This window comes from Lampris incognitus, chromosome 1 (assembly GCF_029633865.1).
Source record: "Lampris incognitus isolate fLamInc1 chromosome 1, fLamInc1.hap2, whole genome shotgun sequence".
Taxonomy (NCBI): Eukaryota; Metazoa; Chordata; class Actinopteri; order Lampriformes; family Lampridae; genus Lampris; species Lampris incognitus.
Window position 1 is genome coordinate 150,945,655 of NC_079211.1, and position 72,089 is coordinate 151,017,743.

Sequence of the window (72,089 nt, forward strand, 5' to 3'; positions counted from 1 at the left end):
GGGCCAGTCTGTGTTACTGGCTCAGTCTGTGTTACTGGCCCAGTCTGTGTTACTGGGCCAGTCTGTGTTACTGGGCCAGTCTGTGTTACTGGGCCAGCCTGTGTTACTGGCTCAGCCTGTGTTACTGGCCCAGTCTGTGTTACTGGGCCAGTCTGTGTTACTGGGCCAGTCTGTGTTACTGGCCCAGTCTGTGTTACTGGCTCAGCCTGTGTTACTGGGCCAGTCTGTGTTACTGGCTCAGTCTGTGTTACTGGCCCAGCCTGTGTTACTGGGCCAGTCTGTGTTACTGGGCCAGTCTGTGTTACTGGCTCAGTCTGTGTTACTGGGCCAGTCTGTGTTACTGGCTCAGCCTGTGTTACTGGGCCAGTCTGTGTTACTGGGCCAGTCTGTGTTACTGGCTCAGTCTGTGTTACTGGGCCAGTCTGTGTTACTGGCTCAGTCTGTGTTACTGGGCCAGTCTCTGTTACTGGGCCAGTCTGTGTTACTGGCCCAGTCTGTGTTACTGGCCCAGCCTGTGTTACTGGCTCAGTCTGTGTTACTGGGCCAGTCTGTGTTACTGGCCCAGTCTGTGTTACTGGCTCAGCCTGTGTTACTGGCTCAGCCTGTGTTACTGGGCCAGTCTGTGTTACTGGCTCAGTCTGTGTTACTGGGCCAGTCTGTGTTACTGGGCCAGTCTGTGTTACTGGCTCAGCCTGTGATACTGGCTCAGTCTGTGTTACTGGCCCAGTCTGTGTTTCTGGCTCAGCCTGTGTTACTGGCCCAGCCTGTGTTACTGGCTCAGCCTGTGTTACTGGGCCAGTCTGTGTTACTGGGCCAGTCTGTGTTACTGGACTGGGCCAGTCTGTGTTACTGGCCCAGTCTGTGTTACTGGCCCAGTCTGTGTTACTGGCCCAGCCTGTGTTACTGGCCCAGTCTGTGTTACTGGCTCAGCCTGTGTTACTGGCCCAGCCTGTGTTACTGGCTCAGTCTGTGTTACTGGGCCAGCCTGTGTTACTGGGCCAGTCTGTGTTACTGGCTCAGTCTGTGTTACTGGCTCAGTCTGTGTTACTGGGCATGCACCGTGCAAGCGCCTAGCAACTGCAGGCCCGCCCACTAGCCTGCAGTTGCTTCTGCTAGCAAACGGACGATGCCGACAAAATGCCAGGGAAGTGCAGCATCAATAATACCTGGCTTTTTAAGGGTAAATACCAATTATGGCTGGCAAAAGACACTGACCCAAGACGTGCTAAATGCAAACTGTGCTGTAAAACATTTGACATTTCGAATATGGGCGAGGCAGCGCTCGTTAGCCACCTGAAGGGGAAAAGCACGAGACTGTAGCCGCAGCTGCTAGCAGCACAATACCCATAGGTGAGTTTATGAACGCGGACGCTGTGAGGACATCCAGCAACACTACTACAGTTTCCACAGCAACAAAGCAGACAACTTTGGACGTTTCTGCTAAAAATGAAGTCCTCAAAGCGGAGCTACTGTGGGCACTAGAAATCATGAATTCACACTACTCATTCAAGTCATCCGAGGACACGACCCGTATTTTGGCCGCCATGTTCCCGTACAGCCAGATTGCAGCGAAATGTACCTGTGGTGAGAACAAGTGTGCCTATGTCTGCCCTTTTGGGCTTGCTCCGCCGCACTTTAAAAGACTCTTACTGTCACAAGTGTCCCAACAAACGGCATATGCAGTGCTGTTTGACGAAAGCCCAAACCACCATTTGCAGTCCAAACAAGTGGATTTACACGTGAGGCGGTGGGATGGAGCACAAGTAAAGACTAAAGACTACACATTGAGTTCCAGACTTTGCATATTCCGTCTCTAGTTTTAGGAGTGGAAGTTAATTCAATTTATTTATGTTTTGTCTTTTTCTTATATTGACAACTCATGTACTGATTACTGAGTAGTCAGTAGTTAGCACTGGCATTCCTACCCCGATGCACAATTTCTCTCTGTCTATCTCTGACAGAAAATGTGATGGCATTTTTATCATTTGAGACGTTGACAAAAATGTCAAACCGTTGGAATTAAAATATGAGAAAATTTATCTAAGTGTGCCTGTCTGGTGTTTTTTTTTGTTTTAAAGAGGCACCATACATTTCAGATGTAAACCTAATTTTACTTAGTGTTACGATAATTAGTTTTCGGTGGTCCGTTTGAGATAAAATAATTTCTTTTGGTCATGGAAATTCAGTAAAAGGTTTTGGAGAAGTCATGGAAAATCATTGGTGAAAAAGTGTAAGAACCCTGATTGAGTGACGTCCTGTTCATCCTCGCCTCAGCTGCGGGGCTTGTTTGAGAGTTAGCAGCACAATGTGTGTATATGTGTGTGTGTATGTATGTATTATAATGTATGTATGTATGTATGTACATAATTTGAGGGTGAACTGTCTCTTTAACAATGGCTTTATTCTCAAAAAATTACTTAATTGGGATCCTGTTTAAAATACAGACATGATATCATGAACAGGAATCAGGGTTGGAATGAAAGACTACCAGTTACTTTGCTGCAACTTTAAACCTCCTGAAGGTTGAAGCAGCATTTCCAGAACCTTCGGGGTGCTTTGTTTAATATGGCTGGCCAAGTTAAAACAAGAGGGCAATTAATAAAAAGGGCAAAAACCTATGAAAACTTCAACAGGCATAAAAGCCAGAACAACCTAGAATAAAAAAAAACAGAATAAAAAACAGAATAACACAGAATAAAAGCCAGAATAAGATAGACCAGGCTGATAATATACACTATAAGTATACAATAGATGAGCATTTGATTTTTTTTTTTTTGTTAAGATTGAACTGTAAACATTAAGAGGCTGAATTTGCAGTTGACCTATAAACTAGAAAGGCTCAAAGAACTGACAGAAATCATTGACAGATTATTTAGCCAATGGTTAGTTACCACCAATTAGTGGAAAATTTGTAATTTACCCTCCCCGAAATACAGAAGCAAAAAAAACCCCAAAAAAACTAAACGGCGGTAACCAATAACGAACACTTGACGCCGTCCTGTCTCCCACAGAGGAACATCACATGAGAAAACCATCTTGAAAGAACATCAAAATTCATGCCCAGCTAACACATAGGCTCTCTTGAGGCCTTCAGGCCAGGAGAAGTCCTGAAGTGATCCTTCTCCTCACAGCCTTACTTGGTGCCGTTCTCGATGATGGAGCCGATGTTGAAGCTGGCCGACTCACCGCTGGCCTCACAGTCGGGCTTGTCCTCGGGGCTGACCAGGGAACCGATGGAAAAGCCGACCAGGGCTGAGTCCTGGCCACCAGAGCTCCCGCTGGGAGGGAAGACTGAGGGGGAGAAGACAGAGAATCCTGACGGCGGGTTCACATTTGACTAAACTACTGGCGAGCGCAGAAAATGAAGGGATTCATCACAGACTACAGACACACCAACGGCACTTCTTCCACTCCTGAAAGTAAAGTACCGAGCCACTGCTAGACTGATGGTGAGTTTGGGCTCATTTGAGAGCTCTAATGTTCTGCTATGGAGAGCCACGCCAAAGTGGTTTAATATTTCATAAATGACATGGGACTTCTGGTTTCGGGTTGGAGCACTTTAATTAAGGGGCAGTTGCATTACACTTTCTATGTTCAACTCAACTCAAACGGAGTGAGAAGGTATGGTAGAACTTCTGTATGTATTGACTTTTTTGTCTCTTCACCATGTTGCAGTTAAAGCTTGGTGAACTCTGACTGGCAAATTCATATAAAGTAAACACATTTGACCAAGACAGATGTTCAAATTCACAGTGGTCTGTCTGTCTGTCTGTCTGTCTATCTATATTCCTGCGATCCTGCACCACCTGGCATTTGGTAATTAAAAAAAAAAAATTAGTTTTTTCTTTTGGATTTTTCCCAATTTTTCTCCTCAATTGTACCCGGCCAATTACCCCACTCTTCCAAGCCGTCCCGGTTGCTGCTCCACCCCCTCTGCTGATCCGGGGAGGGCTGCGGACTACCACATGCCTCCTCCGGTACATGTGGAGTCACCAGCCGCTTCTTTTCACCTGACAGTGAGGAGTTTCACCAGGGGGAAGTAGCGCGTGGGAGGATCACGCTATTCCCCCCAGTTCTGATTCCCCCTCCCCCCCGAACACGCACCCCGACCGACCAGAGGAGGGGCTAGTGCAGTGACCAGGACACATACCCACATCCGGCTCCCCACCCACAGACACGGCCAATTGTGTCTGTAGGGACGCCCGACCAAGCCGGAGGTAACACAGGGATTCGAAGCTTCCTGGTTTTTAGATTTTGAGTGTGAATCGTTTGGTTCAGAGATATATCTGGACTCTCCTAAACTTTAGGAATTATATAGCATATATAAATGCGGAGGTAACACGGGGATTTGAACCGGTGATCCCCGTGTTGGTAGGCAACGGAATAGACCGCTACGCTACCCGGACGGCCTGGTAAGTTTGATTTTGCGGATTATGTAGTACAGTCCAAAAGAGAGGCTGTGCAGTTTTCTGTGTCACGGGTAACAGCAACAGACGGTTCACACAACCTGTCATTACGTTGTCAGTGTATTGATAGTTGAGCATTAACAGCTGTATTACCTGGCTGGTTAACTCTGACCCCCCCTACAAACATATTCGCTGAGGTGAGTGAAATGATTTTGGTTGTGTCAGTGGTCATGTCGTTGCTTTCAAGTAGGATACTGCACTTTTAAACTGTGTTTAACTGGTTTAGTCCTCCAGTATGGACACTGGTGTATACTCATAAAAGACAGAATGGCAAAGGTGGATGAAAAAGCTCCAAAGCAGTAGAAACAAGCACACATTTGCAATTCAAAACAAGCCTGAGTCTCAGATGCTGACTGAGAACTGCCACCACCACCAGCAACAACGCTGTTCTCATCATCTGTGGCTCTTAGATGCTCTGAAAACAGGTTTTAGTGGCGGCTTGAGCCAGCCATGCTTATTGTCTGCATGGTGGTCTGGTCTTGTTAGTGAAGACTCAAAGAATCAACCCGTGCTTATTATGGAACAGCGAGGCTTTGGTTTCCAAAGGGATACAGAAAGACATGTACACAACTTATTGGATAACTCCACTTATTTCCCACTGGGGTCTTATTTTTGTAGTTTTTTGCCGTTGTGCATATCAGTTATGATGTTTTACTCACCGGCTTCATTGTGGAGATTTTGGACACGGGACCACCACTGGACTTAATAAAGGTGTCTTATGGGGAATACAACCCTTAAACCTGTCCTTTCAGCAACAATATAAACATGTTGGACCTCAGTCGGACTGTGTCCGTGACTGTCCATCATCTGTGACTTCTCCATGGTGCTGGCCGGCTAGTTTATGGATGGTTACACCTATCTACGGTACGTATAGGCTGCTACTTCCTGCAGGTTGTACCAGGAAGTAGATCAGCAATGTCCTCCACCATTGACTATTTTAAACATTTCAGGTAATGACTTAATTTTCAATTTTGTTTTCACTTCCAAATATACAGTTAAGACAACTGGGTTGAGACGTGTTTGACGGTCATATTCCGTGGCACCATAAGACGTCATAGTCTAGCAGTGTCCAGGAGTGGTCCAGTATCCACGACCTCCAAAACGAAGCTGGTGAGGAACATATCATAGTCGATACACATGACAGTAAGACCCAGGCTGTAAAAAAACAGAAGTGTCCTTGGGAACATAAACACTGACATCTCTGTAAGTGGTCCATGCAAGCAACCAACTACCATGTTTGTGTGCCTCAGCAGCACACTACTAATACACAGTACCCTTAAGTAGCTTCATGATAAACTTTTAATGTGCCTTTATCAAGATGAACTATGCAAGAAAAGAAAAACCTGTGCCAATATGGTACAGACGCCTTCTGCAGAGGAGGAAAAATATGATCGGTGTTAAATCCCACGCGGGCGGCTACAAATCTCATTTTTTTGTGTGGATACTCCTCAGAGTCATTAATATGATAAATTATTATTGCCTCAGATTGTGGGAAAGGTAAAAGAGTACAGCAGTTCATATAAAATAAAAAATGTCTACCTAAGGCGAGTGAATAAAAGGGAGAGGAGAAATACTATTGCCAGATAGATAAACCAGAGAGTCCTGTAATGGATGGACTTTACTCTGAGCTCGGCTTCGACTCTACAATGTCACATCCTTCTACCAGCTCACCTGGAATTAAATCACCCAAGCGTTTTTGCAGTTTCAGAGTAGAAAACAAACATAACAGGGGGGAGGGGCAATAAACACAACAATTTAAATAACAGCTTTTTTGCAGTAAAGATAAGCGTCATGTACATCCAGAGGGTTTAGCGTACAGCCTGGCAGTACGTATGAGGACAAATATCCCCCAGTCAGCGCCATCACACCGGCAGCCGACTGTTTTTACATCAGCGAGTTGTTAACGTTCCTACTGAATCTCCTCGTTACAACTCAACCAACATCTGTCACTCAATGAGACCAGAAAAGTGAAGATTTTTGAGTTTAAGCAATAAATTCAGAGCACCACAACAAGAATGCTGGTTCTCAGAATTACGTGTATGGCGATGCTATAATTTCACTTTTTTGCCTTTTCTTTGCAGTGATGATGGACAGGTTGACAGACGAGATCAGGCAGGAGTCTCTGTGGACTATGATGTTTGCGGATGACATTGTGATCTGTAGCGACAGTAGGGTGCAGGTTGAGGAGAGCCTGGAGAGGTGGAGGTATGCACCAGAGAGAAGAGGAATGAAAGTCAGGAGGAGCAAGATGGAATACCTATGCATGAATGAGAGGGAGGACAGTGGAATGATCAGGATGCAAGGAGTGGAGGTGACAAAGGCATATGAGTCTAAATACTTGGGGTCAACTGTCCAAAGTAACGGGGAGTGCAGAAGAGAGGTGAAGAAGAGAGTGCAGGTAGGGTGGAGTGGGTGGAGAAGAGTGTCAGGAGTGATGTGTAACAGAAGGGTACCAGCCAGAGTTAAAGGGAAGGTTTACAAGATGGTAGTGAGACCAGCTATGTTGTATGGTTTGGAGACAGTGGCACTGATGAAAAGACAGGAGGAGGAGCTGGAGGTGGCAGAGTTGAAGATGATGAGATTTTTATTGGGAATGATGAAGGAGGACAGGATTAGTAATGAGTATATTAGAGGGACAGCTCAGGTTGGATGGTTTAGAGACAAAGCAAGAGAGAGAAGATTGAGATGGTTTGGACATGTGTGGAGGAGAGATGCTGGGTGTATTGGGAGAAGGATGCTGAATATGGAGCTGCCAGGGAAGAGGAGAAGAGGAAGGCCAAAGAGGAGGTTTATGGATGTGGTGAGGGAGGACATGCAGGTGGCTGGTCTGACAGAGGAAGCTGCAGAGGACAGGAAGAGATGAAAACGGATGATCCGCTGTGGCGCCCCCTAACAGTATTAACTGAAAGTAGTAGTAGATCCTATAATTTCACATAACCCAATCTCTATTTTCATGTATGGATCACATCACTGGGTCAAGTCTCAGCTTCTGGTTTTTATTTAATTTTTTCTCCCCAATTGTACCTGTCCCATTACCCCACTCTTCCGAGCCATCCCAGTCTCTGCTCCACCCCCTCTGCTAATCCGGGGAGGGCTGCAGACTACCACATACTTCCTCCAATACATGTGGAGTCGCCAGCTGCTTCTTTTCACCTGACAGTGAGGAGTTTCACCAGGGGGTTGTAGCGCGTGGGAAGATCACGCTATTCCCCCCAGTTCCCCCTCCCCCCTGAAGAGGCACCCCGACCGACCAGAGGAGGCGCTAGTGCGTCGACCAGGACACATACCCACATCCGGCTTCCCACCGGCAGACACCGCCAATTGTGTCTGTAGGGGACGCCCGACCAAGCCGGAGGTAACACAGGGATTCAAAGCTTCCTGGTTTTTAGATTCTGGGTGTGAATTGCATGGGTTCAGAAATACATCTGGACACTCCTAAACTGTAGGATTACATAGCATATATAAATACTAAGTACAAATACATACATGTATAAAAGTATTGATAAACTCTTCAACATTGGGATAGAGGTAGGGGTTTTTATGTGTATGTTTTAAGAGTCTGGTTCTGTGAGGCCGCAGTTCACTAACCTTATCCATCCATCCATCCATCCATTATCCCAGCCGCTTGTCCAAATTTGGGCTGCGGGATGCTGGAACCTATCCCAGCAGTCATTGGGCATTGGTCACTAACCTTTACCTCAACTAAAACTTAAATCTACATGTTTTAGTTCATCTAGAATATTTTCTCATTCTTTGTTCTTGAATTCCTGTGCATCACATTCTTCATAAATCTTATAAATCCATTATAATTCTGTTAATCCTCTTTCAATTATGTATTGTGTAAATTGTGTAAACACAACATCCATTGCACAATGTTCGTCTTGGGAGAGAGATCCTCCTCTGGTGCTCTCCCTGAGGTTTCTTCCTATTTTTTCTCCCTGTTAAAGGTTTTTAGGGAGTTGTCCCTTATCTGATGAGAGGGTCTAAGGACAGGATGTTGTGTTGCTGTAAAGCCCACTGAGGCACATTTGTAATTTGTGATACTGGGCTATATAAATAAATAAAATTGTCTTGACTTGACTTTATCCTCAGGTACAAGAGTACCTCGCCAGCTGTGTGATGTAAAGCATAAAGGAACCTTAACTCCTGCATCCACACACGGTATTAATGATGGTGACCTCCAGTCTGGGTAGACCGACTGTTGGTTAGTCGGTACAGCTAGCCCTCAGCCGTCTGTCCAAACACGAGAAGGAAGGCTGTGGTGAGCCTGGGCTCATTACAGATCAGCAGCACATCTGATCCTGGATCACCACGCTACCTTGATCAGAAGCGAAAGGTAAAAGTGTTGCCTTCTTCAAAAACCACAGACTGAAGATGTGAGTTTGGTCCTGTCAACAAAAAAAAAGCAGGCATCCAGCTAGCGTAGCGGTCTGTTGCCAACCAACATGGGGATTCGAATCCCCGTGTTACCTCCGGCTTGGTCGGGCGTCCCTACAGACACAATTGGTCGTGTCGGCCAGTGGGAAGCCGGATGTGGGTATGTGTCCTGGTCACTGTACTAGCGCCTCATTTGGTTGATTGGGGCGCCTGTTTGGGGACTGGGGGGGAAAGCGCGATCCTCCCACGTGCTACGTCCCCCTGGTGAAACTCCTCACTGTCAGGTGAAAAGAAGCAACTAGTGACTCCATATGTATTGGAGGAGGCATGTGGTAGTCTGCAGCCCTTCTCAGATCGGCGGAGGGGGTGGAGCAAGAGTGGGGTAATTGGCCGGACACAATTGGGGAGAAAAGGGGGGAAAGGGGGAAATAAAAAAATAAAAAACCCAAATAATTAAAAAGTAATCAAAACTAAATTTGAAAGGATAATTATGCTTGACACATTTAATTCAGTAATTCTTGAAATAATATATTTTAACTTGAAAAAAAAAAAACAATAAATAAGACTTAAGAGCGCAGAAACAGGGACTTTGAGATTGCTCTAATGTACTTTCGTGTTAGTCCGACCTCCTGACTTCGCTGGTCTTATTCAAGCTCGGTGGGTTGGGTAGCATCTTGCTCTCTCTCTCCCCTCCTCAGCAGTAGTGGGAGAGGGAGTGGCGGGGGAAAAAAAAAAGAGAGTAATTTTTCTCCTCATTAACTTCCTGATTGGTTTCGGACTCCGATTTCTGCCTGTCTGCAGTTTGTCACCCATTCCCAACTGACGAGCCAATCGTTAATACTAATGTTTGTGTAGCTAACTCCGTCCTGTTCTTCTCTCCCAGCGGTCGACTTGTACGGCAATAACCCCCCCACCCGTGGGGTAGGACGGGGCTGGAAAAGGGGGGTGAGCGGCGGCAGTTGTGAATTAGTCGGTTCACTGTTAATTCGCTCCGCGTTCATCAGCAGGGAATCTATGATGTAATTAAAGGTTAAACGCGTCTGGACGCCTCATCTTCAACCGAGGATGTTAAATCACGGCGGGTGGGGGCGACACAGCTCTCCGTGTGCCCCGTGTTGTGTGTTAGTGGCTTTGTTGCACCTGATGGTTCTCATTTACGTACGTTCTCATTTAATACAGATTAATGTGTGTGCACGAAAGCCTTGTTCTCAATTAGGCCTTCCCACCAGTGAATGACAGGGCTGGGTATTCATTCCTTCTTATTATGCATCTGTCAGAGAGATGCTCCACGCCAACCGGCTCTCACTCAGGACTCCACGCTAACCGGCTCTCACTCAGGACTCCACGCTAACCGGCTCTCACTCAGGACTCCGGCTCTCACTCAGGACTCCACGCTAACCGGCTCTCACTCAGGACTCCACGCTAACCGGCTCTCACTCAGGACTCCACACTAACCGGCTCTCACTCAGGACTCCACGCTAACCGGCTCTCACTCAGGACTCCACGCTAACCGGCTCTCACTCAGGACTGTCAGATCGCCCTCAGTGTTTCCTCTTTGGTCGCAGCTCCGGGCAGGGGCCGTGGTCCTTGGGCCCACTGGACTCAGCAGACCAAGCTCCCTCAGCTGATCCAACGCCAGCTCTCCCAGCCAGACACCCTCGACATAGCTCCCCACACTTCACACGACGACACCAAAAACACCACAGTCAACACCAGGTGAGGCCACCACCAGACCGCCCTTGGTGTTATTGGAACTGCCGGTCTGCATGGGCTAGCAGTTAGCTTAGTCTAACCTGCCTCCATGTCCTGTCAGACCACCCTTGGTGTTTCCTCCTCAGGCACAGCTCCAGGCAGGGCCGTAGTCCCTGGGCCCACAGGATGCCACAGACCAAGCTCTCCCTGCCGATCCAGCGCCAGCTCTCCCAGCCATCAAAGAAAGACAAAACTTAAGACACAAACGTGGACAAAGACACTGCATGGAGGATACTGGGTAAGGCCGCGGCAAACATGAATTTGTGCTGCCATCTTCCCATACCGGAAGCGGAAAAATACAATACAATAAAAATAAAATAAAAATACCAACACAGGGATCGTCGGTTCGAATCCCCTTGTTACCTCCGGCTTGGTCGGGAGTCCCTACAGACACAATTGGCCGTGTCTGCGGGAGGGAAGATGGATGTGGGTACACTACCGTTCAAAAGTTTGGGATCACCCAAACAATTTTGTGTTTTCCATGAAAAGTCACACTTATTCACCACCATATGTTGTGAAATGAATAGAAAATAGAGTCAAGACATTGACAAGGTTAGAAATAATGATTTGTATTTGAAATAAGATTTTTTTTACATCAAACTTTGCTTTCGTCAAAGAATCCTCCATTTGCAGCAATTACAGCATTGCAGACCTTTGGCATTCTAGCTGTTAATTTGTTGAGGTAATCTGGAGAAATTGCACCCCACGCTTCCAGAAGCAGCTCCCACAAGTTGGATTGGTTGGATGGGCACTTCTTTGAGCAGATTGAGTTTCTGGAGCATCACATTTGTGGGGTCAATTAAACGCTCAAAATGGCCAGAAAAAGAGAACTTTCATCTGAAACTCGACAGTCTATTCTTGTTCTTAGAAATGAAGGCTATTCCATGCGAGAAATTGCTAAGAAATTGAAGATTTCCTACACCGGTGTGTACTACTCCCTTCAGAGGACAGCACAAACAGGCTCTAACCAGAGTAGAAAAAGAAGTGGGAGGCCGCGTTGCCCAACTGAGCAAGAAGATAAGTACATTAGAGTCTCTAGTTTGAGAAACAGACGCCTCACAGGTCCCCAACTGGCATCTTCATTAAATAGTACCTGTTAGAGCCTGTTTGTGCTGTCCTCTGAAGGGAGTAGTACACACCGGTGTAGGAAATCTTCAATTTCTTAGCAATTTCTCGCATGGAATAGCCTTCATTTCTAAGAACAAGAATAGACTGTCGAGTTTCAGATGAAAGTTCTCTTTTTCTGGCCATTTTGAGCGTTTAATTGACCCCACAAATGTGATGCTCCAGAAACTCAATCTGCTCAAAGAAGTGCCCATCCAACCAATCCAACTTGTGGGAGCTGCTTCTGGAAGCGTGGGGTGCAATTTCTCCAGATTACCTCAACAAATTAACAGCTAGAATGCCAAAGGTCTGCAATGCTGTAATTGCTGCAAATGGAGGATTCTTTGACGAAAGCAAAGTTTGATGTAAAAAAAATCTTATTTCAAATACAAATCATTATTTCTAACCTTGTCAATGTCTTGACTCTATTTTCTATTCATTTCACAACATATGGTGGTGAATAAGTATGACTTTTCATGGAAAACACAAAATTGTTTGGGTGATCCCAAACTTTTGAACGGTAGTGTATGTGTCCTGGTCATTGCACTAGCACCTCCTCTGGTCGGTCGGGGCGCCTGCTCAGGGGGGAGGGGGAACTGGGGGAATAGCGTGATCCCCCCCACGCACTACGTTCCCCCGTTGAAACGCTTCACTGTCAGGTGAAAAGAAGTGGCTGGCGACTCCACATGTACCGGAGGAGGCATGAGGTAGTCTGCAGCCCTCCCCAGATCGGCGGAGGGGGTAGAGCAGCGACTGGGACGGCTCGGAAGAGTGGGGTAATTGGCTAGATACGACTGGGGAGAAAAAGGGGGGGAAATCCCAATGAAAAAAATAAATAAAATAAAAACAGTTTGAAACTTTGGAAAGATGTCAGTACCGATGTCACCATATTTAGTATCTCCACCAGGCAGTTTATCTAATCTGTAGGCAAGGGACAAGATTTTGGTATCGGAAGTGTTCTCGTTTCCGTTTCCTTTGCAGTCCGAGTAGCACCGACCATTCACATTTGAGTAGGCGGCGAGTTCTCCAGGGTCATGCTTTGGTTGCATGCAAGTAAAAAATCCATGTGGGGAGCAAAAGAGGTGGAACGCATTGGCTGAAATTTCGTTCGGACCTACAAAGTATCAATGTCTGCATCCGGGTAGCGTGGCGGTCTATTCCGTTGCCTGTAGCGTGGCGGTCTATTCCGTTGCCTGTAGCGTGGTGGTCTATTCCGTTGCATGTAGCGTGGCGGTCTATTCCATTGGCTGTAGCGTGGCGGTCTATTCCGTTGCCTGTAGCGTGGTGGTCTATTCCGTTGCCTGTAGCGTGGCGGTCTATTCCGTTGCCTGTAGCGTGGTGGTCTATTCCATTGGCTGTAGCGTGGCGGTCTATTCCATTGGCTGTAGCGTGGCGGTCTATTCCGTTGCCTGTAGCGTGGTGGTCTATTCCGTTGCCTGTAGCGTGGCGGTCTATTCCGTTGCCTGTAGCGTGGCGGTCTATTCCATTGGCTGTAGCGTGGCGGTCTATTCCATTGGCTGTAGCGTGGTGGTCTATTCCGTTGCCTATTCCATCGCCTGCCTGATCTGAGTCATCGGTAGATGTGAGTCGTGAATGCGTGAACGTAAACGGTTTACCCAGCTTTATTACACTATGAAAATAAAGAAAGGGAAGAAAGGGTTAGCGTTAGACCAAATTGGTTGCATACGGGGTCCCCGCATAGCGTAGCGGTCTATTCCGTTGCCTTCCAACATGGGGTTCGGCAGTTCGAATCCCTGTGTTACCTCCGGCTTGGTCGGGGGTTCCTAAAGACACAATTGGCCATGTCTGCGGGTGGGAAGCTGGATGTGGGTATGTCCTGGTCTCTGCACTAGCGCCTCCTCTGGTCAATCGGGGTGCCTGTTCAGGGGGAAGGGGAATTGGGGGGGATAGCGTGATCCTCCCATGTGCTACGCCCCCCTGGTGAAACTCCTCACCGTCAGGTGAAAAGAAGCGGCAGGTGAGTCCACATGTGTCGGAGGAGGCATGCAGTAGTCTGCAGCCCTCCCTGGATGGGCAGAGGGGGTGGAGCAGCGACTGGAACTGCTCGAAAGAGTGGGATAATTGACTAAGTATAATTGGGGAGAAAAAAGGGGGGGACCCCCCCAAAAAAACCCCCAAAATGGTTGCACAGCAAACCTTTTCTTTTTGGAAAGTGCAAGTTCATATCAGACTTGGTTGCATTTGTGCGAGGGTCCTCCAAGGATGCAAAAGTCTTATGATGGCAGGAAACACTGGTTTTTCTGTACGTGTGTGTGTGTGTGTGTGTCCACTGCTAATCTTGCATACTACTGGGCCTGTCAGCCTAATAATTTTTGTGCAGTTATGACTGTATGATCAAGGACCTCTCGTGAAAACCCAGTTTTATTCTGCGATTGAGCACTAACTCCTTAACTGGTTTGTCGCCAGGTCTGAGCACCGGAGAAGGGCAGATACCCAGGGTGGAGCTCTGCACCCTGCTGAGGGCACTCTTCTAGCTGAGCTTGAAAAAAAATCAGTGTTTCTGATTCAGATTGTCACTGCAGAGAAGGAGATCAATGTGCCCCAATACATTGTGGCTAATTTTGGGGCAAAGGTTCAATTGTGTGCCGGCAGCCTGACAAAATAAGTGTGTTACTTTCAAGTGTGCATTAACCACAACTGAATAAGTATTTATCAAAAACTAATATCATTTATCAAAAACAGTACATATATTTAATATTCATCCATCCATTATCCGAACAGCTTATCCTGCTCTCAGGGTCGCGGGGATGCTGGAGCCTATCCCAGCAGTCACTGGGCGGCAGGCGGGGAGACACCCTGGACAGGCCGCCAGGCCATCACACAGGGCCCACACACACACACACCCACCCACATTCACACCTAGGAACCATTTAGTACAGCCGAGTCACCTGACCTACATGTCTTTGAACTGTGGGAGGAAACCGGAGCCCCCGGAGGAAACCCACGCAGACACGGGGAGAACATGCAAACTCCACACAGAGGACGACCTGGAGCGGGCTACCCTCAAGGTTGGACTACCCCGGGGCTCGAACCCAGGACCTTCTTGCTGTGAGGCCACCGTGCTAACCACTGCACCACCATGCCGCCCATATATATATATATATATACACACACACACACACACACATACATACATATATATACACACACATAGTATATATATATAAATATATATATATATATAATATAAAATATTGTTATGCGCAATATCATTAATCAACATATTAATCAGAAACAATAACAACTGACATCATGAATGAAGGAGTACTAGCCAGTATTTTTCTGTAGTAATCACCTAGTGATGCTCAGGTTACGGAGATGTTAAGCTGCTTAACGCCTCCCGGCCGTGTCTTCGCTTACTAACAGAGTGGTACCAGATGTGCTTGACTTTTAATGCAGAATCCCCAGATCTGCCTCGGCGGGGTAAAAGCCAAGCTGCAGGACGGCCTTTACACTGACAGGGTACCGGGTAGAACAGCGTTGTGGAAACCAGGCAGTAAAACGGTTTTGTGTCGTCTTTTTCCATTAGAAGGTTGTTCTGAGATCACACAAGGACTGGGTTTGTTTCCACGAGGTGTGCATCGAATGTGTAACAAGAGAGGCTTTACCTGCCGGGACGCTGAAGGAGAACTGTTCTTTCTCCCACATGAACTTTTGCCCTTTTTTCCAGTCACTCAGCCGACTATATAAGATTTCCAAACTATTAAACTGTCTTTGTGCCGAATAACAAAAGGAAGCTTTTTGAGCCTCTCCCTCCTCCTTGGCTGTTAAGAGGGGGCGGGAGGGACGCAGCAATCACTTCTGCCGCTGCCAGCCAGAGGAACAAAAGCCCAGATGTGAGAGGAGACGGAAACTCAGCCCGGTCCTGCGTGGATAAGCGCCTTCTGTGGGTTTCATACTCGGTACTCATCCACCGTACACCCGGGTCATGAGGGTAAGATAATGTGTTTAAGTAAACAGACACGCATGAACACACACACACACACACACACACACACAAACGCACGCACGCACGCACGCACACACACACACACACACACACACACACACAATTTTGTACTAATACTTTACATTTAACACTAGAAGAACCGGGATTTCACTCCTACCTAAAACGGCCATGGGCAGTCAAAACGACGGCCGGGTTCTAAACTCTGTATTCTCAGGAATCAGGACACTTGATTTGTTGTTTTACGTCATGCACACACACATGAAACGAAGCGAAATGCTGTTCCTCCAGCCCACAGCAGCACAACACAAAGACAAAACACATGCAAAAACTGCAAGAACACACATACCCAAACTAACACATATCCACACTAACACACATATCCACACTAACACACATATCCACACAAACACACATATCCACACTAACACACATATCCACACTAACACAAATACCCACACTAACACACATATCCACACTAACACATACCCACACTAACACACATATGCACACTAACACACATATCCACACTAACACACATATCCACACTAACACACATATATCCACACTAACACACATACCCACACTAACACACATATCCACACTAACACACATATCCACACTAACACACTAACACACATATATCCACACTAACACACATACCCACACTAACACACATATCCACACTAACACACATACCCACACTAACACACATATCCACACTAACACACCTCTAAAAACAAACAAAAACATCACTGTCCAAGGGAACGAACACCAGCCAGGATGACTGTCAGAACCGCTAGTCTGCATGGGCTAGTAGCTAGCTTAGCCTGCCCCGCTTCCGCGTCCTGTCAGACCGCCCTCGGCATTTCCCAGCCAGACACCCTCAACACACCTCCCCGCACTCCTCACAACCATATCAAAAACACCAGGGACAACACCAGGTGAGGCCGCCACCAGACCGCCCTTAGTGTTACCGGTACTGCCGGTCTGCATAGGCTAGCAGTTAGCTTAGCCTGCCCCGCTCTCCCAGCCGATCCAGTGCCAGCTCTCCCAGCCATCAAACGAAAACAAGACTTAGATGCAGACATGGACAAAGACACTGCATGGACGGTACTGGGTGAGACCGCTGCAAACGCAAATTCGCTCCACCATCTTCCCACACGGGAAGCGGAACCCATCAAGATATCCTGTCAAGGTAAACACCCAGCTGAGATATTAATGCACTGCATATGTTAGTATGTCTGTTAGGAAATGACAGTTTAACAACTATAATACTATTTTTAAACAATTTAAACTTCAGAGAGACATGGCCGAACTTGAACAGCCAAATTAAAAAAAGTGAAAATATTACCTGAAAAACAAAACCGAAAACAAATATTGCTAATCTAACATAACAAGGCCTATAACACGTGAAATGTAAAAAAAGAACTGAAAATAAATATCGAATCAGTCCCAAACAACGACCGCAACTTAGAAACTACTAGAACGACCGTGGGCTGTCAAAATGACCGCCACGGTTTTAAACTCTATATTCTGTTACGATAAATACCCAGTTGAGATATTAATGCATTACATATGTTAGTGTGTCTGTTATGAAACTAACTGACACCAAAATTAACATTTTAACAACTTTAATACTATTTTTCAAACAATTTAAAATGGCCGCTGTCCAACGCCTGTAAAAACTGCAGCGCCTCGGCGGTAGTCATGGTGCGTCTGAAACGGTGTCTGTAACCAGACATGTTGGACATCACACATCAAGTTTGGACTATTTCTCTGCACTGGAGGGCGCTAGTGTGTTTCTAGGACAGAGCAACAAACTTCACCAAGGAAATGACGCCACTGACACATCATAAATAGTGACGTGACGCACACCATCACACGCAAATTACAAGACGGTCATGTTGACCGCTCATGGTCGTTTTAGGTAGATCTTATCATAACTTTTTTTTGTGTGACTTACCTAAAACTCCTTTTAATGCAAATATATGCAATTTTTGGAGCATTCAGGGAGCGGCAGGTCTGTATCTTTTTTTTCCCCCCCAAGTTATTAAACTTTGAAAATCCAAAACGGTCAAAATGACCGTCTTGGTCGTTCTAGCGTTAAAGATGGTTCCAATCTATCTTACCACTCATAATGTGTGTACCCGCGGACTCAAAAACCAATAACGCTCAAACACAACGTGACATTGTTGGGTGTGCGACCCCAGATTCATCTAAATGCAATCAACTTTGTGTTGTTTTTTTAAATGTTTCAATGCTACCCGGGAGGCAGTTAGCCACGGCTGTTAAGGTGAGAGCCAAAATTCCATCTTCAGAATGAAGAGTTGCCCGTCACATGACAAGGCTGGCGGCCCCGAAATGAAAAAGCACCCGTTAAGATGATACCGGCAGTGGCTAGATAAATAATAATAATAATAATTAAAAAAAAACACTATCCCTGGTCCGTTTGAGAGAGGGGCCCAAATGTGTCTTTCAGGGACTGGGGAGGAACAGGACTTGACTGGAGATGACCCTCGATGAGATGGACGTCCCCCTCTCTTGGAGTGACATGGGTGTCTGGTTTATCATTAGGCTGGTAGCTGGACTTAATGGCCCAGAAAACTCTGTCAAAGAGCAGACAGGCAGGGTTTTAATCAGGCCTGAAGACAGGCAACACCCCGGCCTTTATTCTCCAGCACCATGGGCAGAACTGCTAGAACTGCAATGACAGCAACTTTGCTAATTCGCTGAAATCTGACTTGGTCGAGTCTGTTTCAGTGGCATTTGTGTTGGGGTTACTACGAACACGGAAACGCTTGCCTGTGAAATTTTTGACACAACATTTGCAAATCATTATCACAGTGCTAATCCTACATCTGCTCTCTGGTAGTTCATTTAGCCAAGATAACCAGGCCGGCGTACACTGCTGTTCAGTCTAGAGTAACGCCTTACCTTCATTTGAAGAGACATAAAACGCCGCACTCAGACACTGAAATATAAAATATAAAGAGTTGTTGAACAGTTTTCACATCATCATAAATTAGACCTCGCCATTCACAGTCAAATCTTCCACTTATTTCTCATCCTCACCTCCCAAATGAGGAGCTCTCGAGACAATTATGTCAAGAAGGGTGCAGTCTTTATACGGCCATCAGCGAGGGTCAGTGGACACTTAAATCCCCATTAACGGCATGGCGTGGATGCTCCGGCTGGCGCGGGGCCGACGCAAGCTGACAGAAGGCATCGGTGTCAGGGTCAAAGGCTAATTAAGCAGAGAGGAACCTCTGCCCCTCACATTGTTAACCAATCTGTCCCCGGTTGGAAATAAACGCCGCCGCGGCTTGACATGATCATCGTCCCTATGCTAAATCTCCACTTGGGCTACTGTGCACCATCAACTCACAAAATTGCCTGTCACTCCATCGGCGGGCTCTTTGACGCAATCCGTCGAAAAGTTATGGATATGCAATAATGAAGTAAGGCAGCCGATCAATATTTGCGGGACTTTTCTTTCATTACATTTTAAACAACAGATTCATTGCGAGCCGACAGGGTAAGAAAAATGCCAAAGTAAAGGACACAAGAGAGCTTTAATATATTGTTATGGAGAGGAGGATGCCTCCGCCGGGTGCTAAAACCGCCAAATGTGTTTATCCAGGCCGTTCAACTGTTTCAGAGAGCTGCCAGAGCAGCGTTATTTATCAATCCCCGCTGAGCTTCCACCCCCCCCCTCAAAACAAAGGAAGTGAAAGCACTTAAGAGGAAAAAAAGGCTGACATTTACACCCGTACCTACCTCATTACAGGAGTTCAAAATATCAGTTTGTTAACAAGCGTTATTGTCCATTAAACGATCCGAGCCTCATAGACACGGTGAAAAGATCAGCAAGTACACTGTGACACCATCCTTTACATGGTAACAGTGTTTACATGAAAGCCATTTATTTGACAACCGGTGTCAATTCTGGCACCTGGTTTTTACTGTGTGATGGCTGGGATTTGGAATTTGAAAAGAAAGCCACTTTATTTTGTCACTGTATTCATATAATGAATGTGTTCTCTGCACGTAACCATCCTATTGTATAAGAGCCGTGGGCAGCCGCAGCACCCGGGACCAACTCCAGTTCTTCTTTCCACTGCCTTGCTCAGGGTCACAGACAGGAGTATTAACCCTAACACGCACGTCTTTTTGATGGTGGGAGGAAACCGGAGCACCCGGAGGAAACCCACGCAGACACGGGAAGAACATGCAGACTCCACACAGAGGACGACCCGGGACCACCCCCAAATCTGGACAACCCTGGGGCTCGAAGCCAAGACCTTCTTGCTGTGAGCCGACCGCAGTAACCACTGCGCTACCGTGTCTGCATGGGTTTCCTCCGGGGGCTCCGGTTTCCTGCCACAGTCCAAAGACATGTAGGTCAGGTGAATCGGCCGTACTAAACTGTGCCTAGGTATGAATGTGTGTGTGTGTGTGTGTGTGGGCCCTGTGATGGTCTGGTGGCCTGTCCAGGGCGTCTCCCACCTGCCACCCAATGACTGCTGGGATAGGCTCCAGCATCCCCGCGACCCTGAGAGCAGGATAAGATGCTCGGGTAATGGATGCATGGAGTGTTTATTCACTTTATTATTAAAAATGTACATTCCACACAGTCCGAGCCCACTGTTCAAAAATACGCCGTTTTTTTGTTTGTTTTGCATTTGTATGTTAGGAAGAGTTGGGCATACTGTCGGGTCTAAGTTGTTTGAACTGCAACTGATCATGCTTTCCTATCATTCTTTTTCTATTCAGGTGTACTTTGAACACACATGCAACACAATCCCACATCAACCCTGGAATCTAACGCACACTCCTCCTCGTTCAAAACGCAGGACTTCATATGGAGTTATAGTACTGGGCAACATGGGTGACATGAAGGTCCACAGATAGCAGGAGAGTTGTGTGACTGGAGAGAGAGGACTGACACTGTCTCCAGGAGGGTCAGCATCTAACATACATACAACAGATCACGTGTGAAGACATCAGAACAGAAACACCCATGTCGGCATTTTGTTGCTCATAAGCGGCCTCATTTTTAAGACAGCGTTTGCTCAACACATTCAAATTCCTTTCTCCGAAGGGCTCTTAAGGCTGTGGGGTGTGTGTGTGTGCATGTTTGTGTGTCCGTGTATGTGTGTGAAAGAGAGAGAGAGGTGAGGAGAACATAAACTTCACAGTCCAGGCCATTTAATGTCTCCTCAGCCCCAGGCTAGTGCTAATGGTGGTGTTGTACAACACATTACAACGCTGCGTGTGCCATGAGCAGACAATTACACCCGTACGTAGTCCATCCGCCATGCCGCAGTCCAGCAGAGCACTTAGCACGACAGCCCAGAGGCTAAAAGAGAGTGACAGGCCACGCCGGAGTTGTCCGCCGTACACTGGAAGTAGCTAGGGGAGTCAATTAGCAACTGATTGAAGGAAACCCTCAGGGGCCTACAGGAGCTCCACCGGGACCAATTTTTCCTCTTCCTGGTTCTCATTTACAATTAGGGTTCATCCTTTGACCTGCCAGGTTTGGGGCATTTCCTTTTAACCAAAATTTGCTCAACTGTGATGTTTTCAGAGTTTATTTGCAGACTGTGGGAAATGCAAGAAGTTGGGAAACGCTAGAACGGAAGGAGTTAGCTGTTAACAGTACGGAGGATCAACAGACAACTCTGTCTAAAACCACACTGCGTTAAAAAACACAGGGTACTATGGGCGTCTGGGTAGCATAGCGGTCTATTCTGTTGCCTACCAACACGGGAATCGGCGGTTCGAAACCCTGCATTACCGCTGGCTTGCAGGTGTCCCTACTTGGCCGTGTCTGTGGGTGGGGAGCCAGGTGTGGGTATGTGTCCTGGTCGCTGCACTAGCGCCTCCTCTGGCTGGTCGGGGCGCCTCATCAGGGGGGAGGGGGAACTGGGGGGAATAGCATGATCCTCCCATGTGCTACGTCCCCCTGGTGAAACTCCTCACTGTCAGGTGAAAAGAAGTGGCTGGTGACTCCACATGTATCGGAGGAGGCATGTGGTAGTCTGCAGCCCTAATTGGCCGGGTACAGTTGGGGAGAAAAAAAAACAAACACATGATACTATGCTATCAAGCTTCACAACAGCAGTCGTTCAGGGCCAGGCAGTCAGGTGGAAATGTCTGGTCATCATTACACACACACAACACCATACTCCAAAATAGAAAATAATGAAACGGCGTCTGTCCCGTTTAACAGAGAGAGCCCATGGCGTTCCTCCAATAAGGTAGTAAAACAACACACAGAGCGCTAGCTGATAAAGTGGTATCAGGATCGACTCCGGCCGGTGGAAAATGAACCAATCCTGTTACATAAACTCCACCGGCACATCCTTCCCAGAGCGCCCTCCATGGATTAATTAGGAGGGATTTTTTTCCTGTTTACGCAGTGTAACTCAGAGTGTGTGTGTGTGTGTGTGTCTGTGTGTGTGTGTCCAGGTGGGCGAGTGGGCGTTAACAAGAGTAAAACTGGAGTAATTTGATGTGAAAGCAGGTTCGGCCCACCTTACACGAGAAACAAAAGAAACGTATCGACGTCAAGCTCCCCGTCGTGTTTTGCAGACAGAAGGGCGGGAACCTGAGAAGGCAGACTTTATACGCAGTAACTCACGCGCTGTACAGTTCGCTATGGATTGAACCGAGAAAAATCAATAGGATATCATCTAGAAAGATAGTAATGGATTTCTAACGTAATGGGCTCACACAGGTCTATCGATTAGCAGGATTAACATCTGCAATACCTCCACACTCCCATTTGCATTTAAATGACTGCACACGCCGCGCTGACACCAATATAACAAAACAGGCAAACTTATAGCCACTACAGCAGCGCTCCATTTCTGAGGTGTGACGCCAGGCTGAGACTCAATGAAAAGCTTGTTCTTCAACCCGGGGGTGAAGCGTGAATGTGAAAGGAAAGTTGACTCAAGTGCCAGCTAGTCTGCAAGATTATAAGGGGGGGGGGGGTATTATGGAAAACAAGATGTGTCGAGTCTCAGAGTGGATTCTGCCGTTTACACGCAGTCTGCATGTGTTTAATTAATGCGATCTCTTCGATGATCTAAGTTTACAGTACTCGCTGGATAATCACAAAACTATGAAATGGATGTCATGTTGCATGTGACCCCGCTTCCAACATTGTGTTTGAGACTGTTCAACAAATGTTGTGATTCTGTAGTTTCACCAGCGTGAAAACACAGAATCACACATTATTCAAACCCAGGACCTGCTCGCCTCACAGCAAGAAGGTCCTGGGTTCGAGCCCCGGGGTAGTCCAACCTTGGGGGTGGTCCCGGGTCGTCCTCTGTGTGGAGTTTGCATGTTCTCCCCGTGTCTGTGTGGGTTTCCTCCGGGGGCTTCGGTTTCCTTCCACAGTCCAAAGACATGGAGGTCAGGTGACTCGGCCGTACTACATTGTCCATAGGTGTGAATGTGTGTGTGAGTGTGTGTGTGTCGGCCCTGTGATGGTCTGGCAGCCTGTCCAGGGTGTCGCCCTGCCTGCCGCCCAATGACTGCTGGGATAGGCTCCAGCATCCCGCCACCCCAGTTGGGATAAGCAGCGTGGATAATGGATGGATGTATTTTCACCTGTCCAAACCTTGAGGACATTAAGCTCCCATCTTACTGAACATAAACGTTGCTTCAGTCTTGATCCAGAAACGAGGCAGCTTACCGCTGCTTGAAAAGAGGAGACGACACAACCGTACGGTTGAGGCCCCTGGCTCATGGCATCTGTATAAGGATATTAAGAAAGGAAACCGCACACTTATGTTATCTTTTTTTTCCAATTGTGTCTGTAGGGACACCCGACCAAGCCGGAGGCAACACGGGGATTTGAACCTGCGATCACCGTGTTGGACACCTATGTTATCTTGTATATCCTGAGGAAGGCAGTACATTTGCTGAAACGTCGGTTACCAAATATTTGCAATGAAGTTATGAGCTTGTGGTTATCTTTTCTTAATCTTTGTTTACTGCCGGTGCCACATGCACACAACCGATTCTCAGACACAACTCTGAGAAGGCGAACACAAAGCAAACCGAATGACTGGAGGAACTCTGGACTCTGGTAACCCATTATGCTTGCGTTGACTTAGACCCATATGATTAAAATAGTTCCATTAAGGTGTTTACATACACGGCCGTTGCAATAATCCGGGCATTGCCTTCAACTGACTGAAACTGAATCTTTAACTTGCATGTGTGCACGCGGAGTGAGGAGTACCATGTCCCTGCTTCCACAGCACTAAGACTACATTTCTGTTTGTCCAGTTTTTTACCAGAATAAATAAATACCACCATCTGAACAAGCCAATCAGACCTGTCCCTCAGCGTGATGTCGCACAGGGAGCAGTCAACCCAGATGTTGCAGAAGGCCGCCCATGCCGAAAGGAAGGTAGCTTCCTGTTGAGCAGCCATCGCTTCTATCGAGGGAGGGGGCGGGGCCAGCAATAACGTCAGCCAATCAGAGCGGCAGCTCATGTATAAAGCTATTTTTATGTTCATGACCCTAGAGCCGTCTGTTTCATTAGAGGTGGGTGTGCAGCATGAGAAACCAAATGAGTTTTGATAATAAAAAAAAAAGGAAAAAAGGAGGACTATACCCCTTTTAAAACAGAAAATAATAAATAAATAAACAAATAAATAAACAAATTCATAGGAATAAAGAGGGCATGCAGAAAATGTCTTGGCAAGGGGAAAGAAAAAACAACAAAAACATAAACAACAACCGTCAGCCAAAGAGCGGTCTCCTGTGAGAGTGATAGGACATAACACAGCTCATCTGAGCATCCAGCAGTCGCTCCTATCAGGGAAGGAGGTGGGGATGGGTGGGGGATGGGGTGGTAGCGGTGTTGGTGGGTGAGCAGGGAAAGTGGGGTGTGGGTGAGTGAGGGGAGTGGGGGGACGGGGGTTGATGGACTGCGATGTCACCTCCCGCTCTGCGATTTACGGTGTCGGGGCTGCTGACGGGCGCGGGGCAGTAAACAGGCGCGGCGGGGGCGTATTTCACAGCGAGCTGGCTTTTATGAAGAACACCGGGACGGCTCTCCCCGCAGCTCCGCCCGGCCCGCCGTGACGGATGGGGAAAGACGCATGACAAGCTTCATCATTGTTTGTAAATCTTAACTGTTCCCGCTCACTAACTCCAGAAGGCAATTTTGCGGAGACAGCGGGGTGTGTGGAGGGGGGAGGGGGGCAGATAGTGAGGGAGGGAGGGAGAGTGAAAGGACAGCGTGGCACTCCTGAAGGTTATTTGGATGGCGGTATTTGGCCAACTGATTAGCCCTATCCTAGACCGGAGATAAATTCAATATGGGGGGGGGGGCGTCAGGTGGGAGTGGGGGATGTAAGGAGGGGTTGTTTGGCAGCTGTGTGTATAGAAAGAGGACAGGTTGGTTTCAAGTGCACAGTGAGTTTCTCTTCATGTCCTGACCTGGAGGTGCATGTAATGTCACACGAAGAACGGTTCCTGGACGGGAAGGAGGAGGTTTGGCACCGTCCTGATTTCATACTGTAACAAATTTGCCAAAACTAAAGAGTTAAAAAAAAAAGAAAAGAGGAAAGAATAGAAAGAATAGACACAGTCTCCTGGCGCTGGTTCCCTACATTCTACCATAGCATGTACACAACAAACAGGAAGTCAGAATTCATGTAGTAACTTGAGGCTCTGTAGAAAACATCCACTGTTTCGCAACCACTTGGTTTATCAATACGGAGCTACACAATACGGTGCTGCACTGCAGATCTCTTTTGTAGGTAAGATTAGGACACACACTAAACTGGACAATGCCAAGGTTCTTCATTTGGCTGTCACAACCAGCAAGCATACACATACACACACACACAAGTAAACACAATATTCCAGGAAATACATTTCCCATGCAATACCACAGGCGTAGAAGGTTTTTTCACAACTGATGTTTTCTGCTCAAACACACAACACACAAAGCCGACAGTGTTCACACCAGTTGGGTGCTGCTCACACTGGCACAGTGACTGGGTGATGAAATGAAGGCTGAACATTGCCTGCGTGGTGCTGATGAGGGAGTCGCCTGACTAGATAACGAAGGCAGGCAAGTCTAGATTAGAAGATGGTCAGTCAAACCAGTTCATGGTCCAGAAGGCTCCGTCCACAACCCAGTGATCACATGATGACCTAAATCAAGTCCCGTTTGTCCCCACACTGCTGCTATAACTCATCAGCACTAGAATCTACATGATGAAACAAGATACAGATTCAAAGAGAAACACCGGTGGCCATGTCTTCCGGCCTGCCAGAGTGCCAGTTATATCCTTGTCATGCCCTGAAACTGCAGTGGAAATGTATTCAAATCAATCAACGCTCAAAAACTGCACAATACAACAAACTACAAACAACAGTCCATAGCGGCAGTCAGTTATGTATGCATGTCTATTCTGTTGATAGTTAAGCTGGTCTACATGTTTGGCCAACAGGGTGTGGCAGTATTAAGAGTAATGCCTGGCGTCTGGGTGGCGTGGCGCGTGGCGGTCTATTCCGTTGCCTACCAACACGGGGATCACCGGGTTCAAATCCCCGGTCAGGCATCCCTACAGACACAACTGGCCGAGTCTGCGGGTGGGAAGCTGGATTGTGGGTATGTGTCCTGGTTGCTGCACTAGCGCCACCTCTGGTCGGTCGGGGTGCCTGTTCAGGCGGGAGGGGGAACTGGGGGGGAATGGTGTGATCCTCTCACGTGCTACGTCCCCCCGGTGAAACTCCTCGCTGTGAGGTGAAAAGAAGCAGCTGGTGACTCCACATGTATGGGGGAGGCATGTGGTAGTCTGCAGCCCTCCCCGGATCAGAAGAGGGGGTGGACCAGAGACCGGGACGGCTCTGAAGAGTGGGGTAATTGGCCGGATACAATTGGGGAGAAAAATCCAAAAAAAAAAAAAAGTCATGTCTGATGTTTCCACGTCAAGTTGGTGACACAACTGTAAGATGTAACCCACAGACTATGAGAGCACAGCCGTAAACTAGATGGCCGTGTTGTGCATCCTGTCTACAGGAAAAATCCCATGTTGTTTACACTCTCACATGCACTGGTATCAATGGCAGTGGAGAGAATAGCTTTTGTTGGATGAACAAAAAGAGCACATTTTGCTGGGATTACTGGAAAGCAGAATATTAGATGAGATGGCCTGGAGAGCCCATGACCCAAATTCGGATAAGTGGCTTGGATAAAGGATGGAGGGTCTGGAGACCACTGAACAGGTTGCGACAGAAGGACGGGGAATGCGCCACATTTGTTTGCCAATGCAAGACATTGATGAACTGCTGGGTTGCTGGCACTAGAGACACGTAGCAGATTAGTCACCCACGCAAACCACTCACAGCTCTTGCAGTATCCACGTAGCTTCGACACACAGCTACGTTTTGGCCATGCGGGAACCTTCTGCATAGCTGCATTGACACCATAGAGACCTACTGTGGCACTATGCCATCAATTCGATGGGGAACCGTAAATCAGCCACTAATAAGTGAGTAATAAGAGTAATAAAAGACCATCTCTCAACAGGAGGCCTTGCTCAGGTTTAAGCTCCCATCTAAGCGAGGATCAGACCTCCTGCAAGTGCCCTTGAGCAAGTCACTGAGCTTCCTGGTAGTTCTAGTAAGCATGCTCTGTCCTCTGACCTCCATGTGGATAAGAGATGGGGCAGGCAAAGAAACACCATCTCCTAACAGGATCAATCAAGTATCTTCCATTTAATGTATTTTTAATGTATTTCTAGTCTTTCAGTGGTACTGTAGCAGGACTGGATCCTGTCATGCAGTGATACATAATTTTATCGTCTCAATGATAACGAAGATCTAGGAGCTAAAATTTCTCCCAAAATGAAGTCTGACATATTTGAAGGAGTGTTATATGAAAACTAGTTTTGGTTTGATATTATACTTTGACATCCCACATATTGGACCACCTGCTGAGAGGTTATTGTCTCGTAATGGTGCATGTCGCATCATGGCACACGGGCTGAGGAGGGACCCTCACAGGAAGTGGACAGGTGAAAGTCATTAACAGACACAGACCTGAGGGGAGATGTGGGGTCCTGCGGTTGCTGGCGGGTGGATTTATTCACTGAAAGAAGGATGTTGACGAAAAGGACACTCCTCCCCTATTTCCCACATGACAATAACAATGGATAGTAACACAATGCAATAGCCTTGTGTTGTGTTGTGTTGCCTTGCGTTGTGCCTGGTCTACCACTTCACTTCATCAGCTCTTCCCTAAAGAAACGACTGCTTTGGCAAACTAGCTGTACTCAACTTCAGTGAGTTTACGTGGAATGGAATATTTCCAGACAGGGATTTGAAGGAAAAGGCAGGCATGTCCACAAATGTACACATGCAGGGGACAGGGACAGGGTATGGGACAGGTACGGCGTATGGGACAGGTATGGGGTATGGGACAGGTACCGGTATGGAACAGGTACGGGTATGGAACAGGTTAAGGGTATGGGATAGGTACGGGGTATGGGATAGGTACGGGGTATGGGACAGGTACGGGTATGGAACAGGTACGGGTATGGAACAGGTTAAGGGTATGGGATAGGTACGGGGTATGGGATAGGTATGGGGTATGGGACAGGTACCGGTATGGAACAGGTTAAGGGTATGGGATAGGTACGGGGTAAGGGATAGGTACGGGGTATGGGACAGGTATGGGGTATGGGACAGGTACGGGTATGGAACAGGTACGGGTATGGAACAGGTTAAGGGTATGGGATAGGTACGGGGTATGGGACAGGTATGGGGTATGGGACAGGTACGGGTATGGAACAGGTACGGGTATGGAACAGGTTAAGGGTATGGAACAGGTTAAGGGTATGGGATAGGTACGGGGTATGGGATAGGTATGGGGTATGGGACAGGTATGGGGTATGGAACAGGTACGGGTATGGAACAGGTTAAGGGTATGGGATAGGTACGGGGTATGGAACAGGTATGGGGTATGGAACAGGTACGGGTATGGAACAGGTTAAGGGTATGGAACAGGTTAAGGGTATGGGATAGGTACGGGGTATGGGACAGGTATGGGGTATGGGACAGGTACGGGTATGGAACAGGTACGGGTATGGAACAGGTTAAGGGTATGGGATAGGTACGGGGTATGGGACAGGTATGGGGTATGGGACAGGTACGGGTATGGAACAGGTACGGGTATGGAACAGGTTAAGGGTATGGAACAGGTTAAGGGTATGGGATAGGTACGGGGTATGGGATAGGTACGGGGTATGGAACAGGTATGGGGTATGGAACAGGTACGGGTATGGAACAGGTTAAGGGTATGGGATAGGTACGGGGTATGGGACAGGTATGGGGTATGGAACAGGTACGGGTATGGAACAGGTTAAGGGTATGGAACAGGTTAAGGGTATGGGATAGGTACGGGGTATGGGACAGGTACGGGTATGGAACAGGTACGGGTATGGAACAGGTACGGGTATGGAACAGGTTAAGGGTATGGGATAGGTACGGGGTATGGGATAGGTATGGGGTATGGGACAGGTACCGGTATGGAACAGGTTAAGGGTATGGGATAGGTACGGGGTAAGGGATAGGTACGGGGTATGGGACAGGTATGGGGTATGGGACAGGTATGGGGTATGGGACAGGTACGGGTATGGAACAGGTACGGGTATGGAACAGGTTAAGGGTATGGGATAGGTACGGGGTATGGGACAGGTATGGGGTATGGGACAGGTACGGGTATGGAACAGGTACGGGTATGGAACAGGTTAAGGGTATGGGATAGGTACGGGGTATGGGATAGGTATGGGGTATGGGACAGGTACGGGGTATGGAACAGGTATGGGGTATGGGATGGCAATAGAATGATTATTGCCAAAAGTGCTGTATTTTAAAATTGGTAAACTTGCCGAAGCATATGATATAATCAAATAGCATATAAAACCAACTAAAGAGGGGCACCTGGGTGGCGTGGCGGTCTATTCCGTTGCCTACTAACACAGGGATCGATGGATCGAATCCCCATGTTACCTCCGTCTTGGTTGGGCAGCCCTACAGGCACAATTGGCCGTGTCTGCGGGTGGGAAGCCGGATGTGGGTATGTGTCCTGGTGGCTGTACTAGCGCCTCCTCTGGTCGGTCGGGGCGCCTGTTGGGGGGGAGGGGGAACTGTGGGGAATAGCGTGATCCTCCCACGCACTATGTCCCCCTGGTGAAACTCCTCACTGTCCGGTGAAAAGAAGCGGCTGGTGACTCCACATGTATGGGAGGAGGCATGTGGTAGTCTGCAGCCCTCCCCGGATCAGCAGAGGGGGTGGAGCAGAGACTGGGACGGCTCAGAAGAGGGGGGTAATTGGCCGGATACAATTGGGGAGAGAAAAAAAAACAAGTAAAGAGAAGAAGACAGTCAACAATAAGACATCAAAGTCCACCATGAAAATCACAAATTAGTTTCCCAATATTTTTGTCTCTGAGCTGTAATTTCCACTCTCCTTCTCTCACGTCACACGCTGCTGTAACTCAAGTTGCCTCGCCACTCACTCAGCCTGGCTCTTATCTCCCCCACATGACACGCAAGCACGCACGCATGCAGGCTTCCAAGCACCACCACCGTTTACCAAAACACATTGAGCAACGCAAGGAATCAGATGGGCCGATATTCAGAGTCACCAAGCGAGGCCGATATCCAGGCCGCCTTCGTCAGCAGACGCGCTTCGGCAGGAACCTCATTCAACAAACACTCACTGCGGGAAATATGTAAGAAAATGACAGACACCTTTAGAGACTTGGAGATTACAACGACCATGGCAACTCGTCGGCCGGGACACAGTAAACGGGGACGTAGCTGATATCTCACGTCTCTGTGTTGACAGCTCTGTGCGGATGTGAGGGTCTACAGATACTGAAGGTGGTCGCGTATTTGTGAACTCGGCATTGATCCACCAAACTGAACATGCTTCCATCTCACTAACATGGTGAGCTAGATAAGTTGTCAGAGTAGTTACAGAGGCTCTTTCACCTTTTAAATACAGGGACTCTTGATGATATCGGGGCTGAGACAATGTCGTGCTCAATATTACTGGTTTCTGAAACAAACAAACTGCACCATCAGGTAGCATGGTGTCCAGTAACAATCACTGACACACATGCTAACACATGCTAACACATGGGAACGTGTTGCTGCATTCTCTAAGCCAGGTCGAAATACAAAATCCTCTAATAAATATCTTCACTTACAGGGTTTTCTTTTTGTTTTTGGGAAGTTTATGGCTCTCTTGACTGGAGAGCAGGCCTCCCTTATGCCCCTTTTCCACTGCATGGTACCGGCTTGACTCAACTCAGCTCTACTCGCCTTTTTTTGGTTTTCCATTGGGGAAAAGTTAGGGATGGTATCTGGTGCCAGGTACTTTTTTTGGTACCACCTTCATCGAGGTTCCAAGTGAGCTGAGCTGAGACTAAAAGGTGACATGAAAATACCACTATAAATAAATAAATGAATAAAATATAAATATGTGTATATTTATTTAAATATAAATAAAAAAAATTTTAAAAAAAACAACAAAACGAAACTAGTCAACACGCCCAAAAATGACCAGTGGGGCTTTGCCGTCAAGGGGTACTCTCTGCAGTGGAAAACGAAATCCCCAAAAGTAAAGCGAGTAGAGTCGAGAGTAGAGTCGAGCTGAGCCAGTACCATGCAGTGGACAAGGGGCATTAGATGTACTCAGCCACACTCTTGATAAAGTCTGGATGAAACTGGATGGGGCCTAATAGAACAATCTGTGTGTGTGTGTGTGTGTGTGTGTGTGTGTGTGTGTGTGTGTGTGTGTTACTCACAGGCTGCTCTGGTGTCAGAGCAGGTGTTGTCGTCCAGGGTGAGGATGGGTGGCATGCTGGCAGGGGTGCCCAGGCCCTGCCTCAGGTAGGAGGCCGCTGAGTAGTAAGAGTGCATGTGGTACTGGGAGGACGTGTTGTGGCTGGACAGGCGGCCATCGCCATTTGGCATCTGCTGCTCACGGGAGCACATTTATACACACATGTACACGCACGTGTACACACAAGACAGACACAATTATGTTAATAAGTTGCAGTGACAGCATCCTATGCATACAGTACACCCTCACACAGGACTGGAGGAAATGTAACAGGTACTTCCTGATAGTACAAAGCGTGACACAATTCATTCTACAACTCAAACTCTATTTTCTTTTTTTTTTTTCTTTTCTTTTCTGTGACGGACTGTTGGCAGTGGCGGCTGGTGGCACTAGGGTGCCGCCCCCTTCAAATATCAAGAGATGAAAATCTACTTACACATGTTAAATATAATTTAGTTGTATAATGCAAATAATGATGAAATAAAAGTGTTGTCAGTCTGTGAGCGCCTGTCAGCAGCATTAAATATTGGTTCAAATGGTATTTGGTTGATTTCTGTCTGAATACATATACTTCCTGGGTGAGGGGCGCCGGCCAAACGATATCTTATGTAAGCCCTCAAACTTGTGACGAGCAGGTGACCTGAGGCTGCTGTCTGACTGGTGTCTGCAGGTTTTCCAGGGGGCGCAGTTCTGTGCACCCCAGACACGCCCACTTTTATTGGCAGGGAATTGGTATTGTTTTAATATTTTTTGATCTAATGTGATTGGACAATTCTCGTGGCTGTCAATCATGTTCACACCCACCACCACGCCTCGTCTCGACTGTCAATCATCCACCGTCTACCAACCTTGATAAAATCTATAGGTTACATTGTCCTTCTTAATAACTCTGTGACTGTGTGGACATTAGAGCAGCTGTCAGGTGTGCTGCACCAAACTAAATTGCCCCCCCCCCAAACATTTTTAGCACCAGCCGCCACTGACTGGCGGCCTGTCCAGGGTGTCTCCCCGCCTGCCGCCCAATAACTGCTGGGATAGGTTCCAGCATCCTCGCGACCCAAACTGGGACAAGCGGCTTGGATAATGGATGGAGGTACATGACGTACTTTATATCTATCGTACTCGTAGTAAAATAATATGCGGCCTACTCAAAGCTGTGAAATAATAAATATGTAACAAGTCTCAGAAGGTTCATAAGAAAAATGTTGTCAGATTTTAATGTTCCTTCTTCATGTAGGGAGACTCTACTGATATGTAGACCTGGCTTGATATTTAAACGGTGCATCTCTTAAGACTAAATATTAGCTCAACTATATTCTTATGTCCCTGCTGAAAACAGCAAATACATTAAAAAGCAACGCCTTATCAACCGAATCACACGGGTTTATATTTTAACCCCCAAACTGTTTCTCTTATTTGTCTGTCGAATCGGCCAAGGGGAACATCTCTCCTCTGCAGGCAACGGCGTACCGGTCTGATCTGACAGAGGGGAAGACGGATTGGGGGGGAGGAGAAGTGCTGGTTGAATTCACAGGCTGCAGGACCGATCTTAAAAAATGGATTGCAACAAGCCGCCGTGGCTTTCTCCAGTCCTCGGCAAACTTCAGAACGAGCTGTTTACTCAGCAGCAAGGCCTCGCGGAGGGTTTTCAATTTCACTTTTATGGAATTTGATTTCTGTCAGCCTGTAATATGTCACCCCGTATTGTCCACACCATCAATTCCCCGACAGCTTTATAAACTGTTATTTAAGCTACACCCAGACCTTGTATTAGGCCTTGACAAATACAATAGAGATTGGAATTTGGAGAATGCACCGAGCTTGCTTTTTTTTTTTTTGGAGACGCGCAAAACAGAACGTGCAGTCTTCAGTGAAAAGCTGCTCGCGTACGAGACAAGTTTTGTCACGCTTGCATAAAATTAAGACGAGTAAACTATAGACAGTGGTACTTCCACACACAGTGACAGAAGGGCTAAAGTTGTTTCGTATGACTAGTATACAAAAGTGTTTTCAGTGTGTGTCGTGAATGTGTTTACTATTTAAACAGTGGAACATCATTCTCATCTGCACACGGTCGCTTACTCATGTTCATCTGGCAGCACAAACTGCAACTGTTGTGAACGTGCTTATTATGCAATAGCTGACTACATCTATTTGTATACAATTAATTTACTCTCAATCGACTTTACATCCATACATACTATGTACGTATCTATATACAAATGTACATACATATATATACACATACATACATATTATATATATATATATACATCAGCACAGATACAGGAAAAACGTTTTAATGCATTGCAGTGCATTAAACTTTTTTCCTGTATCCATGTTGATATTCCGCTCATTAGTTGAGCTCTTATAACACCATTGACGGTTTTGGGAAAAAAACGCTATATATATATATACACACACACACACACACACACACACACACACACACACACACACACACATATACTATATCCATCCATTATCCAGGGATGCTGGAGCCTATCCCAGCAGTCATTGGGCAGCAGGCAGGGAGACACCCTGGACAGGCTGCTAGGCCATCACACAGCCCCCCCCCCCCACACACACACACACACATTCACACTTAGGGACAATTTAGTAGAGCCGATTCACCTGACCTACATGTCTTTCGACTGTGGGAGGAAACCAGAGCACCCGGAGGAAACCCACGCAGACACGGGGAGAACATGCAAACTCCACACAGAGGACGACCCGGGACGACCCCCAAGGTTGGACTACCCGGGGCTCAAACCCAGGACCTTCTTGCTGTGAGGTGACTGCGCTAACCACTGCACCACCATGCCACATATATTTATATTCATATAATATTATCAATAACATATATATTATCATAAATACATTTATATATAAATATATTATAAATATAAATATAAATATATATATATATATATATATATAGAGAGAGAGAGAGAGAGAGAGATAGAGATAGAGATAGAGATAGATACGGTCATTTATAAATATACAGTCTTAAACGGGCCCTGTGGTGGACTGGCGAGCTGTCCAGGGTGTCTCCCTGCCTGTCGCCCAATGACTGCTGGGATAGGCACCCTGCGACCCTGAGTAAGGATAAGCGATTTGGATAATATTTGAATGAATGAATATATATATATACGCTACCGTTCAAAAGTTGGGGATTACCCAAACAATTTTGTGTTTTCCATGAAAAGTCACACTTATTCACCACCATATGTTGTGAAATGAATAGAAAATAGAGTCAAGACATTGACAAGGTTAGAAATAATGATTTGTATTTGAAATAAGATTTTTTTTACATCAAACTTTGCTTTCGTCAAAGAATCCTCCATTTGCAGCAATTACAGCATTGCAGACCTTTGGCATTCTAGCTGTTAATTTGTTGAGGTAATCTGGAGAAATTGCACCCCACGCTTCCAGAAGCAGCTCCCACAAGTTGGATTGGTTGGATGGGCACTTCTTGCGTACCATACGGTCAAGCTGCTCCCACAACAGCTCAATGGGGTTCAGATCTGGTGACTGCGCTGGCCACTCCATTACCGATAGAATACCAGCTGCCTGCTTCTGCTCTAAATAGTTCTTGCACAATTTGGAGGTGTGTTTAGGGTCATTGTCCTGTTGTAGGATGAAATTGGCTCCAATCAAGCGCTGTCCACTGGGTATGGCATGGCGTTGCAAAATGGAGAGATAGCCTTCCTTATTCAGAATCCCTTTTACCCTGTACAAATCTCCCACCTTACCAGCACCAAAGCAACCCCAGACCATCACATTACCTCCACCATGCTTAACAGATGGCGTCAGGCATTCTTCCAGCATCTTTTCATTTGTTCTGCGTCTCACAAACGTTCTTCTTTGTGATCCAAACACCTCAAACTTGGATTCATCCGTCCACAACACTTTTTTCCAGTCTTCCTCTGTCCAATGTCTGTGTTCTTTTGCCCATCTTAATCTTTTTCTTTTATTGGTCAGTCTCAGATATGGCTTTTTCTTTGCCACTCTGCCCTGAAGCCCAGAATCCCGCAGCCGCCTCTTCACTGTAGATGTTGACACTGGTGTTTTGCGGGTACTATTTAATGAAGATGCCAGTTGGGGACCTGTGAGGCGTCTGTTTCTCAAACTAGAGACTCTAATGTACTTATCTTCTTGCTCAGTTGTGCAACGCGGCCTCCCACTTCTTTTTCTACTCTGGTTAGAGCCTGTTTGTGCTGTCCTCTGAAGGGAGTAGTACACACCGGTGTAGGAAATCTTCAATTTCTTAGCAATTTCTCGCATGGAATAGCCTTCATTTCTAAGAACAAGAATAGACTGTCGAGTTTCAGATGAAAGTTCTCTTTTTCTGGCCATTTTGAGCGTTTAATTGACCCCACAAATGTGATGCTGCAGAAACTCAATCTGCTCAAAGGAAGGTCAGTTTTGTAGCTTCTGTAACGAGCTAAACTGTTTTCAGATGTGTGAACATGATTGCACAAGGGTTTTCTAATCATTAATTAGCCTTCTGAGCCAATGAGCAAACACATTGTACCATTAGAACACTGGAGTGATAGTTGCTTGAAATGGGCCTCTATACACCTATGTAGATATTGCACCAAAAACCAGACATTTGCAGCTAGAATAGTCATTTACCACATTAGCAATGTATAGAGTGTATTTCTTTAAAGTTAAGACTAGTTTAAAGTTATCTTCATTGAACAGTACAGTGCTTTTCCTTCAAAAATATGGACATTCCAATGTGATCCCAAACTTTTGAACGGTAGTGTATATATATATATATATATATATATCAACACGGATACAGGAAAAAAGATTTTAATACATAGCAGTACAGGCCTGTTTCGTGCATCTCGCACTCATCAGCTGCTAAACTTTTTTTCCTGTATCCGTGTTGATATTCCGCTCCTCATTAGTCGAGCACTCGCAACAACATTGAATTTCAGAAAAAAAAGCTATATATATATATATATACATACACACACACATACGTGTGTATGTCTGTGTGTGTGTGTGTGTGTGTGTGTGTATATATGTAAAGTACATAGGTGAGTTGTCAGTAAAGTTACTGACAGTCAAAGACAAATTCCTTGTACATTTGAAGCATACTTGGCCAATAAAGCCAGATTGTGATGTACCACAGTAGGAAAATGTCTTGGCATGTGAACCATGCAGCTTTAAAGATGCTTGTTTACTGGAGACTTTATTAAAAACACTATCACCTTTTTACAGGTGAGCAGACCGTAGAAACGTATAGGGGGGAAAACTTAAAGGTTTTCCAAAACCAATCATTTTCCTCTTTCCAACTTGTTGTGTACCCAGTACACAACAGCCGTCATGACACCAAACCAATCCCAAATACTGCAGCACGTGTATGAAAAATATATTTCTGAATAAACTGAAGCATTACAAACACAACACAGCGCCATGTGGCTAAACCTTTACAAATCATGCACCACAATCCACTTTCACTGCAACCCTCGTGTCACTCACTTCTCTGTAAATGACTCACCGAAAGAAATGAGCTGCAATACAGGTCCACTGACAACCAAACCACAGCTCTACCGTTTAACAACCCACATGTCTGTGCTGTGGTTAACACTGTGACTGTGTCTGTGCTGTGGTTAACATTGTGTCTGTGCTGTGGTTAACATTGTGTCTGTGCTGTGGTTAACATTGTGTCTGTGCTGTGGTTAATATTGTGTCTGTGCTGTGGTTAATATTGTGTCTGTGCTGTGGTTAATATTGTGTCTGTGCTGTGGTTAATATTGTGTCTGTGCTGTGGTTAACATTGTGTCTGTGCTGTGGTTAACATTGTGTCTGTGCTGTGGTTAACATTGTGTCTGTGCTGTGGTTAACACTGTGTCTGTGCTGTGGTTAATATTGTGTCTGTGCTGTGGTTAACATTGTGTCTGTGCTGTGGTTAATATTGTGTCTGTGCTGTGGTTAATATTGTGTCTGTGCTGTGGTTAACATTGTGTCTGTGCTGTGGTTAATATTGTGTCTGTGCTGTGGTTAACATTGTGTCTGTGCTGTGGTTAATATTGTGTCTGTGCTGTGGTTAATATTGTGTCTGTGCTGTGGTTAACATTGTGTCTGTGCTGTGGTTAATATTGTGTCTGTGCTGTGGTTAACATTGTGTCTGTGCTGTGGTTAACATTGTGTCTGTGCTGTGGTTAACATTGTGTCTGTGCTGTGGTTAATATTGTGTCTGTGCTGTGGTTAATATTGTGTCTGTGCTGTGGTTAATATTGTGTCTGTGCTGTGGTTAACATTGTGTCTGTGCTGTGGTTAACATTGTGTCTGTGCTGTGGTTAATATTGTGTCTGTGCTGTGGTTAACATTGTGTCTGTGCTGTGGTTAATATTGTGTCTGTGCTGTGGTTAACATTGTGTCTGTGCTGTGGTTAACACTGTGTCTGTGCTGTGGTTAACATTGTGTCTGTGCTGTGGTTAATATTGTGTCTGTGCTGTGGTTAACATTGTGTCTGTGCTGTGGTTAACATTGTGTCTGTGCTGTGGTTAACATTGTGTCTGTGCTGTGGTTAACACTGTGTCTGTGCTGTGGTTAATATTGTGTCTGTGCTGTGGTTAATATTGTGTCTGTGCTGTGGTTAATATTGTGTCTGTGCTGTGGTTAACATTGTGTCTGTGCTGTGGTTAACATTGTGTCTGTGCTGTGGTTAACATTGTGTCTGTGCTGTGGTTAATATTGTGTCTGTGCTGTGGTTAATATTGTGTCTGTGCTGTGGTTAATATTGTGTCTGTGCTGTGGTTAACATTGTGTCTGTGCTGTGGTTAACATTGTGTCTGTTGTGATGCCGACTGCAGTTTTTCTAATTGCTTTTAAATCTGAACACCTTCTTCAGATGGTTTTCCTTTCTTTCCTTTTTGTTTTTTAGATCCCCCCACCTTTTTCTCCCCGGCCAATTACCCCACCCTTCTGAACTGTCCCGGTCTCTGCTCCACCCCCTCTGCTGATCCGGGGAGGGCTGCAGACTACCACATGCCTCCTCCCATACATGTGGAGTCATAAGCCACTTCTTTTCACCTGACAGTGAGGAGTTTCACCAGGGGGACGTAGCACGTGGGAGGATCACGCTATTCCCCCCAGTTCCCCCTGCCCCCTGAATAGGTACCCGATCAACCAGAGGAGCCGCTAGTGCAGCGACCAGGACACATACCCACATCCAGCTTCCCACCCACAGTCACGGCCAACTGTGTCTGTAGGCAGCGGCGGATCTAGAGATTTTTTCCTGCGGTGGCAAAGGGGTGGTATGAGGTTCAAGGAGGGGGGCAATGGACATTATTCTAAACGTATTATTATTCAAAACTCGGATTTCATCGAATGTATTTTGTTCTCTACTGTTTGAGATGAGTTTGGTGCGGGTCTCATTGACCTTCACCATGCATGTACATAAAATATACTTTAAAAACGTATTATCTGATTTATAAATGGGGTGGCAGCTGCCACCCCTTGCCACCCCGTAGATCCGCGCCTGTCTGTAGGGACGCTCGACCAAGCCGGAGGTAATACACGGATTCGAACCGGCAAGCCCCATGTTGGTAGGCAATGGAATAGACCGCCATGCCACCCAGGCACCCCTGTATCAGGGATTTTATCCGAGATTAAATTCTGGTACCAAAACCAAGATAAATAAAAGCAAAATGGCTTGATGTGCTGCAGTTCTGTTACATGGGAGCCTGTATTTCTATAACGGTGACCAAAAAAAAAAAAAAAACAAAACAATATCTCAATCATTTTATCCACTGACCCCAAACTAATGGCCCAAGTCTGCACTGTTCAACAAAAGTAATGGATCGGCATTCAGTATCAGCTGATACTTGAAAATTCCTATTCTGAGTCGGTACCGATGGTGAAAAAGAGATAACGGGTGCGTCCCTAAACTAAGATATGACACCTGATGCATACATCTGATACATACGATACATCTGCCCTCCTCTTCATACTAGCCTGCTACTCTGCTGACTCCTGGGAGGGCTCCCTTACCTCCCTGAAAAGGCATCTCCTCTTATCGGGCACATTCTCACGTCTGCGAGCTCTCTACGCCACCCTCATATTATCATCTACCACCTGCATCACGGCCAAGCCCCACTGAGCAGAGAGCAGGGGAGCGAGATGGCCCCCGCCTGATAAGGACCACAGCGTTTCCTCCGGGTTTCCTTCCAGCACTGAGTCCAAGTGATTTCAGCTCCAGTCTCGTCAGTGCTGGATTCGTTTCCACTTGCAAGTTCCCTCTCACCGTAGCTTCGCCGAGACAGGTCTTGACTGGATGTCACCGATTCCAAAACTATGCCTACATTAGTCAAGAAATCAGACTGGACGCTCACCGTTTCGTTAACGGCAGCTATTTCGCTATGACTAAGATGATCATTGCTAATATTTTTTGAAAATGTGATTAAAACCATGGCCAATAGTGGTGATGATTTCAGAGGGGGGGAAAAAAACACTTGGAAATGCTTTCCTCAATCAATCAATCAAGTTGTATTTTATATAGCGCTTTTCTAGCTGCAACAGCCACTCCAAGTGCATTACAATTAATTAACTCACACTCACACTCACACACACACACACACACACACACACACACACCGATGGCATGTCAACTACGCAAGGTATATGCAAGGTAAGGTATGCAGAGTATATATTCCGCAGTAACATTAGCATTCTGACTGAAATTAAATGCTACAGTATTGTCAAAGTACGACAGTTGCTAACTGTGAAAAGTGAAATTGTGGTAAACACTTATACACAATCGGTCATGTGACCCTACGGTTCTCTGTTAGTCTGTTTCAGGGAAGGTTTGCATATATGGGTGTTAACTACTCGTGATGAAGAACGAATTCTGACTGCAAATCTATGCCTCTTTTGATGCATCAGTTTAGCTTAATATTAAGTTTTGCACGTGTGAAATTGATTTTACTTCTGGGAGCTGAATGAATTCGCTTGCATGTTGTGGGTATTAAGACAAGTTACAAGAGACAGAACAGGACACACGAACAGCATCTTAAGGTCTCCGCAACAGCAAAAGCTTAACATCTACTTCAGTTCGGATATATATATATATATATATATATATATATATATATATATATATATATATATATATATATATATATATATATATATATATATATAAAGATAGATGCAGGACTTTTCCTACATCTGAATATTCCTTAATATTCCGCTCATTTGTTAAGCACTTTTACCAACACCATTGGTAGTTTCCGGGAAAAAAACAATAAAGATATATATATATATATATATATATATATATATATATATATATATACATATGTAGATAGATCGACAGATAGATAGATATAGATAGATAGATATGTATAGATAAAGATAGATATAGAGTTTATTTATATAAATTAATAAAAATAAATAAAACAAGGTTAAATAGATCATTTATTACTTAAATGATAACATTTCTGCAGATGCTTTTCTGGGCTGCAGCTCCATGTGTGTCTGTGGCACAGAAAAGCAGAATGTTACCACTACCTCACAAATGAGCAACTGCTCCATGCAGACGCGTGAAAGAGGAGCCCGTGAGTCTGAATTTCAATAACGGTAGCGCTTGGCCTTCCCAACCTGACAACTTCACTGAGAACACCAGACCCCAATCATAATTCATAAAGGAGGATGGCCAAATTATGCACAAACGCACTAGCTGATTAGCATTAATGCACGGCTCTTGGATCGAGCGTCGGGGGGGCATGGCGGTTTGTTCCGCTGCCAACAGACAATACCATTAACCTTTGCAATTCAGGCTGCGCTGCGTGCCGGCAGGTTAGCGGAGGCAGTGACCCCAGAGAGCCATGCGGCTCGGTCTGGAGGCTGAGCCGGTGTAACAAAGCCCCATCATGAAAATAAACCACCTCACTGGAGAGCGCTGAAGAAATATAGACCTAATTTGCTCCACCAACAAGCTCCTCTCGTCTGACACAACAGAGATACATTTGGGTATAAGTCAGTGGGAATATATGTGTGTGTGTTTGTGTGTGTGTGTGTATTTAGGTAGGAGTCTCTGTGTGACATCTCACTGCTGTGTGAGTAGGGTACCAGTTTGAAACAAGGCTGTATGATCCCTCACATGGTTTTTATTTGGCAAAAGACAGAAAACAATCAAAATGACTGTTCCCATTAAAATACTAAATGAACGGATCAAATTTACCTTGAAGGTCTGGTCAAATGTATGAAAACAATTAAACATCACAACTATTTCTAGGGCCTTTACAATAGCTAAAAATGTAATTTTTTTGCATATGGGTTTTAAAAAATGGAGTGACCGAGGCCCGTCTACAATAGACCACTATCTGAGGGGGACATCCTACGATCATCTGACCAACTCCAACAAGATTTAACCTCACTAGAAGTGACTTTTACACATTCCTACAAATAACACTATTTACAAACACACTCTGAATGGCAACAGACATGTTAAGTACAATCCAACTGTGAAGCATTTTTCATATCACAGTAAAGGCAACAATAAAACATAATTTAATATCACACACACACACACACACACACACACACACACACACACACATATATAATATATATACAGTGGTGTGAAAAAGTGTTTGCCCCCTTCCTGATTTCTTATTTTTTTGCATGTTTGTCACACTTGAATGTTTCAGATCATCAAACAAATTTAAATATTAGACAAAGATAACACAAGTAAACACAAAATGCAGTTTTTAAATGAAGGTTTTTATTATTAAGGGAAAAAAAAATTCCAAAGCTACATGGCCCTGTGTGAAAAAGTGATTGCCCCCTAAACCTAATAACTGGTTGGGCCACCCTTAGCAGCAACAACTGCAATCAAGCGTTTGCGATAACTGGCAATGAGTTTTTTACAGCGCTGTGGAGGAATTTTGGCCCACTCGTCTTTGCAGAATTGTTGTAATTCAGCCACATTGGAGGGTTTTCGAGCATGAACCGCCTTTTTAAGGTCATGCCACAGCATCTCAATCGGATTCAGGTCAGGACTTTGACTAGTCCACTCCAAAGTCTTCATTTTGTTTTTCTTAAACCATTCAGAGGTGGACTTGCTGGTGTGTTTTGGATCATTGTCCTGCTGCAGAACCCAAGTGCGCTTCAGCTTGAGGTCACGAACAGATGGCCGGACATTCTCCTCCAGGATTTTTTGGTAGACAGCAGAATTCATGGTTCCATTTACCACAGCAAGTCTTCCAGGTCCTGAAGCAGCAAAACAGCCCCAGACCATCACACTACCAACACCATATTTTACTGTTGGTATGATGTTCCTTTTCTGAAATGCGGTGTTACTTTTACGCCAGATGTAATGGGACACACACCTTCCAAAAAGTTCAACTTTTGTCTCGTCGGTCCACAGAGTATTTTCCCAAAAGTCTTGGGGATCATCAAGATGTTTTCTGGCAAAACTGAGATGAGCCTTTATGTTCTTTTTGCTCAGCAGTGGTTTCCATCTTGGAACTCTGTCATGCAGGCCATTTTTGTCCGGTCTCTTTCTTATGGTGGAGTCATGAACACTGACCTTAACTAAGGCAAGTGAGGCCTGCAGTTCTTTGGATGTTGTTGTGGGGTCTTTTGTGACCTCTTGGATGAGTCGTCGCTGCGCTCTTGGGGTAATTTTGGTCGGCCGGCCACTCCTGGGAAGGTTCACCACTGTTCGATGTTTTCGCCATTTGTGGATGATGGCTCTCACTGTGGTTCGCTGGAGTCCCAAAGCTTTAGAAATGGCTTTATAACCTTTTCCAGACTGATAGATTTCAATTACTTGTTTCTCATTTGTTCCTGAATTTCTTTGGATCGCAGCATGATATCTAGCTTTTGAGGATCTTTTGGTCTACTTCACTTTGTCAGGCAGGTCCTATTTAAGTGATTTCTTGATTGAGAAGAGGTGTGGCAGTAATCAGGCCTGGGTATGGCTAGAGAAATTGAACTCAGCTTTCCAAAGATGTGATAAACCACACTTAATTTATGTTTTAACAGGGGGGGGGGGGAATCACTTTTTCACACAGGGCCATGTAGGTTTGGATATTTCTTTTCCCTTAATAATAAAAACCTTCATTTAAAAACTGCATTTTGTGTTTACTTGTGTTATCTTTGTCTAATATTTAAATTTGTTTGATGATCTGAAACATTTAAGTGTGACAGAAAATGCAAAAAAATAAGAAATCGGGAAGGGGGCAAACACTTTTTCACACCACTGTATATAAGATACTTCAAAACACGTCAGCAGGTAATACTCTGGACATGAAAGAGAAATGGGAACTAAAAATGAATATTATAAATGAATATTATAACTGAAGATGAAACCTGGGTGTAGCGATGGACACAAACTAACAAACAGTCCAGTATGGAAAGGGTTTGACTGGAAGGTCAAAATTAGGTTTTTCAAAACTCCCCTTGTTGTAGCGATATATAGTCGGGCATCGAACTTACGCTGGAGGGATGTGGATTTATTGGGGACCACACACACGTTTTTTTGGGACGGTCCTAAACTATCTAAATACTTGAAAGATGTCCAGATGGAAATTCAGAATATTATGGGATGTGATTTACCACTAAACCCAGCGTGCTGTATTTTAGGTGTGGTTCCAGATGACCTTGTAAGAAACCAAACATATCTTCTTGGGGTACTACTGCTAAGAGTAAAGAAATTAATAACTATTAACTGGAAAAACTCCAAAAATACAAGATTGGAGGGTGAAAATAAAAGAATTATATATTATGGAAAGCATAACTTCAAAATTACAACTAAAATCTAATACGTTATGTTGAAGAGGCCCCTGTCATATCTAAACTCCCCAGATTGTGTGAAAATATGTGATGTACATGAGCACGACTCCCAGCCTCACCCCTCCTGAAGTACACACTGATCCATATACTGTACGTTAACATGCCCACCTCTCTGTCAATGCTGATGTCACACTAGATAGACAATGAAGAAACTGCTCAATGTGAATATAATTTCTACACCTTGTAATGCCTCTCTATATATGTCATATATATATATATATATATATATGTGTGTGTGTGTGTGTGTGTGTGTCTATATATATGTCATTATATCATAAGCTGTAACTACTGTTTTGATTGTACAGACTGAAGTACTGATGATGTAAAAGATTGATTAAAAAATAAATAAAAACTTTTCCACAAAAAAAAAAAAAAGAGGGGAACAGATATATGTCGAGGATGGAAAAATAGCCTCCATTAGAAGTAAAATAGAAACTGACCCCACCCCTTATTTGTTAAAAAACAAGTTAATAGCTAATGTATAAATTACTCTCTCTCAAGTACCTCTGGTACAAATGTTGCTGCTTTTTCTTGTGTGGATTTTTTCCCCCTTTTTCCTCCCCAACTGTATTCAGCCAATTACCCCACTCTTCCCAGTCGTCCCTGTCTCTGCTCCACCCCCTCTGCTGATCTGGGGAGGGCTGCAGACTACCACATGCCTCCTCCCATACATGTGGAGTCACCAGCCGCTTGTTTTCACCTGACAGTGAGGAGTTTCACCAGGGGGACGTAGCACGTGGGAGGATCATGCTATTCCCCCCAGTCCCCTCCCCCCCGAACAGGCGGCCCGACCGACCAGAGGAGGTGCTGGTGCAGTGACCAGAACACATACCCACATCCGGCTTCCCACCCACAGACACGACCAATTGGGTCTGTAGGGACGTCCAACCAAGCCGGTGGTAACACAGAGATTTGAACAGGCGATCCCTGTGTTGTAAGCAACGGAATAGACTGCTACGCTACCTGGACGCCCATTGTTTTTTGAGACAGTAGTTGTCGCTGTAACACCAGGTCCAGTAGGGAACACCCAACTCAAGCCCGTATAGGTCATTTGCGGGGCAATATAAAGACAGCGCTTGAGTTGTTCACACTGACAACCTTGTGTCTGTTCCTTACTGCTCCGCAGGTAGGACAGAATGTGCTCCTGTCATGTGCACATCCTTGATCGAGAGGAACGCTGGTTTGAACGGGGAGTCAAAGAGGCTGCAGATACGACTGGCTATGTCTGCGGGTGGGAAGCCGGATGTGGATGTGTCCTGGTCACTGCACTAGCACCTCCTCTGGTCGGTTGGGGCGCCTGACCGGGGGGGAGGGGGAACTGGGGGGAATAGCGTGATCCTCCCACCCCTTACGTACCCCCATGAAACTCCTCACTGTCAGGTGAAAAGAAGCGGCTGGTGACTCCACATATAGGAGGAGGCATGTGGTAGTCTGCAGCCCTCCCCGGATCAGCAGAGGGGGTGGAGCAGAGACCGGGATAGCTCGGAAGAGTGGGGTGACTGGCCCACTCTTCCGAGCGTGTATGCGGGACACACAGCATGGATGTATGAACGACAGAACGAGTGATAAAAATAAAGCCCCCGTTATTCGCTCACACAATCGTCCCGTGTATTTGTGGACATTACAATGGCGTTACATTTTTTTTCTTTGTGGACATTACAATTTTTTTCTCCCCAACAATTGGGGAGAAAAAAAAAATCGAAATAAAAAGTCTCAGAGGCAGCAATCTCAGAACTTATGCAACTGACACCAAAACTATCTGCAAGGCGAAACTGAGAAAGAGGAATGTTTTTTTGCTTTGTAATTTGGGCCTGTCAGCCTATTGAATTGTTCCACGTCGGCTACGGCTGTGTTTGAAATCTCATACTAACGTACTGCCTACTACTATATACTCACAGCATGCACTGCATACTGCCTACTAAATTAACAATTAAGTATGCCATTACCAGTAGACTGTTCATACTAAAGTATATTCAAGCAAGACAGCTAGGTATCCCAGAATCCATTTCACACTAACCGGCAGCAATGGCGGAGGTTTTAAACCAGGCTAACAGCTGTGGTAATTTTCGCTCTAGGACTGTTAATATGTCACTTCATAAAGTTTTAATATTTTTTCAGGCAAGAAGGTAACTATTGAGATTCCCAATATGTGGTCAGTTTATCCAAATAATGCCTGTTTGGAAATTTGCTCCGACGTTTTCAGAGAAGTGGCGAGCTGCCACGCCGCAGTCTGAAGAGATGCAATGCATTTTGGGGCATTTCAGTATGTCCAGTAAACTCACGCCGCATACTCAGAAATTCTTGCTAATCTAGTATATATCCGGGTATTTCTCATTTACACAAGATCCACATACTCTGCAGTTGGAATGCACTACATACTCAATTTGACATCATGCTTAGTATGAATAGTACTGTAGTGACCGGAGGAGGCGGTCGCTGTGACTGTCAGCGGTTCTGTGCTAGGGGAGCGCAAAGGATTACAGGGGTGGGAAACTGTTGTGACTTAGTATGTTGTATTTTTATGTGTTCAAATGTTCCGCTTCCGGAGTGGGAAGATGGCGCCACAAATACATGTTTGCGGCGGCCTCACCCAGTACTGGTGTAGGAAGGTGGCGGCGTGAATTCGTGTTTGCAGCGGCTTCACCCAGTACTGTCCATGCAGTGTCTTTGTCCACGTCTGCGTCTAAGTTTGTCTTCATTTGATGGCTGGCAGAGCTGGTGCTGGATCAACTGTCTTCTGCATCCTGTGGGCCAAGGGACCACGGCCCTGCCTGGAGCTGTGCCCGAAGAGATAACACAGAGTGGTCTGACAGGACACAGAAGCGGGGCAGGCTAAGCTAACTGCTAGCCCATGCAGACCGGCAGTTCGGATAACACCAGGGGCGGTCTGGCAGCGGCCTCACCTGGCCATGACTGTGTTTTTGGTGTCACCGTGTGGAGTGCGGGGAGGCAGGGAGGTGTGTCGAGGGTATCTGGCTAGGACAGCTGGCGTTGGATCGGCTGAGGCAGCTTGGTCTTCTGCATCTGGTGGGCTCAAGGACCATGATCCTGCCTGGGGCTGTGCCCGAAGGGGAAACACCGAGGGCGGTCTGACTGGACATGGAAGCAGGGCAGGCTAAGCTATCTGCTAGCCCATGCAGACCGGAAGTTCTGACAGTCATCCTGGCTGACGTTCGTTCTCCTGAACAGTGATTTTTTATTTTTTTTTAGTTTGGATGGATGTGTTAGTTTGGATATATGTGTTCTTGTAGCTTTTGGATATATGTTTTTGCCTTAGTGTTGCACTGCTGTGCGCAAGTGCATGAAATGAAAGGACAAATAAAAGTGTTTCCGATTTTCTGATTTCTTTTTCATGTTTTGGTTATTGTGGTTGTGTTGTTTGTTTGGGGGTTCGACTAAGTAAACAACCATTTTACTGACTGACTGTAGGACCGTGACTAAGACTTATGTTTCCAGAAGTGACCTCTGAGGGGAAACCATTGTTCCGTAGCCATTTTGGATGCAAATAAACGAGCACTCTTGGGGTCATGCGGTGTATGGGACACAGCAGATGCCATCAAAAAGAGATCTCTTCCTCTCGACCCCTTCTCCCACGCCAGCTTGCTACAGTACGTTAGTATGCGATTCTGAACACAGCCTGTGTTTTTACTGATATTTGTGGGACATGTTAAGCTGTATAGAGTAGATCATTGAAAATAATAGAAATAGCAAAATAAATGTTTTTCAAATAAATAAATTTTATGTATAGTATGTTAAATCTTAGGAGAGGGATGTTTGGAGTGCCCTACTTGCTGCCACCGCAACCCTACCCCGGAGAAGCGGCTGAAGATGAATGAATGAATGTATGTTATATCTATTTTCAATGTACAGTGAATGTCTGTTTTTCTCCTTTACTTTCAGAATAATCTTGGAATAAAACTTTGGATTTGGATGGAAAACCCCATCTAAAGCTGAGAGGTAGGAGTTTGTTCTGGACTTCACTAAGGCTCTTTTATTGAGGCAGATATCCATTCATCCATCCATCCATTATCCAAGCCACTTATCCCAATCGGGGTCGCAGGGATGAAATAAAATCTCAAATTCAAAGGTTCTACTAAAATCTACTGAATATTTCTTTCAGCCTGCTTGAAGTAAATTTAGGTTGATTTAATGTACTTAGCGCTTATTTTTGCTCAAAAACAATCTTTGTTATCTTGAAAGAATATTGTCTACAAGCGAAAAAAATCCATTCCGCTAAATTCCGCAGAATTTCCTTCTGGATCACCTCTGAAAACTGTAAAAAAAAATATCTGCAGATTCCGTTTGAGATTAGTTATGAGCCTGGCAACTGAAAAGCGGGACCAGCATCAACAATTTCCAGAACACACTTCATATTAAGACATTATTTTACTGCTGAACAGTGTTTGTATATGGTGTCTACACACCTCAGGGAAATACCCACCATTATATTGAAAAACAGGGGTTTCACATGGCTAAGAATTTAACCAATTATGGTCACCACAACATGGTCCTTTTGTTTTGGTCACCTGGTACTGCTGGTAGTTGTACAGTTTACTGTAGTAGGCAGGGTAGTGGTTGGGCTGGTAAAAATTGTAGTAGGGCGCGTCCAATAGCAGGTCTGCCGGTCCTTCGGTCGGGCCCCTGCTGCTGGCCAGAGGGCTGGAGGAGCGAATCCCTGCACAGATGCACAGACAGGACACAGTTAAACCGTTACAAACAGGAAGTGCACGGTGAGGCATTCAAATAACAGTCTGGAAGTGGTTTGGCTCTATCTTCTGTCTGGAAGAACATTACATTCGAAACGCATAGCCTCTGCATGTACCCACTCTCGATAGCCATCCGTTTTCTTGGCTTCTTTGTGCCTCTCTATTTTGCACATATCTTAGCTGAAATAAACAACAAAACACCATTCCTGTGTGTACAGAGCTTCCTAATTCTTCTATTTTCCCTGGTTTTTGGCCCTGTTATTTCTGGTTATTTTGGCTCTGTCTTCTCCTGACACCATAACCTTTGCAGTTCTGGTGCTCTTTATCTAGAGCTGCTCTCCTCCCTGTCTCCTCTCTGATAATTGCCTATCAATGCACTTAATAATCCATAAGGAGACAGGGATCGTATGACAAACTGTGCTGTCAAGAGCACAAATTAGAATCTCATTCCTGTTTTTTTTTCTACTAGAGTAGGCACTTTATAAAGCGTTTTAAGCTCCAACCTGCAAGTTCAGGGTGGAATATGCATTATAAGCTTACTGTATAAACCTTGTGATTAAACCAATATGAGTCATTTGGATTTTGTTAAGACAGAAATAACCTTTCTTCTCCTTGATTTCCTTTATCTCAGTTGCCATAAACATGAGTGGACTACAAATCAGGAATCAGGAACATTTTGTCATTTCACTTCATGCACTTGCGTACATGAAATGAAACGAAATGCCGCTTCCCCCTGACCACAGCAGTATAACACAAAGACAAAAACACACATCCAAAACTACAAGAACACATATATCCAAACTAACACATACAAAAAACAAAAAACAAAAAAAACACTGTCCAAGGGAACGAACGCCAGCCAGGATGACTGTCGGTACCGCCGGTCTGCATGGGCTAGCAGTTAGCTTAGCCCGCCCCGCTTCTGCATCCTGTCAAACCGCCCTCGGCGTTTCCTCCTCGGTCACGGCTCTAAGCAGGGACCATGGTCCCCGAGCCCACCAGACGAAGCAGACCAAGCTCTCCCAGCCAATCCAGCGCGAGCTCACCCAGCCAGACACCCTCGACACACCTCCCCGCACTCCTCACGACGACATCAAAAACACCAGTCAACGCCAGGTGAGGCCGCCATCAGACCGCCCTCGGTGTTAGTGGAACTGCCGGTCTGCATGGGCTAGCAGTTAGCTTAGCCTGCCCAGCTCTCCCAGCAATCAAACCAAGACCAAACTTAGACGCAGGCGTGGACAAAAGACACTGCATGGACGGTACTGGGTGAGGCCGCTGCAAATGTGAATTCGCGCCGCCATCTTCCCACACCGGAAGAAGAAAATCAATCAATCAGTTATGATTGGAAGCATATTTCATTAATAACAGTAAAATACATTCTGAAGAATAAGAAACAAACATCAAAGAAATCAAAATGCTGCATTTTTTTTTTTTTTTTGGGAATTTCTTCCTGCATTAGCTGTGTTGAAGACAGGATAAAGAGGAGTCATAGTGAGAGAGATGCATGGCGGGATGGGAGTGGGTCGCCGTCTTTAGCAGCTCACGGTTGTGTGTTTATGTGTGTATTCTGTTCTTGTTTGTCTGCGTTTCTTCTGGGCGCTCCAGTTTCCCTCCATGGTGCATAACTGTGCACGTCCACCGATAGAGATCCTATATTGCCTGCCGGTAGACTGACACCCTGTCCAGACCCCGGTTAGTTGACCCCGGTTACAGCCGCTGTTAATACTAATTTTTTTATTATTATTATTTATTTATTTATTAGGCGGCACGGTGTCGCAGTAGTTAGCGCGGTCACCTCACAGCAAGAAGGTCCTGGGTTCGAGCCCCGGGGTAGTCCAACCTTGGGGGTCATCCTGGGTTTGCATTTTCCCCGTGTCTGCGTGGGTTTCCGCCGGGTGCTCTGGTTTCCCTCCAGTCCAAAGACATGTAGGTCAGGTGAATCAGCCCTAGGTGTGAATGTGTGTGTGTGCCCTGTGATGGCCTGGCGGCCTGTCCAGGGTGTCTCCCTGCCTGCGCCGCCCAATGACTGCTGGGATAGGCTCCAGCATCCCCGAGACTCTGAGAGCAGGATAAGTGGTATGGATAATGGATGAATGGATATTATAAATTATCCTATCATATTTTTTTCAATTAATCGATTTATCATTTAGCCTATAAATATCAAAAATAATAAGCCAAAGTCACTTCTTAAATCTGTCTCTGACTAGCAGACATAAACACCACCATTCACTTTACAATAATATGAATTGAAGAAAGTTGAGCAAATCTGAGCATTTTTGAAGCTATAACCAGCAAATGTTCCGTATTTATACTCAATAAATGACTTAAACAATTAATCAATTAACAAAATTATTTTGGATAAAATTTCTTCCACTCAACAAATCATATCTTCTATATCTATATTATTATTGATTATAGGGTGAGGGGCTCAGACATCCAGAGGGAGTTCAAACGAGAGCTGCTGCTCCTTTGCATCAACAGGAGCCAGCTGATGTGGTTTGGGCCTCTGATTAGGATGCCTCCTGGGCGACTTCTTTTGGAGGTTTTCCGGGCACGTCCAACTGGGAGGAGACCCCATGGTAGACCCAGAAATCACTGGAGGAAGTACATGTCCAATCTGGGCTGGGAATGCCTTGGGATCCCCCAGGAGGAGCCGGAGGGCGTTGCTGGGGAGAGGGACGTCTGGAGTGCCCTACTTAGCTTGCTGCCACCGCGACCCGACCCCGGAGAAGCGGCTGAAGATGAATGAATGAACAAATCATATCAGCACTGGTTGCTACGTTGGGCAGCATCATGTTTAATGTCCCCTTTGCTTCGTTTCTTTTTACTGATGTCCTAGTTTGCCTTCCTATTATTTGTGATGTCAATACTTTAATTTCCCTGCAGAGACCATTATGGTTCCATGTAAAGTCATGCCAAGTAATCTATGAATATGTGTAAATAGATACCAGACTAGATTTAGATACATACATTAGACTTCACTGTGTGGAAGTGAACCTAGGATCTCCCCATTTTACAAGATTCTTTCCCTGTTACTTCATAAGGGTTATTTCAGAACTCCTATCTACCAGACTACCGCCTACGCAAACTCCTGCCAACAGCGTCATCTGCAGGTGGCAGTCATGCCAGGTGTCACGTCACCCTCCACCAGTCGGCATGCCGCATGATACCAACCGACCGCCAGACGCTGTATCGCACGCAACCAAAATGCAAGGACAAATCAACATTACTCATCATCACCCCCCCCCCCCAATCAACAAGGCTGTGTTTTTCTCAGGCTGCCCCTGATCTTTTTGTCTTGTGCAGCCAGTGATAACAAGTGCTTATTAAATGGAAAGACAATGAGATCTGGTGTCCCTGTTCCGCCTCTTCAGTCATCAGTGAGTCACCCAGTGCTCAACTCCTTTCCTCTCCTCTCCAACACACACACAAAAAGACAAAGACAGCCTTGACCGTACTGGCATGTGAGGTCCACAGGTTGCTATCAGAGCCGGGGAGAACAGCATGTCTCTCCATGCCAGCTCTGCCATGCAGCCTTAGGTCAAACCTGAGGTATGTAATTCCACCCGCTGGCTTTGTTTTTGAATTTGTCTTGAATTTTATCTTTTTTTACGCCACAGACCAGTAGTTTTCCAACTATGACTCGCCCAGCAGGAAGCAGGATGTCACAATAAATACGGTTCGTCTGGAGACACGGAAGATAAATGCATGCAAATACATCGCCTAAAAATACCCGAGCCAATGCAAATAATGCAGTGATATAATTGTAATCTGAAATATCGCTAAGATAATGTATACTTACCATTGACATGCCTTGTCTGATTCATTTGGTCATAAGTAGGCAATGACTAAAGACTGCACCGATGAAAAATATACAGATTAATAATAAAGATTATTAGTAAGATTATTAATTATATCTTACTTTTTTTTTTTTTTTACTACTTTATGGTTGTGTCAGGAAGGGCATCCGACGTAAAATTTTACCAAATCATTACGCGGATTGACAAGACCATACCGGATCGGTCAAGGTCCGGGTTAACAACGACCGCCATCAGCGCTGTGCCCTCACAGGGTACCGATGGAAACTATCAAATCCGCTGTGGCGACCCCAGGGAAACAGAGAACAAGCTGAAAGAAGAATTGATCCGCGTGGGGAAATTCTTTCTCTGCATTTAACCCATCCTAGCTGTGTAGCTAGCAGCAGTGGGCAGCCACCACGCAGCACCTGGGGACCAACTCCAGTTCTTCTTGCCATGCCTTGCTCAAGGGCACAGACAGGAGTACTAACCCTAACATGCATGTCTTTTTAATGGTGGGGGAAACTGGAGCACCCGCAGAAAACCCACCGCAGACACGAGGAGAACAGGCAACCTCCACACAGAAGGCAACCTGGGATGACCCCCCAGGGTTGGACAACTCCAGGGTTGGAACCCAGGACCTTCTTGCTGTGAGGCGACAGAGCTAAACACTATGCCACCGTGCCACCCTACATAACTTTTTGACAGCTAATCAGAATTCATTTCTCATTGTACTGCTCAGGTGGGTCTTGATTTAGTGCAACTGAAGTTGTGTATGTTATCTAGGTGAACAGGTATCCCTTGCACAGCAGATGTTGACCTTAATGGGACTCTACACATTTAAGTAAAGGATAAATTAAACGAAATAGCATTTAAAAACACAGACTTAAATTTCTCATAAAACGAGGCCTGAAATATTTTAGATTATTTGAAAACTAGCGTGTTTGACTTTGTGCCGAGTGTGTGTCCGTCTTGGGAACCTCAGAATTGCATCTCTGCTCTTCGCAGATGATGTGGTTTTGTTGGCTTCATCAGAACGCGACCTCCAGCACTCAGTGGGGCGGTTTGCAGCTGAGTGTGAAATGGCCGGGATGAGAGTCAGCACCTCCAAGTCTGAGGCCATGGTTCTCTACCGGAAAATGGTGGATTGCTCCCTCCGGGTTGGGGATGAGTTGTTGCCTCAAGTGAAGGAGTTCAAGTATCTCGGGGTCTTGTTCATGAGTGAGGGTAAGATGGAGCAGGAGATTAACAAGTGGATTGGTACAGCATCAGCAGTAATGAGGACGTTGTACTTGACCATTGTGGTGAAAAGGGAGCTGAGCCAGAAGGCAAAGCTCTCAATTTACCAATCAATCTTCGGTCCAACCCTCACCTATGGTCATGAGCTTTGGGTAGTGACCGAAAGGGTGAGATCGTGGAAACAAGCGGCTGAAATGAGTTTCCTCTGTAGGGTGTCTGGGAATAGTCTTAGAGATAGGGTGAGGAGCTGACATCCAGAGGGAGTTCAAACTAGAGCTGCTGCTCCTTTGCATCAAAAGGAGCCAGTTGATGTGGTTTGGGCCTCTGATTAGGATGCCTCCTGGGTGACTTCTTTTGGAGGTTTTCCGGGCACGTCCAACTGGGAGGAGACCCCATGGTTGACCCAGAACTTGCTGGAGGGACTACAGGTCCAATCTGGCCTGGGAACGCCTTGGGATCCCCCAGGAGGAGCTGGAGGGCGTTGCTGGGGAGGGACGTCTAGAGTGCCCTACTTAGCTTGCTGCCACCACGACCCGACCTGACCCCGGAGAAACGGCTGAAGATGAATGAATGAATGAATGAATGAATGAATGAATGAATGAATGAATGAATGAAAACTAGCATTAGTTTGATGTTAAACATCACATTATCAAACAGATCAATGGGATGAACCTTGGCTGGATTCTTTAGCTTGGTATTTTTACATATGGAAGGAGATAGTGAGATATATTGATATTGTGTGATAATATTGTTCATATTGCTCAGCACTAGTTGCCAGGTCGGTTGGGGTGTGATGGTGACCATGTGATACCCCACCCGTAACCAAAGCAGAGGAACCAGGGGCACTGCTGGTGCTCTGGGAGCGCCCCTCCACAGGATACAGGCAGCTTCCGGTGGCTTCGTTCTTCACCTCTACATCAGGACTGGGCAGAGTCACGGGGCAAAAGATGCCCAGCTCCTCATCCTGGGCCTGCTGCCGCCGCAGGGCCACCTACCAAAGAAGCAACAAGCAAACACAAATGTACATGTTTACGCATGTACAATGAACAGTATTTAATGGAGCTTCCAAACAGAGCAGATTTTACACCTGCTTATTGTTTTGCAGCATATGCTTAGCTTAGCTGTTAACATGCAGCATGCGCATGAGGGCCCACTATGGCAAAAGCTTTGACAATCCCTGCTATTCATGCATTCAACACACACACACACACACACACACAAACACACACACACACACACACACACACACACACACACACACACACACACACACACACACACACACACACACACACACACACACACACACACACACACACACACACACACACACCGTGTTACAACTAACCAATACAGCCATATGTCTCTGTAAAGTCAATATGTCTTTTTCACATGTGTACTGTTTGTAATGTCTGACTTACTATGTTCTGTCTGTTAGTTGTGGGGGTGTAACGGTGCACGTATTGAGTTCAGCACCATGTGTAGCGAACAAATGCAGCGTTGTTTGTTTTTTCTTTTTTTGGAATTTCCCCCCTTTTTCTCCCAAATTGTATCTGGCCAATTACCCCACTCTTCCGAGCCATCCCAGTCACTGCTCCACCCCCTCTGCAGTCTACCACATGCCTCCTCCCATACATGTGGAGTCACCACCCTCTCCTTTTCACCTGACAGTGAGCAGTTTCACCAGGGGGACGTAGCGCATGGGAGGATCACGCTTTTCCCCCCAAACAGGCGCCCTGACCGACCAGAGGAGGCGCTAGCGCAGCGACCAGGACACATACCCACATCTGGCTTCCCACCCGCAGACAAGACCAATTGACCTTTCGCAAAGTACCGCCCCAGAACGGTGCTTGTCCAATCCTACCTTAGCAACGGTCCATCAAGCTTTCAAACACACAGCAAAATGCTGAAATGGTGTGCCTATGGGATCTGCAGATCGGATACTAGATATGTGGAAAGTTTGGAGGGCTGTAATTTCCTTTCCCTTCCCCAAACCCAGAACACAAGAAGCACAATGTGGGCAATAGATTTGGCAGGATAGCAGACCCCATGGCCAGCTTCATCCATCCAGAATCAACACCAATACCTGCCTGCTCCAAGCTAAGCTAGCTACTAGCTATTATTGATAGCTAATGCAGGTAACGTGTTATTACTGTTACCCACACAACGCGCTGATTTCTCCCTTCATGTTTTAATGTTTTCTGGCTACTTCCTGGATAGCTCTGAAATGATTGACGGGCATAGCAACAGTAACCAAGGGGGGCGGGACTTTGCGAAAGGTCAATCGTGTCTGCAGGGATGCCCGACCAAGCCGGAGGTAATGCGGGGATTCGAACTGGCGATCCCTGCGTTGGTAGGCAACAGAAGAGATCACTACGCCACCCGGAGGCCCTATGCGGTGTTGTTTTAACGACTGCACATGCGGAACTTTTGTGTATGCGGGATTTAATTTGGACCGGGACGGCTCAGAAGGAGTGGGGATAATTGGCCAGATACAATTGGGGGGAAAATGGGGGGGGGGAACCATTGCTATGGAAACGCGACACTCGAGGGGGCCGACTACGGGCTGGTTCCACTTGTAGCTGGCGCCGGCCTGGGAGCTCGTGTAGTTCTTCCTATGGAAAATCCCCGTATGACGCAATGAAACACGGCACACAGAAGAAGAAGAAGATGAAGAAGAGGAAGAAGAAGAGGAAGAAGAAGAAGAGAGGCCTCCAAGTAGAGAGGAAGCGGGCTGTTATCCTGCCCCGGACAGCCCGGTTGGTAATTCCCTGCGCGGCACAGCGGCGTCGCAGGCGGGGCGGCGGGGTCGCAGCTCGCAGGTGGCGCCTAAACGATACAAACGCGATACAACAGCGGTCGCCTTGTTCCCACGTTGGCCATTTTAGCGAGACCGCCGAAACAACGAAACACACAAACAGATTTCAAAGTTTCCACTTGTTAAAGGCGCCCCTGAAAGGCACAATGTTGCCAAGCTAGCAGGGCCCACGCGGCTACGCTAACAGGCTAGCTAGCGCTAGCTTCTAGCGGGAAGGGGGGAGGGAGGGGGTAGGGGGGTACCTGGGCCGCCATCACTCTCTGCCGCTCGGCGATGAGTTTACACTTGGCGCACTGGCAGTCCCGCCATTTGCAGAAGCGCTTGTGGCCCTTCAGAGGAGACACGTAGCCGTGGTTCCGGCACCGGGAGCACTTGGGCATCCTGGGCTGCTTCTTGCTCTTGGCCGCGGGCTGTGAAGGCGACGGGCCGCCGTAGGCCTGCTTGCTGCCTGCTTCCTGGCTCATGTCGCACGATCCGCTATCTGGACCCTCGGTACCCGCCGGAGACCTCGTCCTTTCTCAAGACTGGGTTCGGGTGTTTTGGGTATTGCCCGGTGTCAGATGAGGGCTACGCCGACGGAGGAGAGCCGAAAGGAGTTATCTGGTGGCTCCGGCGGACTGGTCTACAACACTCCCTGGAGCTGGGAGGGCGCGAACAGCCCCTCGTGTGACGCCGAGCCGAGTTAACCCCGACGCTCCCGCCCGCCCGCCGCGATGAAGGCGTCGCCATCTTCCTCCTCCTCCTCATCCTCCTCCTCCTCTGTGGCGCGCTTTACTCATCGCCTGCTCGTTTCATTATCTAACGGCCTTTCCTTCTTCATCGCCCCTTATCTTTCTTTTTTTTTTTTTTACATTTTCTTTTCCTTTTTTTAACCCGGTTTCCCGTCGGGGATGAATAAAGTAGCCTGACTCGCATTCGGATACATTATCTTCTTCTGCATGGTTTTCTTCTTCTGCATGATTTTCTTCTTCTGCATAATCTGCTTTTCCGTTTTCTTATTTCTCCTCTTCACTTTTTCTCCTCATTCCCTCCCATCGCGCGTCTCCTCTCCTTCCTTTCGACGTTATACCCTCTTTATCGTGACCTTTTGTCATTGTAACTTTCTTATTCTTCATCCTCTAGCACTCTTTTAGACACCTCCTAAACACACGTGTGGGCAACATGTTACACGCAGGTATGAATGTAATATAAAGACATATTCATGTGTGCAGCATCATCCCCTCCTCCCCCCTCCTAAACACACGAGTGTGAGTAACATGTTACACACATGTATGAATGTAATATAAAGACATATTCATGTGTGCAGCATCACCCTCCCCCCCACCAGAATCCCCTTATTATAACCACAATGGTTTCTCTTTTATTGAAGAGAAGATCAGTCACTACAGGCACGGGGAGGAGTGTACTGTGGACACCTTAATGCCAGGAATGGTACACTCTCTCTCTCTCTCTCTCTCTCTCTCTCTCTCTCTCTCTCTCTCTCTCTCTCTCTCTATATATATATATATATATATATATATATATGAATCAAGTGCATTCTTTATGAGACAGCACAAGCCTGTTTCATGCCATAAGCGATCGCCAGCTGTCAGTAGAGCTGCGCGGGAAAAAACGCACCATAGCAACTGCCTCGTCATGCACATCACGTGCACAACATCCAATGGGGAAGGGGGAGGTGCCTCGATTCAAAACTTGTGATCTCTACCCGACCAGTGGGGGGTGGTATTTGTCTGCTGTCATGATTTACTTATAATTACAAAATAGGTGTTAGTATCCGTGTCTGCAACTGCTGGTCAGTTCATTGCTGGTACTCGGTGTGGACATTTGTGGTTTGCAGATGATAAAATATTGTAACGTACACGGATGAAGAGGCTCGCGAGCCCTGGGCTAACGGGTCGGACCCTCTAGTCGACTGGTTAACGTTGTCGCCCGTAGCAGTTGTATACTACCATATACAACTGCTATCATATATACAACTGCTATCATATATACTACCATATACGACTGCTATCATATATACAACTACTATCAAATATGCTACCATATACAACTGCTATCATATATACTACCATATACAACTGCTATCATATATACTACTATCATATATACTACCATATAAAACTGCTATCATATATACTACTATCATATATACTACCATATACAACTGCTATCATATATACTACTATCATATATACTACCATATACAACTGCTATCATATATACTACCATATACAACTGCTATCATATATACAACTACTATCATAAATACTACCATATACAACTGCTATCATATATACTACCATATACAACTGCTATCATATGTACAACTACTATCATATATACTACTATATACAACTGCTATCATATATACTATCATATACAACTACTATCATATATACTACCATATACAACTACTATCATATATACACTACAATATACAACTGCTACATATATACTACCATAAATACTACCATATACAACTACTATCATATATACTACCATATACAACTACTATCATATATACTACCATATACAACTGCTATCATATATACTACCATAAATACTACCATATACAACTACTATCATATATACTGCCATATACAACTACTATCATATATATAGTACTATATACAACTACTATCATAAATACTACCATATACAACCACTATCATATATACTACCATATACAACTAATATCATATATATACTACAATATACAGCTGCTATCATATATACTACCATATACAACTACTATCATATATATACTACAATATACAGCTGCTATCATATATACTACCATGTACAGCTGCTATCATATATACTACCATATACAACTACTATTATATATATACTACAATATACAGCTACTATTATATATACTAACATATACAACCACTGAGCAACAAATTGGGTCACAAGAGTTTCTAACATTTTAAATCTTGTGCAATAATCAAGATTCCAGATATTTTCTTCAATTTGACAAAAAGTAGGACAGAAAGAAGACCAGGGTCACTAGCTCCATGCCAGCAGTGTACAAACGGAATAAAACAAAATCAAACAACAACAACATATGGACCCACGCAAGAGGTCTACTTAATCAGGCATAATCCTGAAGAGTTTGCATACATGGATAGTTTTGGTTAATTTCTTATTAAACGTTTTTAAATGTAGTAGAGTTTGAAGATATATGCTTGGATCTGTTTAGCTGTTGTGTAAGGCGGTAACTTCTTCAAAATGTTCATTTTATGAGTATAGAATTTGGCTAAAATAACGAGCAAGTTAATGACATATTGTTCATTGCTGGAGAAATTGGGATTGTTGGAAATCAGCCGAAAAATTGTCACAAGTACACGTAGAATAAAAACATGTTGTAGAGTTTCCACCATATAACTACAAGGAGAGCATTTATCTTCTATATTAGGAATAAATGTAGAAATAATGGCGTCTCCCTGGAGCTCTGGTGACAGCTGATGCTGCTTATGGCAGGAAGCGGGCTTGTGCTGCCTCGTAGAGCATTTACTTACTTGACTCACTGGGTTATTTTGCTCCTTATTTGTTGAGCACTTTCCCTAGCGTTGAGTGTTTTATATGACATTATAACACACACACACACACACACACACACACACACACACACACACACACATATATAACATCATAACACACACACACACACACACATATAACACAAACACACATATAACATTATAACACACACAAATAACACATATATAACGTTATAACACAAACACACATAACATTATAACACATATATAACATTATAACACACACACACATATATAACACATATTATAACACACACACATATAACACATATATAACATTATAACACGCACACACACAACACATATATAACATTATAACACAAACACAACATTATAACACATACATAACATAACACACACACATTATAACACATAACATAACACACACACATATAACATTATAACACAAACACACATAACACATATATAACATAACACACACACACATGCATATAACATTATAACACAAACACATTATAACACATATATAACATTATAACACACACACACATAACATAAGACATATATAACACACACACACACATAACATTATAAAAGAAACACATATATAACATTATAACACACACACGCACACACACACACACACACACACACATATATATATATAGTTTGTTGTATGTAACGTCTATATATGGCTGGGTTTTGGGGGTTTTCCCGGAAACCGTCAGCGGTGCAGCCCGGCGCCACGCCCGGCTGCACCGCGTGCTGTGCCTTTCCTTGCTGAACCACATCAGCGGCTGAGGAGCGGACGGAGCGCGGGACGCAGGAAGCGGGCCTGCACCACCGCGGCGGGAGCGGCCCAACACTCTCCCCCGCCTGCATGTGTACCTGCACGGCCTTAGAAGGGGGTGAAGGGGTGAAGGGGTGAAGGTGCAGCGGGACTCGGTTCTGCAGCAGCAGCCAGACGGTGCAGCATCTGCAGGCTACACGTCAGTCAGCTAACGCACGGCAGCAGACCACACACAGACGCTAATGGTTTAATTTACTGGCTCGGCCCGAGCGGAGGTCATTATAACCTCAACACCCCGGGGGGGGGGGCTGTCAGGCGGCCGGATTTACCCACACGGCGTCAAGCCGGCTGTGACGAACGCGCTCCCAATTAAAACCCGGGCCAAAGGGAGGAAGATTAAAAGTTGCCAATTAAAAACGCAAGTGTTTATGCGTCCCTGAATCAGCCGCTCAGGAAACACAGCGGCCACGCGTCACGTAAATCCAGCCAGCACAGCGCCCCCGCACTCCTGCGGCACGTTGTGGTAATGAGGTTTCAGCACCGTAATGAAGCCCCGACGTGATGTCATCAGTCTAGTAGCCCGCTCGCTCCAACCGCGGAGTAATAGATCTGAGCTAAACAGCAGTCGGGGCTGGACGGCCGAGGAAGGACGCGGTCATCATCCCTCCAGGCCCACCGCTCACCGACGTGGACACACACCAGCCGCTCAACACAACCCTGGAACATAACGGCGGCGTGGCGTCACGTCTCATCATCATCATCATCATCATCATCATCATCATCGTTCATCTTCAACGTCATCGGGGGAGAGTTCATACCTGAAACTGTCCACAACACTAACCTGCTGGAAGCTTCTGCACAGCATCCCTCCACATCACCAGAGGGGGCGCCGGTCAGCTGGACGGCATCATTTGGATAGAGGCCCAAGTGTCAGATGATATGAACTGGCGGGACCACACATCTACCACCTCCACCAGGAGGCAGCCTGGAGGGGCTTAGGCCTTTCAGGTGCACGCTGTGTGTGTGTTGTGGTGGTGGTTGTGTGTGTGCATGTGTGTGTTGTGGTGGTGATGTGTGTGTGTTGTGGTGGTGATGTGTGTGTGCATGTGTGTGTGGTGGTGATGTGTGTGTGTGTTGTGGTGGTGGTTGTGTGTGTGCATGTGTGTGTTGTGGTGGTGATGTGTGTGTGTTGTGGTGGTGGTTGTGTGTGTGCATGTGTGTGTTGTGGTGGTGATGTGTGTGTGTTGTGGTGGTGATGTGTGTGTGCATGTGTGTGCGGTGGTGATGTGTGTGTGTTGTGGTGGTGGTTGTGTGTGTGCATGTGTGTGTTGTGGTGGTGATGTGTGTGTGTTGTGGTGGTGATGTGTGTGTGCATGTGTGTGTTGTGGTGGTGATGTGTGTGTGTTGTGGTGGTGATGTGTGTGTGCATGTGTGTGTTGTGGTGGTGATGTGTGTGTGTTGTGGTGGTGGTTGTGTGTGTGCATGTGTGTTGTGGTGGTGATGTGTGTGTGCATGTGTTGTGGTGGTGATGTGTGTGCATGTGTGTGTGCATGTGTTGTGGTGATGATGATGTGTGTGTGTTGTGGTGGTGATGTGTGTGTGCATGTGTGGTGGTGATGTGTGCGTTGTGGTGGTGATGTGTGTGCATATGTGCGTTGTGGTGATGATGTGTGTGTGTTGTGGTGGTGATGTGTGTGTGTTGTGGTGATGATGTGTGTGTGTGTTGTGGTGGTGATGTGTGTGTGCATGTGTGGTGGTGATGTGTGCGTTGTGGTGGTGATGTGTGTGCATATGTGCGTTGTGGTGATGATGTGTGTGTGTTGTGGTGGTGATGTGTGTGTGCATGTGTGGTGGTGATGATGTGTGTGCATGTGTGTTGTGATGATGATGTGTGTGTTGTGGTGGTGATGTGTGTGTGCATGTGTGTTGTGATGATGATGATGTGTGTGTGTGTGTGTGTGTGTGTGTGGTGGTGATGTGTGTGTGTATGTGCATGTTGTGGTAGTGATGTGTGTGTGTGTGTGTGTGTGTGTGTGTGTGGAGAAAGGGAGATACCTGGTAGAGATCTGTACTCCTCTAGTCTCTGAAATGTTGTGTGTATGCGAGAGCTTTCCTACATTCTGGAACATTCAGTTGTGTTCTCATTCACAGGTGGAGGGGGGAGGGGAGGGGGGGGGACTGAACGTGTAAATGAAAAGTGGTCGTCAGGGTGGACCGCCACCGAGCCGGCGTTTCATCATCTGCTACATAATGGCCGCTGCAGTCCGAGTTGTCATCTCCGTCTGTGGCAAAGTTCTGAATGGAGACAAATGTCGAGTGGACCACCAACTTGAACAGACTGGGTCACCAGCAACACCCAACGCAAAGAGAAACCCAAGTATTCCGTTGCCTAGCAACAATTCTGTTGCCTACCAACACGGGGATCGCTGGTTCAAATCCCCGTATTCCCTCCGGCTTGGTCGGGCGTCCCTAAAGACACTATTGGCCGTGTCTGTGGGTGGGAAGCCGGATGTGGCTGTGTGTCCTAGTCACTGCACGAGCGCCTCCTCTGGTCAGTCGGGGCGCCAGTTTTGGGGGAGGGGCAACTGGGGGAATAGCATGATCCTCCCACGCGCTACGTCCCCCTGGTGAAACTCCTCACTGTCAGGTGAAAAGAAGCGGCTGGTGACTCCACATGTATGGGAGGAGGCATGTGGTAGTCTGCAGCCCTCCCGGGATCAGCAGAGGGGGTGGAGCAGAGACCGGGGCGGCTCGGAAGAGTGGGGTAATTGGCCGGATACAACTGGGAAGAAAAAGAGGAAGAAAAAAAAAAAAGAGAAACCCAAGTGAAATAACCAGACTTTGCAGCACAAAGACCCCACCTCAGCGTTAACTGAGGGCCAAACATGTGGGCCAACCCACAACTCCCCATTAAACCAGTTATTTCTTGTTTAGGAAACACAACGCCGTGGACTAGAAACAGCAGTGGACGCCATACTTGTTCTCAGGAGGACACTGGACGTCTGTGTGTGTTTTAATCTCAGCGTGTCATCCATCACTCCAACACGAGCTGAAAAACAGCTTGCATAACTCGGATGTTGCGACTGTGAAGCCATGACAACCGCATCCATTGATTTGATTGATGTTTATTGTTATATGGCAAAGTTGCAGGCACTTCAATTCTCCATTTTAGTTGAAAGTCAGTACCTTCCGACATACGAGGAGCGAAGCACAGCTCGTATTACACATTAGACAGCGAGGAAATGGACACGGGGCAAAACGGAAAGACATCTAACATCTCTAACGACCACAGTATATACAATGAATTACATATATCTGCATTAAAAACTATACCTCGATAAATATATAACTCCATGTATTGTTAAGTAAAAGGAAATCTTATTCAAAATACTGTGATATGTTTTAAATAGATACAAAGGATTTGTATAAAAGTAGAATTTCTCCAGTCTACATCACATCGGTGCGGCCGCTATGCTGGTTGGATATTGAGCTTGGTGCACATCCGACCCACGAGTCGAGTGAAGCCGCACACCGAGGTGAACGAGCCCACGCGACACGCCGGCCTACAGCGCGGCTGGATTTCAACTCCGTCCCTCATCCCTCCCCTTCACAATCGACGCCGGCTGCCGCTGAAAAGGAAGTTTCTGCAGAGGAAGATGACGCCCAGCTGGCATCGTTCAATTCAATTATTCACATCGGGTTCCTCGGGAATTCAAAATTAACAATTGCATTTGCAGTCAAACGTTGCAGAAACGGCGTTGGGCCTGGGCTCCGTCCCGACGGCAGCCTTAACGCCGGCGCGTCGATGGATTCCCGCCATTTCTGGTAGAAACTGATGAAACTTCAGGCAGCTGCGGTTACATTCACTTTCAGAAGGGCACTTTGGGCTCGTCTCGGAGGCAAATCTGCATATGACAAGATAATTCCAGAAATCTCATTGGTTTGGTTGTTGGTTGGATCGGACCCCCCATCCAGCTGGTGGGCAAGGCATCCTTACACGTGAACCAATAGCAGCGTAGGGTTTGTGGGAAGAGGCAGGACCTCTAGTCGAACATGCCCCTTCTGGTAGGACTGGGGGACATCTTTCGGCCAAGCCGAGGGGTCCCCTACAACACACACACACACACACACACACACACATTTGTAAATATGGCATAAGCGTTGTGAGTAAGAGGAAATGAGGACTACTGCATTGATTACAAACACCATGAAGAGTGTCGAGGGACCCACCGGTGACTGGGCTTTGGAGAAGTTGACATGTGCATAAAGCAAGACGGCGATGTCCTTGTGTCCCGCTTCCAGAGCTATGGACAAGGCATTACTCTCATCCTGCACAGCAGAAAGAGCCAAAGAAGGAAAAGAAAGATGAGACAATGAAAGAATAAGACAGAGGACAAAGACATGGAGGAGCACAAACATGTCAGAGGAGGACATGTCAGATAACAGGGGTCTGTCCTACTTCTACAGACACGAGCACTGCAATACTACAGACATGGGCACTACAATACTACATATACAGACACAAGCACTACAATACTGCATATACAGACACAAGCACTACAATACTGCATATACAGACACAAGCACTACAATACTACATATACAGACACGAGCACTACAATACTACATATACAGACACAAGCACTACAATACTGCATATACAGACACGAGCACTGCAATACTACAGACACGAGCACTGCAATACTACAGACATGGGCACTACAATACTGCATACACAGACAAGAGCACTGCAATACTGCATATACAGACACAAGCACTACAATACTGCATACACAGACAAGAGCACTACAATACTGCATACACAGACAAGAGCACTGCAATACTGCATATACAGACACGAGCACTACAATACTGCATATACAGACACGAGCACTACAATACTACATATACAGACACAAGCACTACAATACTACATCTACAGACACAAGCACTACAATACTACATCTACAGACACGAGCACTGCAATACTACATATACAGACACAAGCACTACAATACTGCATATACAGACACGAGCACTACAATACTGCATATACAGACACGAGCACTACAATACTACACATCCAGACACGAGCACTGCAATACTACATATACAGACACGAGCACTACAATACTACACATCCAGGCACGAGCACTGCAATACTACATATACAGACACAAGCACTACAATACTACACATCCAGGCACGAGCACTGCAATACTACATATACAGACACGAGCACTACAATACTGCATATACAGACACGAGCACTACAATACTACAGACATGGGCACTACAATACTACACATCCAGACACGAGCACTACAATACTGCATATACAGACACGAGCACTACAATACTACATCTACAGACACGAGCACTGCAATACTACATATACAGACACGAGCACTACAATACTGCATATACAGACACGAGCACTACAATACTACACATCCAGACACGAGCACTGCAATACTACATATACAGACACGAGCACTACAATACTGCATATACAGACACGAGCACTACAATACTACAGACATGGGCACTACAATACTACACATCCAGACACGAGCACTACAATACTGCATATACAGACACGAGCACTACAATACTACATCTACAGACACGAGCACTGCAATACTACATATACAGACACGAGCACTGCAATACTACATATACAGACACGAGCACTGCAATACTACATATACAGACACGAGCACTGCAATACTACATATACAGACACGAGCACTGCAATACTGCATATACAGACACGAGCACTGCAAAACTACATATACAGACATGAACATTGCAATACTACATATTCTGATACTGACACACGCGTAGACCGAAGTACACAACATGGGTGTTTCTGAATAGAGAGCCAAAATAGCTCTACTGTCCTCTGGTGGCTGCTTCAGGTACAACATGTAACCCTGCCCACACCCAGGCGAGTGAACGCAGAACAGACCAAAATAAACAATATAAAAAAACCAAACAAACTACACATCTTATGATGTTAAGTCTCTCTTCACATGTGTTCCTGTTGGTGAAGCAGTCCATATGAAATTACATAACGACCCCACCCTTAGCAATAGGACCACCTTAACACTGACCAAGTGTGTCTGCTCCTGAAGCTGTGTCTTCAGTCCACGTACTTCACATACAGGGGGCAGTACTATAGGCTGAGGCATGGCTGTGCTATGGGTTCCCCAGTCTCACCTGTAGTGGACAACTTGTATATGGAGGAAGTGGAAAAGAGGCTCTGATGTCCTATCCAGGGACACCATCTAGCCACTGGTTCAGATTTGTGGACAACACCTGGGTTAAAATTAAATCTCAGGATGTACCACATTTCACCGACCACATTAACTCTGTTCCCCAGGGAGGATGTGAAAAATGACAGGTTAGCCTTCTTACACTGTGAAATTGCAGTTGGTGATGGGGGACATTTGATTGTTGGTGTTTACCATAAACCAACACATACTGATCAGTACTTAAGGTTTGACTCTCATCATCCACTGGAGCACAAACTAGGAGTCATCAGGACGCTGTACCACTGAGCTGACAACGTCCCCACCAACACAGCGGCTGGGGAAGGGGAGAAACCCCACATTAAACAGGCCCTGGTTAAGTGTGGTTATCCTAACTGGGCGTTTGTAAAGCCAGGAAGACCCCAAACAGTGCAGCAGCCCATCGAAGAGAGGAGAAGGACCACAGCTGTGTAAGTGTAAACCAGTGGTGATTCCTTTAAAGGCACAAACGCTGCCGTCGAAGGGGTCTCAGCATCAGCAGAGATCCCACCCACCCCAACCATGGACTGTTCTCCCCCCTGCACTCTGGGAGGCGCTACAGGAGCCTCAGAGCCCGCACTACCAGGCTCAAAAACAGCTTCTTTCCACAAGCTGTTGCCTACCTGAACCTGGCCACCCACTGAATGTCTGTGGATATTTTTAAATATTTTGTACTCCAGCTCTTTTTTAACTTATTTTTAGCTTTTGGTCTTCATGTGTGTATATCTTATACTGTGTTTGCTGTGTTTGTGCGTGTCTATCTTGCACTGTTTGGTGAAGCCACAGCCCTCATTTCATTTTTAACATGTGCCTGCACATTGTTTTTAATGACAATAAATTGAATTTAATTGAATTTAATTGAATTCCGTATGTGGCGGGAGTGTCAGAAAAGTTGAGACATGTATTTTCCAAACACCGCGTCTCAGTTGCTTTCAAACCCCAAAACATGCTGCGCCAGAGGTTGGTCCACCCCAAGCATCAGGTCCCCCGGCACAAACGGAGCAATATAACACGTCAGGCCAAGACTCCACAGTCTACACCATCTACAGACCAGTGGCCACTCTTTCAAGGATGAGGATGTGCACATCCTTGATAGAGAGGAACGCTGGTTTAAACGGAGAGTCAAAGAGGCCACCTTTGTGAAGCAGGCACAACCATCCCTGAACCCGGGGGGGGGGGGGGCTAAGAGTACATCTGTCACCATCTTACAGTGCTGTGATTGCAACTATTCCCCAATCCTCTGTGAATAGTATAGTACACATGGCCATTGTAACAACTCTAGTTAATGGTCACGGCAATGTGCATAGGAAACCGATCGCTGTTTCAGTCGTTATGCCACTGTATTGTTTATAATGGTGGGGGCACCTGCAGTCAGGTGAGACTGAAGAGGTCACTTAGATGATGATGAAACGTTTCTCTCAATAAACATGTCCAGATGAGCTGATTCAACTTTCTGGGGTAGTGGTGATGTGGTGGTTGTGTTGGACAGTCAATATTTCAGCAGAACAGTGTTGTGATATAGTTGGATGTGGGAGGCAGAAACAGACAGACCTGCTGACACCGATTTCCTGGGACTACAAACCAAGTGTAGCAGCCATTGTGGCTGGTGTGCCGTCAGCTCAGCAGTAAACAGTTCCCACCCTTGTAAAAATGGATCCTGAGACCAAGGCTAACACAGACAGTCTAATGTATTACAAACTACATCACACTATATGGGAACACTGTTGTACAGTCATATTGATTGTCATCGACACATCACCATCATGTATCAATCTAATTCCTATTTCAGTAGGAACGTGTTTACCGCTGCACCAGTGTTCGTCCTACCCGGTCAAAACATTACATTACATGACAGTCATTTAGCCGACGCTTTTATCCAAAGCGACTTACAATAAGCGCATAATTTAACGTAGGAAATCAGGAGAACTACTAGCCATCAGAGGTCATAAGTGCATCTAAACAAGCATCTAAGAGCAAAACCAGTGCTAAAGTAAAAGCACAAGAAAGAGATTTTTTTTTTAAATGAGTGAATACAATAAGTGCTAAGAGCAAGTAACAGGGTAGTAATTCTTGAAGAGGTGAGTTTTCAACCTGCGCTGAAAGATGGGCAGCGACTCCGCTGTCCTGACATCAGTCGGGACTTCATTCCACCACTGTGGGGCCAGGACAGAAAAGAGCCGTGACCGGGTCGATCGGCAGCAGGGGCCTCTGAGCGACGGGGCAACCAGGCATCCCGAGGCAGCAGAGCGAAGTGGTCGGGCGGGGGTGTAGGGCTTAACCATGGCCTGAAGATAGGAAGGAGCTGTTCCTTTCACTGTCCTGTAGGCTAGCTCCACAGTCTTAAACTGGATGTGAGCAGCTACTGGGAGCCAGTGTAGGGACATGAGAAGGGGAGTTGTGTGGGAGAACTCAGGGCAGTTGAACACCAGATGAGCTGCAGCTTTCTGAACAAGCTCCAGAGGTCTGATGGCTGACGCTGGGGCGCCAGCAAGGAGGGAGTTGCCGTAGTCCAGCTGGGAGATGACCAGAGCCTGGATGAGCACCTGTGCCATCTTGTCGGTGAGGAATGGGTGAATCCTCCTGATGTTATAGAGGAGAAATCTGCAGGAGCGAGCAACTGATGCAGCATTTGCAGCAAACGACAGTTGGTCGTCCAGGATCACACCCAGATTCCTCACAGTCCGAGTTGGCGTCACCACGGTGTTATCATGGTGATGGCCAGGTCTCGGTGCGGACAACCTTTCCCCGGGAGGAACATCACCTCTGTCTTGTCCAGATTGAGCTTCAGGTGGTGTGTTGCCATCCATTCCGAGATGCAAGTCAAGCACGCAGCAATGCGTGTCTCCACTTGTGTGTCAGAGGGAGGGAAGGACAAGATCAGCTGGGTGTCATCGGCATAACAATGGTAAGAGAAGTCATGCAAGCGAATAACAGAACCCAGGGATGTCGTGTACAGGGAGAACAGGAGAGGACCCAGAACCGAACCTTGTGGAACACCTGTAGTCAGTCTGCAAGGCTCTGACACAGATCCCCTCCATGTCACCTAGTAGAAGTGACCCGTCAGGTAGGATGCAAACATTGAGAGTGCAGAGCCTGTGACACCCTGCCCCTCGAGGGTAGAGAGGAGGATCTGGTGGTTCACTGTGTCAAACGCAGCTGACAGGTCCAGGAGTATCAGGACAGAGGAGCGAGAGCTTGCTCTCTCAGAGTGCAACAATTCTGTCACTGCAAGTAGGGAGGTCTCTGTCGAGTGACCCACCTTGAACCCAGACTGGTTGGGGTCCAGGAGGTTGTTCTGGTGGAGGTACAAAGAAAGTTGGTTATAGACAGCACGTTCGAAAGTTTTGGATAGAAAGGGTAGAAGGGCAACTGGTCTGTAGTTTTTGACGTCAGAGGGATTAAATGATGGTTTCTTGAGAAAGGGGGTGACTCTAGCAGTCTTGAAGGCAGATGGAAAGCATCCTGCCTGGAGGGAGGTGTTGATGAGGTGGGTTAGAAAGGGAAGGAGTTCAGGTGCTATAGACTGAAGAAGAGGGGAGGGGACCTGGTCAAGGGAGCTTGTGGTGGGGTGACTGGATGTGATGAGGTTGAGGACCTTGTCGGGGGAGAGGGGGAGCGAGGTGGGATAGGGTGGGACATGAAGAGGGAGGGTGCAGAGGGTGGGCTAGTGCAAGGAGCGCTAACCAGGTAGTATAGTGGTATACGGAGACTGGAGAGCGTCTCCAACCATGGTAAAGATGACCGTTAGTGTTATGGAGCCTGACCCCATGGTCCACATGGATAGAATGAACATTTATTCATGGAGAAAAGTCATGGATTTCACCTTTCATTTCCCAACTCCCAAAGTTCCAAGTTTCCCTTGGTCTCATTTGATAAAACATTAAAATCTCCCCCCCCTTTCCCAGGGTAGGTACTCACGCTGTCGCTGAGCGTTGCATCACAGCCAGGCTGCCCCAGCAGCAGTTTGACGATCTCGACATGTCCGTGCTCGCTGGCGCACATGAGCGCCGTGGAGCCCTCGTCATCTTGGATGTTGACATCGGCCCCCTGAGCCAGCAGGGCCCGCACCATGTCCATCCTGCCATGGCTGACCGCCAGCATCAGCCCCGTCTGACCAGCCTGCGCAGCACAGGGACAGAGTCGTCAGTGTGTGTGTGTGTGTGTGTGTGTGTGTTGGACCTAATGATATTTCCGTTTTAGTTTCAGTGCATGACAAAAGCAAAAATCCGTATGTGGGCTGAGGTTGGCTATTTATACCAATCATTCAAGGTTCAGTTGCAAATGCAGTTAAAAGACTCAAACTGGGGGGCGGCCGGGTAGGGCGGCGGTCTGTTCCGTTGCCTACCAACATGGGGATCGCCAGTTCAAATCCCCATGTTACCTCCGGCTTGGTCGGGCGTCCCTACAGACACGATTGGTCGTGTCTGTGGGTGGGAAGCCAAATGTGGGTATGTGTCCTGGTCACTGCACTAGCGCCTCCTCTGGTCAGTCGGACGCCAACTGGGGGGAACAGTAAGATCCTCCCACGC

General features: G+C 46.2%; 2 protein-coding genes across 2 annotated transcripts in view; both read right to left on the reverse strand.

The window, feature by feature from the left end:
- Positions 1–3,133: 3,133 nt before the first annotated feature.
- Positions 3,134–57,414, reverse strand: dmrt1 (doublesex and mab-3 related transcription factor 1). Its single transcript, XM_056293052.1, has 5 exons — positions 57,193–57,414; positions 54,934–55,123; positions 48,914–49,062; positions 31,528–31,696; positions 3,134–3,291 (listed from the first exon to the last, which is right to left on the reverse strand). The coding sequence occupies exons 1-5, from the start codon at positions 57,412–57,414 to the stop codon at positions 3,134–3,136; spliced, it is 888 nt and encodes a 295-aa protein (XP_056149027.1).
- Positions 57,415–64,284: 6,870 nt separating this feature from the next.
- Positions 64,285–72,089, reverse strand: part of kank1a (KN motif and ankyrin repeat domains 1a) — a 30,969-nt gene continuing 23,164 nt past the window's right edge. Inside the window, exons 8-10 of the mRNA XM_056281697.1 lie at positions 71,479–71,679; positions 65,498–65,596; positions 64,285–65,373 (exon numbers count right to left, since the gene is read on the reverse strand). Coding sequence (XP_056137672.1) covers positions 65,311–65,373; positions 65,498–65,596; positions 71,479–71,679 — 363 coding nt within the window. The 3' untranslated portion in view covers positions 64,285–65,310. The remainder of the gene's footprint in view (positions 65,374–65,497; positions 65,597–71,478; positions 71,680–72,089) is intronic.

Bases quoted from the DNA above. Each gene is read 5' to 3' on its own strand.
- dmrt1 (XM_056293052.1), bottom strand. From the start codon at position 57,414: ATGAGCCAGGAAGCAGGCAGCAAGCAGGCCTACGGCGGCCCGTCGCCT. The intron at 55,124-57,192 runs GTACCCCCCTAC...CTTCTTTGGTAG, and splicing joins AGAGAGTGATGGCGGCCCAG to GTGGCCCTGCGGCGGCAGCA. The intron at 31,697-48,913 runs GTGACCAAAACA...CGTGAGCAGCAG, and splicing joins ACAACTACCAGCAGTACCAG to ATGCCAAATGGCGATGGCCG.